Here is a 72,089-nt window from a genome sequence, read left to right as displayed (position 1 = left end):
ATCATAGAGTTAGTGCAAACAAAAAGACGCCATTACAATTGCTCTCTATTGGCAGGTTCTGGGTGTTTGAAACCTTCTCTCTTTGCTTAATTACAGAGCAATTAGAGCAGAGTGGGTCATTGTGAAGTTTCACTATTGGCTTAGCTTCATTAGCCGTCAACATTTTACATGAGTCATAAAATCTTCATTCTCTGCCATTTTAAACAAAGGCCGGCGTAGGTGGTTGGAGAGTAGTTTCATTATTCCCCATATCATTTTGTAATTCACTTAATATTCTAGAAATTAAGATGGCATAAAGTTGAGAGAAGATCATCCTTTCCTGATTCGTTCTCAGCTCTCTCTGTCCTCCGTGGTTACCTTCCAAGAGTTCCAGTACAGGTTTGTATTAATGAATCCACCTGCAGTTTCCAAAACACTTTCTTTCTTGTGTCTCTCTGGAGCTCCCACCATCTCTGACAGTTACTGATGCAGACAATAGGAGAGAGCCAGGGAATTGTATTGCATTCAGCTCATTCAGCTCATATTTTAAGGCCAAATGTAAAGAGATAAAAGGAGACTGGAGTGTATTGTCCTACTGTATGACACTGTGTAGTGCTGCATAGTCCTACTGTATGACACTGTGTAGTGCTGCATAGTCCTACTGTATGACACTGTGTAGTGCTGCATAGTCCTACTGTATGACACTGTGTAGTGCTGCATAGTCCTACTGTATGACACTGTGTAGTGCTGCATAGTCCTACTGTATGACACTGTGTAGTGCTGCATTGTCCTACTGTATGACACTGTGTAGGGTTGCATTGTCCTACTGTATGACACTGTGTAGTGCTGCATTGTCCTACTGTATGACACTGTGTAGTGCTGCATTGTCCTACTGTATGACACTGTGTAGTGCTGCATAGTCCTACTGTATGACACTGTAGTGCTGCATTGTCCTACTGTATGACACTGTGTAGTGCTGCATAGTCCTACTGTATGACACTGTGTAGTGCTGCATTGTCCTACTGTATGACACTGTGTAGTGCTGCATAGTCCTACTGTATGACACTGTGTAGTGCTGCATAGTCCTACTGTATGACACTGTGTAGTGCTGCATAGTCCTACTGTATGACACTGTGTAGTGCTGCATAGTCCTACTGTATGACACTGTGTAGTGCTGCATAGTCCTACTGTATGCCATTGTGTAGTGCTGCATAGTCCTACTGTATGACACTGTGTAGTGCTGCATAGTCCTACTGTATGACACTGTGTAGTGCTGCATAGTCCTACTGTATGACACTGTGTAGTGCTGCATAGTCCTACTGTATGACACTGTGTAGTGCTGCATAGTCTTACTGTATGACACTGTGTAGGGTTGCATTGTCCTGCTGTATGACACTGTGTAGTGCTGCATTGTCCTGCTGTATGACACTGTGTAGTGCTGCATTGTCCTGCTGTATGACACTGTGTAGTGCTGCATAGTCCCACTGTATGACACTGTGTAGTGCTGCATAGTCCTACTGTATGACACTGTGTAGGGTTGCATTGTCCTACTGTATGACACTGTGTAGGGTTGCATTGTCCTACTGTATGACACTGTGTAGTGCTGCATTGTCCTACTGTATGACACTGTGTAGTGCTGCATAGTCTTACTGTATGACACTGTGTAGTGCTGCATTGTCCTACTTTATGACACTGTGTAGTGCTGCATAGTCCTACTGTATGACACTGTGTAGTGCTGCATTGTCCTACTGTATGACACTGTGTAGTGCTGCATAGTCCTACTGTATGACACTGTGTAGTGCTGCATAGTCCTACTGTATGACACTGTGTAGTGCTGCATAGTCCTACTGTATGACACTGTGTAGTGCTGCATTGTCCTACTGTATGACACTGTGTAGTGCTGCATAGTCCTACTGTATGACACTGTGTAGTGCTGCATAGTCCTACTGTATGACACTGTGTAGTGCTGCATAGTCCTACTGTATGACACTGTGTAGTGCTGCATAGTCCTACTGTATGACACTGTGTAGTGCTGCATAGTCTTACTGTATGACACTGTGTAGTGCTGCATAGTCCTACTGTATGACACTGTGTAGTGCTGCATAGTCCTACTGTATGACACTGTGTAGTGCTGCATAGTCCTACTGTATGACACTGTGTAGTGCTGCATAGTCCTACTGTATGACACTGTGTAGTGCTGCATTGTCCTACTGTATGACACTGTGTAGTGCTGCATAGTCCTACTGTATGACACTGTGTAGTGCTGCATAGTCCTACTGTATGACACTGTGTAGTGCTGCATAGTCCTACTGTATGACACTGTGTAGTGCTGCATAGTCCTACTGTATGACACTGTGTAGTGCTGCATAGTCTTACTGTATGACACTGTGTAGTGCTGCATAGTCCTACTGTATGACACTGTGTAGTGCTGCATAGTCCTACTGTATGACACTGTGTAGTGCTGCATAGTCCTACTGTATGACACTGTGTAGTGCTGCATAGTCCTACTGTATGACACTGTGTAGTGCTGCATAGTCCTACTGTATGACACTGTGTAGTGCTGCATAGTCCTACTGTATGACACTGTGTAGGGTTGCATTGTCCTGCTGTATGACACTGTGTAGTGCTGCATTGTCCTGCTGTATGACACTGTATAGTGCTGCATAGTCCTACTGTATGACACTGTGTAGTGCTGCATAGTCCTACTGTATGACACTGTGTAGTGCTGCATAGTCCTACTGTATGACACTGTGTAGTGCTGCATAGTCCTACTGTATGACACTGTGTAGGGTTGCATAGTCCTACTGTATGACACTGTGTAGTGCTGCATTGTCCTACTGTATGACACTGTGTAGTGCTGCATTGTCCTACTGTATGACACTGTGTAGTGTTGCATTGTCCTACTGTTTGACACTGTGTAGTGCTGCTTTAGTTGATTGTACACTGGGTGAATGGATCAACAATTAACCTCTCTGGGATATGTGGGACGCTAGCGTCCCAAAAGCCAGGGAAAATGCAGAGCACCGAATTCAAATAAATTACTATAAAAATCTAATTTTCATTAAATCACACATGCAAGATAGCAAATTAAAGCTACACTTGTTGTGAATCCAGCCGGCATGTCAGATTTCAAAAAGGCTTTTCGGCGAAAGCAAACAATGCTATTATCTGAGGATAGCAGCTCCGTAAACACAGAGAGAAAACATATTTCAACCCTGCAGGCGCGACACAAAACGCAGAAATAAAAATATAATTAATGCCTTACCTTTGACGAGCTTCTTTTGTTGGCCCTCCAATATGTCCCATAAACATCACAAATGGTCCTTTTGTTTGATTCATTCCGTCGATATATAACCAAAATGTCAATTTATTTGGCGCACTTGATCCAGAAAAACACCGGTTCCAACTTTACCTGTAAACTTTACATTTCAAACTACTTTTGTAATACAACTTTAGGTATTTGTTTACGTAAATAATCGATCAAATTGAAGACGGGATGATCTGTCTTCAATACAGGAGGAAAACAAACTGTAGCTAGCTTTCTGTTCATGCGCTTCTATCTAACAATACACTTCAAGTGACCCTTGTTCAAGATGGCCGTACTTCTTCATTACACAAAGGTAAAACCTCAACCAATTTCTAAAGACTGTTGACATCCAGTGGAAGCGGTAGGAACTGCAAGAAGGTCCCTTTGAAATCTGGAATCTGAAAATACTGCCCCCTGTCACCAAGAAGTTAAATAGATAAACAATTTGAAGTGGTCCATCAGAACATGTTAAAAGGAGGGGAAATATAATATAACCATAAAGACTTGATTAAGGCAAATCATAACTAAAACTCATCTGCTTTTCCAATTGATCTCTTATAGAAGAGCAGCCATGTTGCCATTTACATAAGCCTGTAAGAGATGGGAACAAAGTTGCTCCAGTACATTTTAAGTGGGTTTATCTTTATAAATGAATATGGTTAGATCTGAGAGACAACTGTTATAACAAACAAAAGGCATCACAAGACTAGATGTAGCATCAACTGCAGTAACGCACTTTATCAAACAATTGCCATTTCCAAATTAAATAAACATCACAAATGATTACACCCATTATGAACCTACACTGCCTCTTTTCATGACATAGACAAACAGGTGAATCCAGGTAAAGGCTATGATCCCTTATTGATGTCACTTCTTAAATCCACTTCCATCAGTATAGACAGGTTAAAGAAGGATTTTTAAGCCTTGAGACGATTGTGTATGTGTGCCATTCAGAGTGTGAATGGGCAAGACAAAAGATTTAAGTGCCTTTGAAATTGGTATGGTAGTAGGTGCCAGGTGCACCGGTTTGAGTGTGTCAAGAACTGCAACGTTGCTAGGTTTTTTGCACTGAACAGTTTCCTGTGTGTATCAAGAACGGTCCACCACCCAAAGGACATTCAGCCAACTTGACATAACTGTGGGAAGCATTGGAGTCAACATGGTCCAGAAACCATGTGTAACGCTCTAGACAAATTGAGGTTGTTCCGCAACTCAATATTAGGAAGGTGTTCCTAATGTTTTGTACAGTCAGTGTATAGTCTGTCAAAGATAATGACCGTATCATTGCTAAGCATCACAATGTGATTTGAGTGAAAAGATACATGTCATGTTTGTTGAGTCAATATATTGCATTCAATGTACCACTATGACTCATGTCCCAGTATCCCTGTTGTGATAGCTTTTAAATGCTGTGGTAAGTGAATGATGTTGTCGTTTATTAATATTGGGCATTGTGCACAGGTTAATTTTTACAAATCCTACTGTGTTCCAGACGATTTGGAGCGATTTTAAAGTTTTCTCTCTGAAAAATGTAGCTCATTTAATCTGATTGTCATAAGGTTCCATGAACACACACATTACATTTAATCTGATTTTCATAAGGTTCCATGAACACACACATTACATTTAATCTGATTGTCATAAAGGTTCCATGAACACACACATTACATTTAATCTGATTGTCATAAGGTTCCATGAACACACACATTACATTTAATCTGATTGTCATAAAGGTTCCATGAACACACACATTACATTTAATCTGATTGTCATAAAGGTTCCATGAACACACACATTACGTTTAGATGATTTTCATAACAATTTGTGTTTTATTTAACTTTTGTACACCTTTGGTGAAATGAATGGGTGAGACTACAATTAGTGTAGAAAATTGAGTTCAGGCACATACCCATTCATCAGACGGACACACTTCCTCTCCCAGACCCCCACATGCATGTGTGTTTGAGCACACACACACCTCACTCCCCTTCTTGGCTTCCATGGCAACCCCCAGGGGAACCTTTCCCCAATAGAATCTTTCCCCCACGGGAACCACACCAGTTGGCATTCTCACAAACAATCACAACATTGTTTCAATAATATATAGAACTTTTCTCGCAGCTCTGGTGTATGAAGCTTTTTTGAGGCCTTGCTCACAATCCATTCTGTGGCAGCACAATGACCAAACATTAAACTGTATGTGAGGCTCTTGATCATATCTTTGATCATGATACTGGTGAGGAGGAGATAGTCCTTGTTAAACTTTGACACAAAAAAGTCTGTGACAAATAGCACAATAAATGTAATCTGAGTATTTGTTATTGTCAAAATAATCCATACATTATGCTTAATTTACTAAAAACGAGTTCAGGCAAATGAGGCCTAAGGTACCACGTTCATCTGTAGAAACACTAGTACGCAAGTGTAAACACCATGGGACCACGCAGCCGTCATACCGCTCAGTAAGGAGACACGTTCTGTCTCCTAGAGATTAATGAACTTTGGTGCAAAAAGTGCAAGTCCCAGAACAACAGCAAAAGACCTTGTAAGGATGCTGGAGGAAACAGGTACAAAAGTATCTAAATCCACAGTAAAACTAGTCCTATATCGACATCTCCTGAAAGACCGCTCAGCAAGGAAGGAGCCACTGTTCCAAAACCGCCATAACAAAGCCAGACTAAGGTTTGCAAATGCACAAAGATTGTACTTTTTGGAGAAATGTCCTCTGCTCTGATGAAACAAAAATAGAACTGTTTGGCCATAATGACCATCGTTATGTTTGGGTGAAAAAGTGGGAGGCTTGCAAGCCGAAGAACACCATCCCAACCGTGATGCACGGGGTGGCAGCATCTTGATGTGGGTGTGGCAGCATCATGTTGTGGGGGTGCTTTGCTGCAGGAGGGTCTGGTGCACTTCACAATATAGATGGAATCATGAGGATGGAAAATTATGTGGATATATTGAAGCAACATCTCAAGACATCAGCCAGGAAGTTAAAGCTTGGTCGCAAATGGGTCTTCCAAATAGACATAAACCCCAAGCATACTTCCAAAGTTGTGGCAAAATGTCTTAAGGACAACAAAGTCAAGGTATTGGAGTGGCCATCACAAAGCCCTGACCTCAATCCTATAGAAAATATGTGGGCCTAACTGAAAAAGCATGTGCGAGCAAGGAGGCCTACAAAACCTGACTCAGTTACACCAGTCAGGCGGAATTTGACTAAATTCACCCAACTTATTGTGGGAAGCTACCCACAATAAGGCTACCCGAAACGTTTGACCCTAGTTAAACAATTTAACGGAAATGCTACGAAATATTAATTGAGTGTATGTAAACTTCTGACCCATTGGGAATGTGATGAAAGAAATAAAAGCTGAAATAAATAATTCTCTCTACTATTATTCTGACATTTCACATTCTTAAAATATAGTGGTGATCCTAACTGACCTAAGACAGAGAATTGTAACTAGGATTAAATGTCAGGAATTGTGAAAAACTGAGTTTAAAGGTATGTGTAAACTTCCGACTTCAACTGATTCTACTAGTGATTAACCCTCTATTACCGGACTAGATGTTATTTAGTTTCCACCCATCAAACTGTTATTATAGTCAATTGTGAGCAAGACACAAACTAAGAAGTGACACAGCTCTTACTTACTATTACTGGAAGAAGAGTGTATACTCCCTGATAATCCACATACTGTATCTATCGCTCTGCCAGAGACAGAGTATCCCTCTTATTGTCCCTCTCAGTCTCCATCTCCAGTGTATCTCCCACTCCTTCCTCACTCCTCTATCAATAACAACCCCCTAATAAAAGTGTTTAGAGGGGGGCTGAAAGCATGTGTTGCAAGCAATCACAACATGATTCATTCTGTTGGTTCTTTACCTTCCATTGTGAATAATGCCTTTTGGCACTGAATTCTTCCAGCGTGGTATTGCTCGGAGGCTCCTATCCCAGTCAAGGAAATAACACATCTGTCATGCTGGTTTCCCCCTGGGGGCCTGAAGGGCTCAAGAGGACAGGGGAGGCCCCTATACTGCTGAGTCAGAGGACTCCGAATCTCCCCTCGTCAACTCAGCTATGGGCCTTCTCACACATGACATCAAATATCACTCTGGGAAATCTCCCTGTTCTGTAAATCACAACAGAAGGCAAGCACTGACAAGGACAGAGACATGGAACATGGCATTGACCTGTTCAGTGAATTGATGTGAACAGCTACAGGGTATTCCTATGGAGCTGGGTTCCCATTGATGGAGGAGTTAGCCTGGGTGGGACAGCAGTTTTATTGACTCCACTGTCGCTGTGGTCATCAGCATTGGCCGTAAAGTCACAGGGTGTAATGGTAGTTGTTTACAGCCCATCACCAATCCTCCTGACTCATGAATTCATGACAAGACAATCATGGACGTAGCAGGTTTAGAACTGGAATTGGTGAACATTAGTGTGGAGTAGATTTTATAGTTACTCTGACAATATAATGTAAATAAATGTTACATTAATGAGTTTGGGGATTAGGGACTAATGGGATGTGCTAACCATCCTACATTTACAGCACTGTTTATACACTATAAATGGTTAATATTTTCTCAACCTATGCATGACTCGTGTCCTCACTGTACCCTGCTGGTATTTGACAGTAAACTGTGCTTAATGGTATTCCTGCATGCATTCATGCCTCCATATACTGCTGCATGAAGCCCTGAGGATTGATTGATGATGCTTGTTACCGTCGGAAACCACCAGAGGCAGGCAGGCATACAAGGGGAGGTACAGTGTATATTAGGATACACAATCAGTCTCCAAACAACCCATAACAGAAGGAGTTCTGCTTGGGATGCAAGGACTGTAAGGTAATGATGGACTGTTGTTTCTCTTTGCTTGTTTGAGCTGTTCTTGCCATAATATGTTCTTGGTATTTTACCAAATAGGGCTATCTTCTGTATACTACCACTACCTTGTCACAACACAACTGATTGGCTCAAACGCATTAAGAAGGAAAGAAATTGCACAAACAAACATAACAAGGCACACCTGTTATTTCAAATTCATTCCAGGTGACTACATCATGAATCTGGTTGAGAGCATGCCAATAGTGTGCAAAGCTGTCATCAAGGCAAAGGGTGGCAACTTTTAGGAATATATGTATATATATATAGAGAGAGAGAGAGACAGAGAGACAGACAGAGAGAGACAGACAGAGGGAGAGAGAGAGAGAGAGAGAGAGAGAGAGAGAGAGAGAGAGAGAGAGAGAGAGAGAGAGAGAGAGAGAGAGAGAGAGAGAGAGACAGAGAGTGTGTATGAGAGAGAGAGACGGAGAGAGTGTGTGTGAGAGACAGAGACAGAGAAAGACAGAGAGAGAGAGAGAGAGACAGAGAGAGTGTGTGTGAGAGAGAGAGTCAGAGAGAGAGAGAGAGAGAGAGAGAGAGAGAGAGAGAGAGAGAGAGAGAGAGAGAGAGAGAGAGAGAGAGAGCGAGAGAGAGACGGAGTGCGTGTGAGAGAGAGAGACAGAGAGAGAGACAGAGAGAGAGACAGAGAGAGAGAGAGAGAGAGAGAGAGAGAGAGAGAGAGACAGAGAGACAGAGAGACAGAGGGAGAGAGAGAGCGAGAGAGAGAGAGAGACGGAGTGCGTGTGAGAGAGAGAGACAGAGAGAGAGACAGAGAGAGAGAGAGAGAGAGACAGAGAGACAGAGAGACAGAGACAGAGAGACAGAGAGAGAGAGAGACAGAGATAGTGTGTGTGAGAGAGAGACAGAGAGAGAGAGACAAAGACAGAGAGAGAGAGAGAGCGAGAGAGAGAGAGTGAGAGAGACAGAGAGAGACAAAGACAGAGAGCGAGAGAGTGAGAGAGAGAGAGAGAGAGAAAAGAGACAGAGACAGAGAGAGAGAACACATTTCTCCATGTTTTTGACTGTGTTCTACTGTGACAAATGTCCCTGTTGTGTGTTGTCTATCTCATGTATAAAGTATATTTAGATTTTTTTTAACACTTTTTTGGTTACTACATGATTTCATATGTGTTATTTCATAGTTTTGATGTCTTCACTATTATTCTACAATGTAGACCCTTGAATGAGTATGTGTCCAAACTTTTGACTGGTAGTATACATAAGATCAAAGTTAAACACTTTTCTAGATCTCAAAAAGCTGTGAGTGCATCTCAAATGACATACGTTTGTGCATTGATTCAAGTGATGAGCTGAGCTCTTTGATGAGGTTGGATAAGTACATGAAGTAGAAAGTGGGAGTTCTAATTTGCACTTTTTATTCATTTATTTTTTATTTCACCTTTATTTAACTAGGCAAGTCAGTTAATTAAGAGCAAATTCTTATTTTACAATGACGGCACTTGTGTCTATTAGTACTAAACACTAATAGACACACTTTATTGAAGTAGTTTATGGTTCAAAACAGCAAATGAGGAGATAACAGAAAGAACCTCCCCCACTGTTCCATTTAGCTTTTTATTATTTTATAATTATAATATTTGTACTTACTTACACCATCTGTATCCTGTGCATCTGACAAATAAACTTTAATTGATAAATCCTGAAGATGATTAACAGTTTAATGAGATTTTGATTTTCGAACATAATTTTCAAACAATGACATGGATCTTAGAATCCTTTTGAGAGTAAGATTGTTAATATGTTGCTGGGCTGAGATATAGAAAGCTAGGGTGAGTTGGTGAAGGCTAGGCTGAGATAGTGAAGGCTAGGCTGAGATAGTGAAGGCTAGGCTGAGTTGGTGAAGGCTAGACTGAGATAGTGAAGGCTTGGCTGAGATATTGAAGGCTAGGCTGAGATACTGAAGGCTAGGCCTAGATAGTTACGGCTAGGCTGAGATACTGAAGGCTAGGCTGAGATAGTGAAGGCTTGGCTGAGATATTGAAGGCTTGGCTGGGATATTGAAGACTTGGCTGAGATATTGAAGGCTGGGCTGAGATATAGAAGGCTAGGCTGTTGGTGAAGGCTAGGCTGAGATAGTGAAGGCTAGGCTGAGATAGTGAAGGCTAGGCTGAGATATAGAAAGCTAGGGTGAGTTGGTGAAGGCTAGGCTCAGATAGTGAAGGTTAGGCTGAGATAGTGAAGGCTAGACTGATCGGTAAAGGCTAGGCTGAGATAGTGAAGCCTAGGCTGAGATATAGAAGGCTGGGCTGAGATATAGAAGGCTGGGCTGAGATATGGAAGGCTTGGCTGAGATATTGAAGGACAAGGTACGCTAGGCAAATATTGTGAACTTTCATATTCTGTGTAGTCTTAGAGCAGAATGGGTCATTTGTGTTACATCCAGCTCAACTATATGTATCTTTTCCGATCAATCTCTCTCTTTATTTGATATAATTGAAACAGTCATAACTCACCACAGAGTTTCAAACATTTTCCAATCAACGGTGTTCTACGACAGCCTGTGAAGTCTTTAGGGGGGCTGAACTACTATTTTCCTGAACACTGTTTAGCTCTGCGCAAGGCTACAGTGGATGTTACAATATCACATGATACGAATGGTGTCATACAAAGACAATTCATACCGTATTAACTGAAAATAGGATCACACATAAAAGATTAACTGGACTAACCCTCCTTATGAGAAGGAATAGAGAAGTATGTGATTCTCTATGAATAAAATGTATGGCTGACATTTGTAGGACTGCATAATGCCCCTCAGAGCATCCATCAATGACATGCATGGTATGGCACGGCACTGTTCACCACATAGCTCATGGGTCGATCAAGGGAATATTCAATGTTCATCATTTGACTTGCATGATGCCTGAAATATCTAAGTTTAAAGCTGTCTCGCTGGGGTTCGACTGGTCTCATGGGGTGCAATTAGTAGGCAATTCTTGACAAAGATTGCGAAGTGGGCAAATTTACAGGGAGGGATTACTTGTAGAATGTACTGTAAAAAATGAATTAGTATGCGCGATTGTAAGGACAGACGCTGGGAGATGAGAAGCAAGTACAGGGAGTGAACGTTTAATAAACAACGAACAGGGACAGTGTCTGGACAGGGGAAAACACAACAGGGGCCTGGGATCCCACCTGGGCAAGCCTGACGGGCCGGCCGAGACATGGGAGTCGGACGAGCCGGCTGAGGTGTGGGAGCCTGACGAGCCAGATGAGGCGTGGGAGCCTGACGAGCCAGATGAAGCGTGGGAGCCCGATGAACCGGCTGAGGCATGACGTGGGAGGGGAGCCAACCGAGGCAAGGAAACCTCTCGAGCTAGCTAAGGCAAGGAAACCTCTCGAGCCAGCTAAGGCAAGGAAACCTCTCGAGCCAGCTAAGGCAAGGAAACCTCTCGAGCCAGCTAAGGCAAGGAAACCTCTCGAGCCAGCTAAGGCAAGGAAACCTCTCGAGCCAGCTAAGGCAAGGAAACCTCTCGAGCCAGCTAAGGCAAGGAAACCTCTCGAGCCAGCTAAGGCAAGGAAACCACTCGAGCCAGCTATTGCAAGGAAACCTCTCGATCCAGCTATTGCAAGGAAACCTTTCGAGCCAGCTAAGGCAAGGAAATCTTTCGAGCCAGCTAAGGCAAGGAAACCTCTCGAGCCAGCTAAGGCAAGGAAACCTCTCGAGCCAGCTAAGGCAAGGAAATCTTTCGAGCCAGCTAAGGCAAGGAAACCTCTCGAGCCAGCTAAGGCAAGGAAACCTCTCGAGCCAGCTAAGGCAAGGAAACCTCTCGAGCCAGCTAAGGCAAGGAAATCTTTAAGGCAAGGAAACCTCTCGCCAGCTAAGGCAAGGAAACCTCTCGAGCCAGCTAAGGCAAGGAAACCTCTCGAGCCAGCTAAGGCAAGGAAACCTCTCGAGCCAGCTAAGACAAGGAAACCTCTCGAGCCAGCTAAGGCAAGGAAACCTCTCGAGCCAGCTAAGGCAAGGAAACCTCTCGAGCCAGCTAAGGCAAGGAAATCTTTCGAGCCAGCTAAGGCAAGGAAACCTCTCGAGCCAGCTAAGGCAAGGAAACCTCTCGAGCCAGCTAAGGCAAGGAAACCTCTCGAGCCAGCTAAGGCAAGGAAACCTCTCGAGCCAGCTAAGGCAAGGAAACCTCTCGAGCCAGCTAAGGCAAGGAAACCTCTCGAGCCAGCAAAGCTGGGTCTGTTCAATTTTCTCATATCTGAAATTTTCCCACAGTCCCAGACACAGACACACACACACACACACATTTTTCAATAATGTTCTTAGAACCTCCTCGTAGACCATAGATATGGTGGTCTGGTCTGGTCTGGTCTGCTCTGGTCTGGTCTGCTTTGTTAGGGATTCTTCCCCAGACCTCCTTCATCTTCTCTGTGTGTGTCCTCGAGATCCTGTCAGTTCTTCTATACCTAGGTGTAAGCAGATTCTCTCTCCCTCACTGTTTGACTGTGTTCCTGTTGCTCTGTAGGGAATCAGGGAATAAGGTCTTACACTGCCTTCTTACAACCGCTTGATTTTTTCCACAGTTTGTTGTGTTACAGCCTGAATTAGAAATTGATTACACACAATGCCCCGTAATGTCAAAGTGGAATTATCTTTTACAAAATTGTTACAAATTAATAAAAAACTAAAAATGTATTGAGTCAATAAGTATTCAACCCCTTTGTTATGACAAGCCTAAATAAGTTCATGAGTAAAACTTATCTTAACATGTCACATAATAAGTTGCATGGACTCTGCGTCCAATAATAGTGTTTAGCATGATTTTTGAATGACTACCTTACCTCTGTACCTCACACATATATTTGTCTGTAAGGTTCCTCAGTTGAGCAGTGCATTCCAAACACAGATTCAACCAAAACGACCAGGGAGATTTTCCAATGCCTCCCCAATAAGGGCACCGACTGGTAGATGGGTAAAAAAAGTGACATTGAATATCCCTTTGAACATTGAGAGGTTATTCACTACACGTTGGGTGGTGTATGCAACAAGGCACTAAAGTAATACTGCAAACAATATGACAAAGCAATTCACTTTTTTTGTCCTGAACACATAGTGTTGTGTTTAGGGTAAATCCAATACAACACATTACTGAGTACCACTGTCCATATTTTCAAGCATAGTGATGGCTGCATCATGTTATGGGTATGCTTGTAATCATTAAGGACTGGGGAGTTTTTCAGGATAAAAAAGATGGAATGGAGCTAAGCACAGGTAAAATCCTAGAGGAAAACCTGGTTCAGTCTGCTTTCCACCAGACACTGAGAAATGAATTCACCTTTCAGCAGAACAAACACAAGGCCGAATCTACACTGGAGTTGCTTACCAAAGAGACAGTGAATGTTCCTGAGCAGCCAAGTTAAAGTTTTGACTTAAATCTACTTGAAAATCTATGGCAAGACCTGAAAATGGTTGTCGAACAGTGATCAACAACCAATTTGACAGAGCTTGAAGAATTATATAAAGAATAATGAGAAAATGTTGCACAGTCAGGGTGGGGAAGGTTTAACAGACTAGAAAGTCTCACAGCTGTAAGCACTGCCAAAAGGTGCTTCTACAAAGTATTGACTAAAGGGAATATTTATGTAAATGACATATTTCTGTATTTCATTTTCAAATAAATTTGACAAGTTGACGCTAAACTGATGGTAAAGCAGGTAGAGCATCACATTGACATGACGCTGATGGTAAAGCAACACGCTCTGTGTAGCAGGTAGAGCATCACATTGACATGACGCTGATGGTAAAGCAACACGCTCTGTGTAGCAGGTAGAGCATCACATTGACATGACGCTGATGGTAAAGCAACACGCTCTGTGTAGCAGGTAGAGCATCACATTGACATGAAGCTGATGGTAAAGCAACACGCTCTGTGTAGCAGGTAGAGCATCACATTGACATGACCCTGATGGTAAAGCAACACGCTCTGTGTAGCAGGTAGAGCATCACATTGACATGACGCTGATGGTAAAGCAACACGCTCTGTGTAGCAGGTAGAGCATCACATTGACATGACGCTGATGGTAAAGCAACACGCTCTGTGTAGCAGGTAGAGCATCACATTGACATGACGCTGATGGTAAAGCAACACGCTCTGTGTAGCAGGTAGAACATCACATTGACATGACGCTGATGGTAAAGCAACACGCTCTGTGTAGCAGGTAGAGCATCACATTGACATGACGCTGATGGTCAAGCAACACGCTCTGTGTAGCAGGTAGAACATCACATTGACATGACGCTGATGGTAAAGCAACACAATGCTGATAGTGGAGCTGAGGAGTTTCAGTCTTGACACATCACTGGATCTGGGAATGACATAGTACACCGTGTGTACCCACACATATGCACATGCGCACACACACATCCACACACACACAATACTATTTGAAATCTTTCAAATACTTTGAGCGTTCGCTCTAGCCAAACAAGAGTGCCTAATTGGCGGAGTTTACAGTTTTGGAACTATTCTATTGTTCAGTAAAGCCAGGCAAGCTCAATGAGTGAATTTTATTACTGTTTTTTTCAGATGGCTTAGGCACTATCTTTGAAACGATATGATATTTTTGCAAAACTCTGCACACTAACCACAAAACCTTACACCAAGCCAGCAAAACATTATACATCTCTTGCAAAGGCAAACAATTCTTTCAAAACTCTTCAAACTCTTTTTAAAAATGGTGTTTTTTCATCAATACAGTACAGTACACACAAACCATCATTTGAATAAGCACACAAGCACCAGCTAGGCACTGATTGTATAAATGAAAAACACTTGTGGCTGTTGCTTTTTCTGTTTGCAGGGCATAGCAGTTTGCAATAAAGGTTTGTCATACATGTGTCACGACTTCTACCGAAGTCGTTGCCTCTCCTTGTTCGGGCGGTGCTCGGCGTTCGACGTCACCGGTCTTCTAGCCATCATTGATCCTTTTTTCATTTTCCATTGGTTTTGTCTTGTCTTCCCACACACCTGTTTTCAATCCCATTCATTACCTGTTGTGTATTTAACCCTCTGTTTCCCCTCATATCTTTGTCAGAGATTGATTTGTTGTCAGTGTAGTGTAATTGTTTGTATAGGTGCGCGTCGGGTCTTCGCACCCATGTTTTGTTTGTACATTTATTGTTATGGAACTTTATTAAAAGACTCCATATTTAAACTCCATTTGACTCTCCTGCGCCTGACTTCCCTGCCACCTATTACACCTATGCCTGACAACATGTAGTAAACACACATACACACAGGTTTCCAAATGTGTAAAGTATGGATGTGCATTTCAAACGTAACTAATTATCAATACATATAAGGGAGAAAAGTTACATATATATATATTTTCAAAATGTTCTAACACTCCTCAAACAACAAAAGCGCTGTAGAAGAAAACAAAAACATTTGTGCTAGACTAAAAACAACATCATTGTTTTTTGCTACATACATTTACATTTACATTTAAGTCATTTAGCAGACGCTCTTATCCAGAGCGACTTACAAATTGGTGCATTCACCTTATGACATCGAGTGGAACAGTCACTTTACAATAGTGCATCTAAATCTTAAAGGGGGGGTGAGAGGGATACTTATCCTTTCCTAGGTATTCCTTAAAGAGGTGGGGTTTCAGGTGTCTCCGGAAGGTGGTGATTGACTCCGCTGTCCTGGCGTCGTGAGGGAGTTTGTTCCACCATTGGGGGGCCAGAGCAGCGAACAGTTTTGACTGGGCTGAGCGGGAGCTGTACTTCCTCAGTGGTAGGGAGGCGAGCAGGCCAGAGCTGGATGAACGCAGTGCCCTTGTTTGGGTGTAGGGCCTGATCAGAGCCTGGAGGTACTGAGGTGCCGTTCCCCTCACAGCTCCGTAGGCACGCACCATGGTCTTGTAGCGGATGCGAGCTTCAACTGGAAGCCAGTGGAGAGAACGGAGGAGCGGGGTGACGTGAGAGAACTTGGGAAGGTTGAACACCAGACGGGCTGCGGCGTTCTGGATGAGTTGAAGGGGTTTAATGGCACAGGCAGGGAGCCCAGCCAACAGCGAGTTGCAGTAATCCAGACGGAAGATGACAAGTGCCTGGATTAGGACCTGCGCCGCTTCCTGTGTGAGGCAGGGTCGTACTCTGCGGATGTTGTAGAGCATGAACCTACAGGAACGGGCCACCGCCTTGATGTTGGTTGAGAACGACAGGGTGTTGTCCAGGATCACGCCAAGGTTCTTAGCGCTCTGGGAGGAGGACACAATCTCACTTTCTTTGTGGGTCTGGACATAAGACTTCATCCACATCACATGCGATGTTGTCTTGAGCTGGGCAGCGTGGAAAGTATCGCCTGGAGTGCCGTATCCAGGCCTGGCATGACCCCTGATCCATGTCTTCTCCATTGCCTGTAGAAGGGGTATGTGTTGGTGGGGCTGGCGATCATACACCTTCCAACGCCATGGAGAGAATAATTATTCAATAGGATTCAAGAACAGAGAGTATAGAGGGAGATTGAGTGTGATGAAAAGTGGGTGACCTGTGAACCAATTGCGGACCACAGCAGCCCGGTGGAAACTAACATTGTCCCAGATGATTAAGTACCTGGGCTGCTCTGGCCCCTGGTCATCGGGGATTAGTCTGTTGTGGAAGGTGTCCAGAATTGTGATAATGTGTGCAGTGTTGTATGGGCCTAGGATTGCATGATGGTGAAGGACGCCGTTTTTTGGCTAATAGTTATGTTGTTAACAACACATTGTTATGCTGCCTCCACATTGTCCCGGGACAGTGATGATGGCACGGTGTCTGATATTTCTGCCGAGGCTCTTTGTTTTTGCAAGGTTGAAACCTGCCTCATCCACATATATTAGCTTATGATGCACTGCATCTGCTTCTAGCTCCATGACTCTGAAAGAGACAAGACAAAACAAAGTAGCACAGTACAAAAAGACAGGAATCAGTCCATATGATGTAGTACCATACACTTCCAGATCTATTTATATATAATTTCTCCTGTTTTACAGGGTGGTATTATGAGAGTTTAAATAAGGTGTGTGGTTCATGGACAGCTTCGCTCAGAATGAGGAAGTAGCACCAAGATCAAAGTACATCACCAACCAGAGCTCCCAAAATGTAGCAGTCTCGCCCTTGTGGTGACACTTGGTATGAATGACTTCCAACGTGACGTCTGGAGGACATACAGTCTGTTCTTAAACAGAATATTTAGTTGGTCAAATGAAAAACACAGCATCATTATGATGCAAAATGCATCGTACAGGGATGATTTCAGGGCTAATGTTCCTGCATCACAGAACAGCATGTATCTGCATGGCTGGGCTCACAATGGGCCGTGTGAAGGTTGTTGCTAATTAGGGTATGATCTATTATTGATGTGATTTCACTGGTCATTTTTTGACTTATGCTTCTGAAAACTGACAAGTAACAATAATTACAACGTAATGTGGTCCATTACTACCATGTAACAGGCTAGTAAGTACTGTACAAGCATTTTCACTGCTATTGGAAAATAATATTGTTTGTTTTCAGTAACTGAGGTGCTCTTATTGGCAGCAAGACAAACAGAGCAACACATGGAATTCCTCGACTCTGTACAGATGACTATAGTCCCAGGTGTGTGTTGACAGCCAAGGCTTTAGTCTCCAGACATCTCCCCTGCTGCTCCTAACAAAGACACTGATTAGCTGATCTCACCACGGCAGAGCCGTCCACCAGCACCTGTACTGCAGAAACACTTCAGAAAGGGAGCGAAGAGAACGGTGACCAAATCACAGCGTGGGCCTCGGAGGAAATGAACAGAGCCAAATGGCAGATATAGCTGTTGGTAGATCCACCACGAAGAGATATACAAACATAAACACATACACAAATGCACGCACACGGGAATGCAGATAAGCACACACGAACATGCACACTTTCTTTCACTGACAACACAATGGATTTATACAGATCGGAGACTCTCTGTTCCGATTCAAATCGATAAAGTAATTTTCATCAGTCTCGTGGTAATTAACAATCTGCCATGTGTGATTGGGTTGGTTTGGGTTGGCTTGGATTGGATTGGTTTGGGTTGGCTTGGGTTGTCTTGGATTGGATTGGATTGGTTTGGGTTGGTTTGGGTTGGCTTGGATTGGTTTGGGTTGGCTTGGGTTGTCATGGCTTGGATTGGGTTGGCTTGGATTGGTTTGGGTTGGCTTTGGTTGTCTTGGCTTGGATTGGGTTGGTTTGGGTTGGCTTGGATTGGTTTGGGTTGGCTTTGGTTGTCTTGGCTTGGATTGGGTTGGGAGACATGATGCATATATAGAGGTCTCACTGTCCCAGAAGCTGCTGTGGGGAGATGTTGAGGACACAATAGCAGATACACGTAGAAACCAACTCATTGCACTAATGCTGGTTAGCATTGGCTCGAGAAACTACCTCTAACTTCCGTCATACTGGACACAGAGACATACAAAAAATTGCATTCTGTAACATGTGCACTGAGAGTCGGAAAACAAGTTCAGGGAGTTTTTTAATAAATAAACACAACATAATACAAAATAAGAAACAGAAACAACTAGCAGACATGACACTGGAACAGAAACAATAACGCCTGGGGAAGGAACCAAAGGGAGTGACAGATATAGGTCCAGGTGAGTGTCAATAAGCGCTGGTGTGCGTGACGATGGTGACAGGTGTGCGTAATAATCAGCAGTCTGGTGACCTAGATGCCAGAGAGGGAGTATACATGACAGTACCCTCTCCCTGACACGCGGCTCTAGCCGCAGGACGCAGACAACAGGGACGATCCCGGGGATCAGGAGCCACTTCTACCGAAGCGCGGAACCTGTCGAGCCGGCTGAGGCGCGGGAGCCCGGTGACCTAAAGCGCCGAAGAAGGAGCAGACGAAACACATCCACAAGTTCATCCGACTCTGGGAAGTAGATAAAGGGCTCATTGCCAAATCACAAAGTATCCGTTTCAGATGCTGAGGACTGGAATAGGAGGATTCATGAGAAACAGACCGGTGTATATGGCAAAACCCATAACGCTTCATAAAGTCCAATGATCATATCCAAAGAACACAACACAATATCTTAGCTACTTTAATAATGCAAAGTTTTATAGAGTCTTGTTTGAAAGTGCTGTTTTATGATTATTGATGTTTATTTGGACGGGGACTCTATGTTTATTTCGATGCATGCAACTCCTGTCTGAATACTGAGTGACCACTCACTCTTTTTTAAGAGAGAGAGAGAGAGAGAGAGAGAGAGAGAGAGAGAGAGAGAGAGAGAGAGAGAGAGAGAGAGAGAGAGAGAGAGAGAGAGAGAGAGAGAGAGAGAGAGAGAGAGAGAGAGAGAACCCACACATCTCTCTCTCTCTCTACCTATACATCCTTTCCATTTCTCTCTCCCCCTCTACCTCTACCTATACATCCTCTCCATCTCTCTCTCTCTCTCTCTACCTTTACATCCTCTCCATCTCTCTTTCTCTCTCTCTCTCTCTCGCTCTTCTTCTATTATCCCCAGGAGAAGCCTGATAGGCCTGATAGGTATCAGCCTGGTGTTTTATGTAATGGCCTTCGTGATTACTGTTTTACAGCCTGTGTTCGTAATGGCTGCTCAGTGAAATGACCTGTCCTGATTTGTCATACACGCTTGCTAAAAAACTTTAATGATCTGGCCTCTGTACATTGGTACAGAATCAGCTTGATCCCATCTGTCAAAGACACTCGGACATTCTTTTTGTTGTTGTTATTGTTAACAAACACTCCCCCATAAAGGTTCAGTCACTGGTTCGACCGTGATCTTGCAGAGTTACTCCACCTCAAGAATTGCATTTGGTGAAAGGCTTGCCACACGCATACTCAGGCTGACTGGCTCTCATTCAGGCAAATGAGAAATAAGTGCACTCAGGCTATCCGGAAGGCAAAAGTTAGTTACTTTAACCTGTTTGAGATAGGGGGCAGCATTTTCATGTTCGGATGAAAAGCATGCCCAGAGTAAACTTCCTGCTACTCAGGCCCAGATGCTAATATATGCATAGTATTAGTATTATTGAATGGAAAACACTCTGAAGTTTCTAAAACTGTTTGAATGATGTCTGTGAGTATAACAGAACTCATATGGCAGGCAAAAACCTGAGAAAAATCCAACCAGGAAGTGGGAAATCTTAGGTTTGTAGTTTTTCAACTCATTGCCTATCCACTATACAGTATCTATGGGGTCATATTGCACTTCCTAAGGCTTCCACTAGATGTCAACAGTCTTTAGAACCTTGTTTGAAGCTTCTACTGTGAAGTGGGGGCGAATGAGAGCTGATTGAGTAAGGGGTCTGCCAGAGTGGAATGAGCTGATCATGCGCGGCCCCGTGAGAGGTAGCTGCATTCCAATGCATTTCTAAAAACAAAGGAATTCTCAGGTTGGAACATTGTTGAAGATTTATGTTAAAAACATCCTAAAGATTGATTTTATACATTGTTTGACATGTTTCTACGAACTGTAATATAACTTTTTGAACTTTTCATCTGAACTTTCGCCTGGACTTGCCCGCGCCTCGTAAGTTTGGATTTGTTTACTAAACGCGCTAACAAAAGGAGGTATTTGGACATAAATTATGGACTTTATCGAACAAAACAAACATTTATTGTGGAACTGGGATTCCTGGGAGTGCATTCTGATGAAGATCATCAAAGGTAAGTGAATAAAGTTCATATTTAACGCTATTTCTGACTTTTATTGACTCCACAACATGGCGGGTATCTGCATGGCTTGTTTTTGTGTCTGAGCGCCGTACTCAGATTATTGCATGGTTTGCTTTTTCTGTCAAGCTTTTTTGAAATCTGACACAGCGGTTGCTTTAAGGAGAAGTATATCTATAATTCTGTGCATAATACTTGTATCTTTTATCAAAATGTATTATGAGTATTTCTGTAAATTGATGTGGCTCTCTAAAAATTCACCGGATGTTTTCGAGGCACAACATTACTGACCATAAAGCGCCAATGTAAACTGAGATTTTTGGATATAAATATGAACTTTATCGAACAAAACATACATGTATTGTGTAACATGTAGTCCTACGAGTGTTATTTTATGAAGATCATCAAAGGTTAGTGATGAATTTTACCTCTATTTCTGCTTTTTGTGACTCCTCTCTTTGGCTGGAAAATGTATCTGACCTAACATAATCATATGGTGTGCTTTCGCTGTAAAGCTTTTTTTAAATTGGACACAATGGGAAGATTAACAAGAAGTTAAGCTTTAATTTGGTGTGTTGCACTTGTGAATGTATGAAAGTTAAATATTTGAATTTCGCGCTCTGCCTTTTCAGTGGAACCCCTAGCCCTAACAAGTTTTAAGGAGCAGTTCTCTCTCTGTTGGTCAAATCCCCAAAAATTCTGGAAAAACAGTTAAAGACCTGGAGAATAAACCATCCTCCTCACAGCTGTCCATTTCACCACTTCATTAAGTCAGGATTCCTATTTGACTCAGCCATGCCTCCTTGCCCGTCCAACATTTCCTCATCTCCCACCCCTTCTAATGCAACTAGCCCTGACGCTCCTCCCTCCTTTCCCGATGCCCTGCTACAAAGTTTCTTCCTGCAGGCGGTCACTGAGTCCAAGGTGCTAGAGGAGCTCCTTAAACTTCACCTTAAAAAATGATATGGGTCAGATGGTTTAGACCCTTTCTTCTTTAAGGTTGCTGCCCCTATAATCGCCAAGCCTATCTCTGACCTTTTTCATTTGTCTCTCCTCTCTGGGGAGGATCCCATTGATTTGAAGGCAGCCATGGTTCGTCATTTATTTAAAGGGGAGATCAAACTAATCCTAACTGTTATAGGCCTTTTTGTATTTTGTTTATCAAAAGTGTTAGGAAAACTTTTCAATAATCAACTGACTGGCTTTCCTGATGTTTATAGTATTCTCTCTGGTATGCAATATGGTTTCCACTCAGGTTATGGATGTGTCACTGCAACCTTAAATGTCCACAATGATGTCACCATTGCCCTTGATTCTAAGCAATGTTGTGCTGCTATTTTTTTGACTTGGCGAAAGCTTTTAATACGGTAGAACATTCCATTCTTGTGGGCTGGCTAAGGAGTATTGGTGTCTCTGAGGGGTCTTTGGCCTGGTTTGCTAACTACATCTCACAAACAGTGCAGTGTATAAAGTCAGACCATCTGCTGCCTCAGTCACTGCCTGTCACCAAGCGTGTACCCCAAGGCTCGATTCTAGGCCCCCCCTTCACGAATTACATCAACAACATCGCTCAGGCTGTCAGGAAGTGCTGTCATCCATTTATATGTAGATGATAAAGTCTTATACACAGCTGGCCCCTTCCCGGATTTTGTGTTAAATTCTCTACAACAAAGCTTTCTTAGTGTCTATCAAGCTTTCTCTGCCCGTAACCTTGTTCTGAACACCTCCAAAACAAATGTCATGTGGTTTGGTAAGAAGAATGCCCTTCTCCCCACAGGTGTGATTACTACCTCTGAGGTTTTAGAGCTTGAGGTAGTCACCTCATACAAGTATTTGGGAGTATGGTTAGACGGTACGCTGTCCTTCTCTCAGCACATATCAAAGCTGCAGGCTAAATCTTGGATAATCTTGGATTCCTCTATCACTCCTCTTTCACCCCAGCTGCCAAACTAACCCTGATTCAGATGACCGTCCTCCCCATGCTAGATTACAGAGACATAATTTATAGATCAGCAGGTAAGGGTGCCCTTGAGCAGCTAGATGTTCTTTACCATTATTCCATCAGATTTGCCACTATTTATAAAACCCTCTTAAGCCTCACTCCCCCCTATCTGAGATATCTACTGCAGCCCTCATCCTCCCAATACAACACCCGTTCTGCCAGTCACATTCTGTTAAAGGTCCCCAAAGCACACAGAACATTGGGTTGCTCGTCTTTTCAGTTCGCTGCAGCTAGCGACTGGAACAAGCAACAAACATTCAAACTGGACAGTTTTATCTCAATCTCTTCATTCAAGGACTCAATCATGGACACTCTTATTGACAGTTGTGGCTGGTATTGTTGTCTCTACCTTCTTGTCCTTTGTGCTGTTGTCTGTGCCCAATAATATGTGTAACCTGTGCTGCTGCCATGTTGTGTTGCTACCATGTTGTTGTCATGTTGTGTTGCTACCATGGTGTGTTGTCATGTGTTGCTGCCATGCTATATTGTTGTCTTAGGTCTCACTTTATGTAGTGTTCTGTTGTCTGTCTTGTCGTGATGTGTGTTTTGTCCTATATTTTTATTGAATTCATTTGTATTTTTAATCCCAGGCCCCCGTCCCCTCAGGATGCCTCTTGCCTTTTGGTAAGCCGTCATTGTAAATAAGAATTTGTTCTTTATCTGACTTGCCTAGTTAAATAAATGTTAAATAAACAAGTAATAATAACTATTTTTAAAAACCATGCAACAGATCCAAGGCTTTTCCAAGGATGAGCCAAAAAATACAGTAAACATCTCCACCCTGAATCAACCTACCTCCTTCCTTCACTTCTCATCTCTGTGGGACAGGAAGAGATTTGATTGGCAGTGTGAGTATAGATCCCACAGAGATCCAGGTTGAACTTACCAAACATTCACAAAATTCACAAGTATATTTCACCCAGGGTGCAACAGCCACAACAACAGGCGATATCAACTAGTCCAGGCAACTGGCCCAACAAACAAACAAAATGAACAATGTCTCAGGGGTACGGAGAAAAGTCAGGAGACACACTCATCTAGCAGCTCGATTCCATACATAGTGTATGAGGCTATAGAACTGTGGGTGGATAGAAGTGTTCACTGCAACACCACAGAAAATGTGTGTGGACATGTTTAACTATAGTTAACGAACAACAATTTGACCAACTGGGGGAATTTTGTTAGTCCCCACGAGGTCAAATCCTATTTCTAGGGGGGTTTAGGGTTAAGGTTAGAATTAGAATTAGTGTTAGGGTTAGAATTAGGTTACGGGTTGGTTAGTTAGGGTTAGGAGCTAAGGTTCGTTTTAGGGTTAGGAGCTAGGGTTAGGTTTAGGGTTAAGGTTAGGTTTTTGGGTTATGGTTAGGGTTAAGCTTAGGGTAAGGGTATGGGTTAGGGTTAGGCTTAGGCTTAGGTTTAGGGTTAGGGGTTAGGGTTTAGGGAAAATTGGATTTTGATTGGAACTGAATTGTGTGTCCCCACAAGGTTAGCTGTACAAGAGCGTGTGTGTGTGTGTGTGTGTGTGCATGTGCGTGTGAAACCCAGAGGAGGATTCCAGCCAGCCAGTGGAGTAGACCTATTAGTAAAGTTATAGCTAAGATCAATGGTTTCAGGCACTGGGCCATGTTATGGTTCCAGTCGGAGCTGTTAGTGGAAAATAAAGATGAAAAACCTAAACATTTGGCTTATATTGTCATATCCTTCCTCATCCTGATCCTTCTCCAATAAACACCTAAGAACCTTGGCTATTGCATGGCTCTCAGTATGAATTAAGCAACTAAATTGCCTCCATAAATGTTAATCTTTTGCGTGGCGGAGGTGGCACCCTTCATCATTATTCACGGTCTCTGGAACACATTTATATGAAAATAAACAGTATCATTTTTAATGCAGAACATTTGGACTTGATGATTTCATATTCTTAACCCAACTTACAGAATTCATATCAATTCATTTTAATCAGGTTTTTGCTTCGGCAGCCATATTCTTTATGGACATTTGTCTATAAAACTCATGAATGCAACTGTTTGTCAAATTGTTTTGTGTTCTACTTGTAGCCCTGGTTGTCCTGAAAATAAAATGGTAAAAGTGGCCAGTCAGAGTCTCGTTGGACAGACCATAAGAACCTGTACTTCCTGGCCTGCCAAACGACTCCGACTTCATTGTGAGGATAAATATAAGGGCTGGGCGTGCAGATAAATAAAAGTCAGATAAATGAAAAGCTGATATTTGCTGGGGTCTTGGGACTGATAGGGTTAACACTTGTAGCCAATGCATTTACCAAGTGTGTCAGACTGAATGCACGTTCTCTGCTTTACACTCAGGTTGTAATTGTATAACATACTTTTTGCAAAACTGTAAACACAACTCATTGCTTACACTCAGTTGGCAATTTAATAACACACTTCTAGCAAAACTGTAAACATTGGTGTCAACATTGCACTGTTTGGCCAATTGCCTTTCCACATTGAAACATGACAAAACGCTTAGATAATGAGTTCACTTACAAATCAGAGCTTGAGCACTATAAATAGGCCACAGGTAAACATTTGGTTTGGACAACAATGGAGGCCATTATTGGACAGAAAGTAAGAGGAGTGAGAACTAGAGGAGGATGGGTGGGAGGAAGAGGAGGAGGAGGACGAGGACAAGGAGGTGAAGAAGTAAGAGGAGGAGGAGGAGAAGGAAGAGGTGAAGTAGGAAGTGAAGTAGGACAGGAGAGAAGGAGAGGACGGGGAAGAGGAAGGGGAGTCAGGAACACAATAACTGATGAAATCAGAGCTACTATGGTTGATCATGTTGTCACCCATGGGATGAGCATGAGGGAGGCTGGGCAACCAAATCTGAGCCGCTATACTGTTGCAGGTATCATTTCTAAATGAGAACCGGTAAGTAACTGTAAGGGCTGTAGTCTTACTGGTACAGTAATATGTACTGTACTTTCATAATGAGAAGGATCTATCACTAAAACCATTCAAATGTTTTTACAGAACTGCAAGAAAACCAGCTGGTGGAAGAGGTTGACTGTTCAGCCCAGAGCAGGAGACTCACATTGTAAATATTGTAATTGAAAATAACTGCAGAGAACTGCAGGACCACATGAAGGCAGATAACACCATATTCCAAATGGTGTCTACTGAAACACAATAGAATTAGAATGAAGCAGCTGTACAGAGTCCCTTTCGAAAGAAACTCAGACCATGTAAAACAACGGAGATATGAATATGTGCAGGTCAGCCATACTGTCCGAAAGGGGCAGCATTTTCACTTTTGGATGAATAGCGTGCCCAGAGTGAACTGCCTCCTACTCCATCCCAGATGCTAATATATGCATATTATTATTAGTATTGGGTAGGAAACACTCTGGAGTTTCTAAAACTGTTTGAATGATGTCAGTGAGTATAACAGAACTCATATGGCAGGCAAAAACCTGCGAAAAATCCAACCAGGAAGTGGGAAATCTGAGGTTTGAAGTTTTTCAAAGCTTGGCCTACTGAATACACAGTGTCTATGGAGTCAAGTTCCACTCCCTACGGCTTCCACTAGATGTCAACCGTCTTTAGAAACTTATTTGAGGATTCTACTATTAAGGGAGGGGCTCATGAGACCTGTTTGAGTCAGTGGTTTGCCAGAATGTCTTGGTCTCATGACGCGAGGTCACGAGAGCATTAGCTCTCGTTCCAGTGCTTTACTTCAGACATTGGAATTGTCCGGTTGGAACCTTATTGATGATTTATGTTAAAAACATCCTAAAGATTGATTCCATACATCGTTTGACTGTAACGCAACTTTTCTAGTCTTTGTCTGGACGAAGTGCTCGCACCTCATGAAGATGGATTACTGGGCGGAACATGCTAACTTTAAGTAAAATATACTACTAACGGTCAGTTAGTAGTTTTACGATTTGATGGTTTTGTTAATCAAGCTGTAGGAGTTTTGTGCTATACGGCAAGCCACGCTGCTTAGCTTAAGAGAAAAAAGGGAGACATTCACTAACTTTTTGGTTGCCAATTTGTATGCTTTTTGTAGCCCTTGTCACTTTTATTTCATATATCTATGGCTCAATTTCATCATGTACATACTGCATGTAATCATTTTTTTAGTATTGCTTGGATGTTAGATGTGCGGCTCTCTTTTAATTTAGTTTTCTACTCCGTTAGCCAGCACCTCGTCTTAATCAAATCAAATCAAATCAAATTTTATTTGACACATACACATGGTTAGCAGATGTTAATGCGAGTGTAGCGAAATGCTTGTGCTTCTAGTTCCGACAATGCAGTAATAACCAACAAGTAATCTAACTAACAATTCCTAAACTACTGTCTTATACACAGTGTAAGGGGATAAAGAATATGTACATAAGGATATATGAATGAGTGATGGTACAGAGCAGCATAGGCAAGATACAGTAGATGGTATTGAGTACAGTATATACATATAAGATGAGTATGTAAACAAAGTGGCATAGTTAAAGTGGCTAGTGATACATGTATTACATAAGGATGCAGTCGATGACATAGAGTACAGTATATATGTATGCATATGAGATGAATAATGTAGGGTAAGTAACATTATATAAGGTAGCATTGTTTAAAGTGGCTAGTGATATATTTACATCATTCCCATCAATTCCCATTATTAAAGTGGCTGGAGTTGAGTCAGTGTCAGTGTGTTGGCAGCGGCCACTCAATGTTAGTGGTGGCTGTTTAACAGTCTGATGGCCTTGAGACAGAAGCTGTTTTTCAGTCTCTCTGTCCCAGCTTTGATGCACCTGTACTGACCTCGCCTTCTGGATGATAGCGGGGTGAACAGGCAGTGGCTCGGGTGGTTGATGTCCTTGATAATCTTTATGGCCTATCTGTAACATCGGGTGGTGTAGGTGTCCTGGAGGGCAGGTAGTTTGCCCCCGGTGATGCGTTGTGCAGACCTCACTACCCTCTGGAGAGCCTTACGGTTGAGGGCGGAGCAGTTGTCGTACCAGGCGGTGATACAGCCCGCCAGGATGCTCTCGATTGTGCATCTGTAGAAGTTTGTGAGTGCTTTTGGTGACAAGCCGAATTTCTTTAGCCTCCTGAGGTTGAAGAGGCGCTGCTGCGCCTTCTTCACGATGCTGTCTGTGTGAGTGGACCAATTCAGTTTGTCTGTGATGTGTATACCGAGGAACTTAAAACTTGCTACCCTCTCCACTACTGTTCCATCGATGTGGATAGGGGGGTGTTCCCTCTGCTGTTTGCTGAATTCCACAATCATCTCCTTAGTTTTGTTGACGTTGAGTGTGAGGTTATTTTCCTGACACCACACTCCGAGGGCCCTCACCTCCTCCCTGTAGGCCGTCTCGTCGTTGTTGGTAATCAAGCCTACCACTGTTGTGTCGTCCGCAAACTTGATGATTGAGTTGGAGGCGTGCGTGCCCACGCAGTCGTGGGTGAACAGGGAGTACAGGAGAGGGCTCAGAACGCACCCTTGTGGGGCCCCAGTGTTGAGGATCAGCGGAGTGGAAATGTTGTTGCCTACCATCACCACCTGGGGGCGGCCCGTCAGGAAGTCCAGTACCCAGTTGCACAGGGCGGGGTCGAGACCCAGAGTCTCGAGCTTGATGACGAGCTTGGAGGGTACTATGGTGTTGAATGCCGAGCTGTAGTCGATGAACAGCATTCTCACATAGGTATTCCTCTTGTCCAGATGGGTTAGGGCAGTGTGCAGTCTGGTTGAGATTGCATCGTCTGTGGACCTATTTGGGCGGTAAGCAAATTGGAGTGGGTCTAGGGTGTCAGGTAGGGTGGGGGTGATATGGTCCTTGACTAGTGCTACGGGGCGGTAGTCGTTTAGCTCAGTTACCTTAGCTTTCTTGGGAACAGGAACAATGGTGGCCCTCTTGAAGCATGTGGGAACAGCAGACTGGTATAGGGATTGATTGAAACACACCGGCCAGCTGGTCTGCGCATGCTCTGAGGGCGCGGCTGGGGATGCCGTCTGGGCCTGCAGCCTTGCGAGGGTTAACATGTTTAAATGTCTTACTCATCTCAGCTGCAGTGAAGGAGAGACGGCATGTTTTCATTGCAGGCCGTGTCAGTGGCACTGTATTGTCCTCAAAGCGGGCAAAAAAGTTATTTAGTCTGCCTGGGAGCAAGACATCCTGGTCTGTGACTGGGCTGGATTTCTTCCTGTAGTCCGTGATTGACTGTAGACCCTGCCACATGCCTCTTGTGTCTGAGCCGTTGAATTGAGATTCCACTTTGTCTCTGTACTGACGCTTAGCTTGTTTGATAGCCTTGCAGAGGAATAGCTGCACTGTTTGTATTCGGTCATGTTACCAGACACCTTGCCCTGATTAAAAGCAGTGGTTCGTGCTTTCAGTTTCACGCGAATGCTGCCATCAATCCACAGTTTCTGGTTAGGGAATGTTTTTATCGTTGCTATGGGAACGACATCTTCAACGCACGTTCTAATGAACTCGCACACCGAATCAGCGCATTCGTCAATGTTGTTATCTGACGCAATACGAAACATATCCCAGTCCACGTGATGGAAGCAGTCTTGGAGTGTGGAGTCAGCTTGGTCGGACCAGCGTTGGACAGACCTCAGCGTGGGAGCCTCTAGTTTTAGTTTCTGTCTGTAGGCAGGGATCAGCAAAATGGAGTCGTGGTCAGCTTTTCCGAAAAGGGGGCGGGGCAGGGCCTTATATGCGTCGCGGAAGTTAGAGTAACAATGATCCAAGGTTTTTCCACCCCTGGTTGCGCAATCGATATGCTGATAAAATTTAGGGAGTCTTGTTTTCAGATTAGCCTTGTTAAAATCCCCAGCTACAATGAATGCAGCCTCCGGATAAATGGTTTCCAGTTTGCAAATAGTTAAGTTCATTCAGAGCCATCGATGTGTCTGCTTGGGGGGGATATATACAGCTGTGATTATAACCGAAGAGAATTCTCTTGGTAGATAATGCGGTCTACATTTGATTGTGAGGAATTCTAAATCAGGTGAACAGAAGGATTTGAGTTCCTGTATGTTTCTTTCATCACACCATGTCTCGTTAGCCATAAGGCATACGCCCCAGCCCCTCTTCTTACCAGAAAGATGTTTGTTTCTGTCAGCGCGATGCGTGGAGAAACCCGTTGGCTGCACCGCTTCGGATAGCGTCTCTCCAGTGAACCATGTTTCTGTGAAGCACAGAACGTTACAGTCTCTGATGTCCCTCTGGAATGCTACCCTTGCTCGGATTTCATCAACCTTGTTGTCTAGAGACTGGACATTGGCAAGACGAATGCTAGGGAGTGGTGCACGGTGTGCCCGTCTCCGGAGTCTGACCAGAAGACCGCCTAGTTTCCCTCTTTTTCGGAGTCGTTTTTTTGGGTCGCTGCATGCGATCCATTCCGTTGTCCTGTTTGTAAGGCAGAACACAGGATCCGCGTCGCGAAAAACATATTCTTGGTCGTACTGATGGTGAGTTGATGCTGATCTTATATTCAGTAGTTCTTCTCGACTGTATGCAATGAAACCTAAGATGACCTGGGGTACTAATGTAAGAAATAACACGTAAAAAAAAAAAAAAACTGCATAGTTTCCTAGGAACGTGAAGCGAGGTGGCCATCTCTGTCGGCGCCGTGGGTTAATAGATGTGCGTTTCTTTTTCTTCTAGATTGCTTGGGTGTTGGAAACATTTTATCTTCTAGCGTTTGTTGCTGTAAGGTCAGTAGCCATGTGGAGCTGTGGGCAGAAGATGGCTGCTCATTGTTACTCAGGGAGGTTTAGTGAATGCATTGCACTGCATTTCTAGCTATGTATCCGACTTAAAGGAGTATTTTTAAGCTGTGTATGTGTGTGTGAATAGCCTTGCACTGGGTAAGGAATTGGCGAGTGTTAGATAGGAATGAGAATGTGTTAGATAGGATTTAGGTCCAAATGTATTCCCACATGTGTTTGTGATGGATTATGTATATGTGACTCTTGTTTTTGTATGAAATTATTAGTTTTGATACCAAAAGTAAAAAGGAAAATACAAAAGAGATATTTTGAGAAGATGTTCAATCAATTCTGAGCAAAGCTGTCCACAAACCAGACATCTCATTTCCAGTCTCAACATGTCTCCTGTTTTACAGGATGCTTTTATCTGTTCGGTGTTCCTAAACCGGGACCTGTTACAATACTGGTAGGTACATAATCCAAGTATTCAAGCACATTTGTAGGCTCTGTACACTCGGCATTGTGTAAACAGGGTGGTTTTGTTGCTTTTCTGAAGCATAAATCATAAGATTACCAGTGAAATCACAACAATGATAGACCATACCATCACTAGCAACAACCTTCACACGGCCCATACTGAACCCAGCCATGCATATAAATGCATTGATGTGTTCTGTGAGGCAGGGACATTAGCAATGAACATGAAAGTAGCATGATAGGGACCATGCTGTAACTTGAGCAATTACATTCTACATGAGTTTTCAGTCTGGTACTGGACTGCTTTGATAGTGGCTTTGATCGCTGGTATCAAACACGACTTAAAATAGTAACCTAACATTAAATTCAGAGAAATACCACTACTCAAATGAAAAGTTTAAAGTATTGTTGCGTGGCCTTTATAGTGTAGGCCGTCATTGTAAATAAGAATTTGTTCTTAAAACTGACTTGCCTAGTTAAATAAAGCTTAAATAAAACATTTAAAAATGTATTTACTACAATGAAAAGATGCCCCGTTTTATGAAGGACATACCTAGATTAAACCTACAGTCATGGTGGTTTAATTAATATAATAATATATGCCATTTAGCAGACGCTTTTATCCAAAGCGACTTACAGTCATGTGTGCATACATAATTATTATACTTGCTCAGGAGGATCCCATGACGCAACGCATCATTGGAAGACAAATTGAGGAACAACTCAAGGCCAGTAAAGTAAGGAGGTTGGAGGTTGTTTGCCATGTTGACCAGAGTGTAGACTGACAGAATTAGAGATGTGACAGCAATACAGTGATGAAGCACAAGATGCCAGCTATCGTCCAATCAACAGGTAAAAAAAAAACTCAAAGCTAAGAGGATGCAATAAAACGCTGGCTCAGCCTTTAGAACACAGAGAGGGACTACGGTCAACACTCAGACACACAGTGTGTAAGCTCAGGGGAGTCAGAGGTGGAACTCAATAAAACGCTGCCTCAGCCTTTAGAACACAGAGAGGGACTACGGTCAACACTCAGACACACAGTGTGGAAGCTCAGGGGAGTCAGAGGTGGAACGCTGCCTCAGCCTTTAGAACACAGAGAGGGACTACGGTCAACACTCAGACACACAGTGTGGAAGCTCAGGGGAGTCAGAGGTGGAACTCAATAAAACGCTGCCTCAGCCTTTAGAACACAGAGAGGGACTACGGTCAACACTCAGACACACAGTGTGGAAGCTCAGGGGAGTCAGAGGTGGAACTCAATAAAACGCTGCCTCAGCCTTTAGAACACAGAGAGGGACTACGGTCAACACTCAGATATACAGTGTGGAAGCTCAGGGGAGTCAGAGGTGGAACTCAATAAAACGCTGCCTCAGCCTTTAGAACACAGAGAGGGACTACGGTCAACACTCAGATATACACAGTGAGGTGGAACTCAATAAAACGCTGCCTCAGCCTTTAGAACACAGAGAGGGACTACGTTCAACACTCAGACACACAGTGTGGAAGCTCAGGGGAGTCAGAGGTGAAACTCAATAAAACGAGACAGCGCTAGACCGTTTTGCAGTGCTCAAATAAAAGTTGTTCTTTAATAAAGGATGGGGGGAACGGGGAGGGGAGATATACAACTGAAAGGCCTCTCAAGTAACAGGTGGGTCACGCTGTCTGGCGTGACGGCTCCTCAGACCGCCTGTGTTAATGAACAAGAAAAGAGAAAGCGATGAGTCTGGGGTTTCAATGCCTGCTCCCAACTTGTGGCGTGCTGCCTGGGAATGGGTCCTCTTTTCCGGTTCTAGGCGTACCCTCTGCCTGTCTGCCCAAGTGACTGCGCCTCTACTAGGCTCAGATTGGACCAATTCCAGGTGCCAATTGGTTGGAGCACCTGGACTGGGTAGTATTAGTGTTGAATCACCAGCCCCAGTTGGTGCCTGTAGAGCTGTCCGAGGTGCTGACTCACCTTGGCCTCGCTAGCCCTCTGGAGCTGACCAAGGTCCTGTTCCTTCCTTTGTAGCTCTCTGCTGGCCCCCGGGTTGCCACAACACACACACATAACGGAATCACTAAACTAAGTAACATTTATTGGGCTCCCCTTCATGTGTTTATGATTAACAATGTCAAGGTAACAAATGTATTCTAAACTATTTGTAGGTTATGTTTGTAGGTTTTTAAATAGCTATAAGAATACTAAATAGTTAATGAAATGCTTACCCGGACTATCTGCACTGACTCTATAAACAATCACAAGACTACATACAGTGATTTCAGAAAGTATTCAGACACCTCAACGTTTTCTATTTTTTATTCAAAGAAAATGTTTTACCTTCGCCCCCTCACTCATTCACACACACTGTACTGACTGTCTCATCAAGGATCTCTCTGTACTTTGCTCCGTTCATTTTTGCCTTGATCCTGACTAGTCTCCCAGTCCCAAATGCTGAAAAACATCCCCACATCATGATGCTGCCTCCACAATGCTTCACCGTAGGGATGGTGCCAGGTTTCCTCCAGATGTGATGCTTGGCATTCAGGCCAAAGAGTTCAATCTTGGTTTCATCAGACCAGAGAATCTTGTTTCTCATGGTCTTAGAGTCTTTAGGTGCCTTTTGGCAAACTCCAAGTGGGCTGTCATGTGCCTTTTACTGAGGAGTCGCTTCCGTCTGGTCGCTCTACCATGAAGGCCTGATTGGTGGAGGGCTGCAAAGATGGTTGTCCTTCTGGAAGGTTCTCCCATCTCTACAGGGAACTCCAGCGCTCTGTCAGAGTGACCATCTGTTCTTGGTCAATTCCCTGACCAAGCGCCCTTCTCCCACAAATGATCAGTTTGGCCAGGCAGCGAGCTCTAGGAAGAGTCTTGGTCTTTCCGAACTTGTTCTCGGGGACCTTCAATGCTGCAGAATTTTTGATGGTACCCTTCCTCAGATCTGTGGCTCCACACAATCCTGTCTCTGAGCTCTACGAAAAATTCCTTCGACCGCATGGCTTGGTTTTTATGACATGCACTGTCAACTGAATACTTTCTAAAAGCATCTATATACACACTCCTTCACACACACTGTACTGACTGTCACACAAAACCCTCACTCCTTCACACACACTGTACTGACTGTCACACAAAACCCTCACTCCTTCACACACACTGTACTGACTGTCACACAAAATCCTCACTCATTCACACACACTGTACTGACTGTCACACAAAACCCTCACTCATTCACACACACTGTACTGACTGTCACACAAAACCCTCACTCATTCACACACACTGTACTGACTGTCACACAAAATCCTCACTCATTCACACACACTGTACTGACTGTCACACAAAACCCACACACACACACACACTGTACTGACACTGTCACACAAAACCCACACACATTCACACACACTGGACTGACTGTCACACAAAACCCACACTCATTCACTCACACTTACTGAGTCACACAAAACCCTCACACATTCACACACACTATACTGACACTGTCACACAAAACCCACACTCATTCACACACACTGTACTGAGTCACACAAAACCCACACACATTCACACACACTAAACTGACACTGTCACACAAAACCCACACTCATTCACACACACTATACTGAGTCACACAAAACCCTCACACATTCACACACACTATACTGACACTGTCACACAAAACCCACACACATCACACACACTAAACTGACACTGTCACACAAAACCCACACTCATTCACACACACTATACTGAGTCACACAAAACCCTCACACATTCACACACACTATACTGACACTGTCACACAAAACCCACACACTGTCACACACTAAACTGACACTCACACAAAACCCACACACATTTGCAAACACTACATACACACACAAAACACACGTATACTGACATAACATAAACACACACACACAACACACGTGCACTGCTAACATAAACACACACACACTTTGACACATATGCTGCATCTCTGGTCCTTATTGTACTCTTCTTATCATCTGTCCTGCAAAATTGTCTAAAAACCTGTTTTCGCTTTGTCATTATAGGGTATTGTGTGTAAATTGATATGGACATTTTTTAATTTAATCCATTTATAATAAGGCTGTAACATTAACAAAATTTGGAAAAAGTCAAAGTGTCTGAATACTTTCAGAACGCACTGTATATAGCTATACCCCTGCACATTGATCTGATTCTCCCTGTATATAGCTATTACCCCTGCACATTGAACTGGTTCTTCCTGTATATAGTTATTACCCCTGCACATTGATCTGATTCTCCCTGTATATAGCTATTACCCCTGCACAGTGATCTGGTTCTTCCTGTATATAGCTATTACCCCTGCACATTGATCTGATTCTCCCTGTATATAGCTATTACCCCTGCACATTGAACTGGTTCTTCCTGTATATAGTTATTACCCCTGCACATTGATCTGATTCTCCCTGTATATAGCTATTACCCCTGCACAGTGATCTGGTTCTTTCTGTATATAGCTATTACCCCTGCACATTGAACTGGTTCTTCCTGTATATAACTATTACCTCTGCACAGTGATCTGGTTCTTTCTGTATATAGCTATTACCCCTGCACAGTGATCTGGTTCTTCCTGTATATAGCTATTACCCCTGCACAGTGATCTGGTTCTTTCTGTATATAGCTATTACCCTGCACAGTGATCCTTCGCCCCCTCACTCATTCACACACACTGTACTCCCTGTCTCATAGTTATTACCCCTGCACATTGATCTGGTTCTTCCTGTATATAGCTATTACCCCTGCACATTGATCTGGTTCTTCCTGTATATAGCTATTACCCCTGCACAGTGATCTGGTTCTTTCTGTAAACATCCCCTGCACATTGATCTGGTTCTTCCTGTATATAGCTAATGCACAGTGATCTGGTTCTTCCTGTATATAGCTATTACCCCTGCACAGTGATCTGGTTCTTCCTGTATATAGCTATTACCCCTGCACGGTGATCTGGTTCTTCCTGTATATAGCTATTACCCCTGCACATTGAACTGGTTCTTCCTGTATATAACTATTACCCCTGCACATCTTGTGATCTGGTTCTTCCTGTATATAGCTATTACCCCTGCACAGTGATCTGGTACTCCCTGTATATAATTACCCCTGCACAGTGATCTGGTTCTGTCCTGTATATAGCTATTACCCCTGCACAGTGATCTGGTTCTTCCTGTATATAGTTATTACCCCTGCACAGTGATCTGGTTCTTCCTGTATGCTATTACCCCTGCACAGTGATCTGGTTCTTCCTCTCTATATAGCCAGCGCCTGCACATTGATCTGGTTCTTCCTGTATATAACTATTACCCCTGCACAGTGATCTGGTTCTTCCTGTATATAGCTATTACCCCTGCACAGTGATCTGGTTCTTCCTGTATATAGCTATTACCCCTGCACATTGATCTGGTTCTTCCTGTATATAGCTATTACCCCTGCACAATCTGTTCTTTCTGTATATAGCTATTACCCCTGCACATTGATCTGGTTCTTCCTGTATATAGCTATTACCCCTGCACAGTGATCTGGTTCTTCCTGTATATAGCTATTACCCCTGCACAGTGATCTGGTTCTTCCTGTATATAGCTATTACCCCTGCACGGTGATCTGGTTCTTCCTGTATATAGCTATTACCCCTGCACATTGAACTGGTTCTTCCTGTATATAACTATTACCCCTGCACAGTGATCTGGTTCTTCCTGTATATAGCTATTACCCCTGCACATTGATCTGGTACTCCCTGTATATAGCTATTACCCCTGCACAGTGATCTGGTTCTACCTGTATATAGCTATTACCCCTGCACAGTGATCTGGTTCTTCCTGTCATATAGTTATTACCCCTGCACAGTGATCTGGTTCTTCCTGTATATAGCTATTACCCCTGCACAGTGATCTGGTTCTTCCTGTAAAGCTATTACCCCTTCACATTGATCTGGTTCTTCCTGTATATAACTATTACCCCTGCACAGTGATCTGTTCTTCCTGTATACAGCTAAACCCCTGCACAGTGATCTGGTTCTTCCTGTATATAGCTATTACCCCTGCACATTGATCTGGTTCTTCCTGTATATAGCTATTACCCCTGCACAGTGATCTGGTTCTTTCTGTATATAGCTATTACCCCTGCACAGTGATCTGGTTCTTTCTGTATATAGCTATTACCCCTGCACAGTGATCTGGTTCTTCCTGTATATAGCTATTACCCTGCACAGTGATCTGGTTCTTCCTGTATGTAACTATTACCCCTGCGCAGTGATCTGGTTCTTCCTGTATGTAGCTATTACCCCTGCACAGTGATCTGGTTCTTCCTGTATGTAACTATTACCCCAGCACAGTTATCTGGTTCTTCCTGTATGTAACTAAACCCCTGCACATTGATCTGGTTCTTCCTGTATATAGCTATTACCCCTGCACAGTGATCTGGTTCTCCCTGTATATAGCTATTACCCCTGCACAGTGATCTGGTTCTTTCAGGATATAGCTATTACCCCTGCACAGTGATCTGGTTCTTACTGTATATACTATTACCCCTGCACAGTGATCTGGTTCTTCCTGTATATAGCTATTACCCCTGCACACTGGTTCTTCCTGTATACAGCTCATTACCCATGCACAGTGATCTGGTTCTTCCTGTATAAGCTATTACCCCTGCACAGTGATCTGGTTCTTTCTGTATATAGCTATTACCCTGCACAGTGATCTGGTACTCCCTGTATATAGTTATTACCCCTGCACATTGATCTGGTTCTTCCTGTATATAGCTATTACCCCTGCACATTGATCTGACACTGTTCTTCCTGTATAAATTACCCCTGCACAGTGATCTGGTTCTTTCTGTATATAGCTATTACCCCTGCACATTGATCTGGTTCTTCCTGTATATAGCTATTACCCCTGCACAGTGATCTGGTTCTTCCTGTATATAGCTATTACCCCTGCACAGTGATCTGGTTCTTCCTGTATATAGCTATTACCCCTGCAAATCTGGTTCTTCCTGTATATAGCTATTACCCCTGCACATTGAACTGGTTCTTCCTGTATATAACTATTACCCCTGCACAGTGATCTGGTTCTTCCTGTATATAGCTATTACCCCTGCACATTGATCTGGTACTCCCTGTATATAGCTATTACCCTGCACAGTGATCTGGTTCTACCTGTATTGTATTACCCCTGCACAGTGATCTGGTTCTTCCTGTATATAGTTATTACCCCTGCACAGTGATCTGGTTCTTCCTGTATATAGCTATTACCCCTGCACAGTGATCTGGTTCTTCCTGTATATAGCTATTACCCCTGCACATTGATCTGGTTTTCCTGTATATAACTTTACCCCTGCACAGTGATCTGGTTCTTCCTGTAATAGCATTAACCCTGCACAGTGATCTGGTTCTTCCTGTATATAGCTATTACCCCTGCACATTGATCTGGTTCTTCCTGTATATAGCTATTACCCCTGCACAGTGATCTGGTTCTTTCTGTATATAGCTATTACCCCTGCACAGTGATCTGGTTCTTTCTGTATATAGCTATTACCCCTGCACAGTGATCTGGTTCTTCCTGTATATAGCTATTACCCCTGCACAGTGATCTGGTTCTTCCTGTATGTAGCTATTACCCCTGCACAGTGATCTGGTTCTTCCTGTATATAGCTATTACCCCTGCACAGTGATCTGGTTCTTCCTGTATGTAACTATTACCCCAGCACAGTTATCTGGTTCTTCCTGTATGTAACTATTACCCCTGCACATTGATCTGGTTCTTCCTGTATATAGCTATTACCCCTGCACAGTGATCTGGTTCTCCCTGTATATAGCTATTACCCCTGCACAGTGATCTGGTTCTTTCTGGATATAGCTATTACCCCTGCACAGTGATCTGGTTCTTTCTGTATATAGCTATTACCCCTGCACAGTGATCTGGTTCTTTCTGTATATAGCTATTACCCCTGCACATTGATCTGGTTCTCCCTGTATATAGCTATTACCCCTGCACAGTGATCTGGTTCTTTCTGTATATAGCTATTACCCCTGCACAGTGATCTGGTTCTTCCTGTATATAGCTATTACCCCTGCACAGTGATCTGGTTCTTTCTGTATATAGCTATTACCCTGCACAGTGATCTGGTTCTCCCTGTATATAGCTATTACCCCTGCACATTGATCTGGTTCTCCTGTATATAGCTATTACCCCTGCACATTGATCTGGTTCTCCCTGTATATAGCTATTACCCTGCACAGTGATCTGGTACTCCTGTATATAGCTATTACCCCTGCACATTGATCTGGTTCCCTGTATATAGCTATTACCCCTGCACATTGATCTGGTACTCCCTGTATATATCTATTACCCCTGGACATTGATACTGGTACTCCCTGCTATTACCCCTGCACAGTGATCTGGTTCTCCCTGTATATAGCTATTACCCCTGCACAGGTACTGATCTGGATTCTTCCTGTATATAGCTATTACCCCTGCACAGTGATCTGGTACTCCCTGTATATAGCTATTACCCCTGCACAGTGATCTGGTTCTACCTGTATATAGCTATTACCCCTGCACAGTGATCTGGTTCTTCCTGTATATAGCTATTACCCCTGCACAGTGATCTGGTTCTTCCTGTATATAGCTATTACCCCTGCACAGTGATCTGGTTCTTCCTGTATATAGCTATTACCCCTGCACAGTGATCTGGTTCTTCCTGTATATAACTATTACCCCTGCACAGTGATCTGGTTCTTCCTGTATATAGCTATTACCCCTGCACAGTGATCTGGTTCTTCCTGTATATAGCTATTACCCCTGCACATTGATCTGGTTCTTCCTGTATATAGCTATTACCCCTGCACAGTGATCTGGTTCTTCCTGTATATAGCTATTACCCCTGCACAGTGATCTGGTTCTTTCTGTATATAGCTATTACCCCTGCACAGTGATCTGGTTCTTCCTGTATATAGCTATTACCCCTGCACAGTGATCTGGTTCTTCCTGTATGTAACTATTACCCCTGCGCAGTGATCTGGTTCTTCCTGTATGTAGCTATTACCCCTGCACAGTGATCTGGTTCTTCCTGTATGTAACTATTACCCCAGCACAGTTATCTGGTTCTTCCTGTATGTAACTATTACCCCAGCACAGTTGATCTGGTTCTTCCTGTATGTAACTATTACCCCTGCACAGTGATCTGGTTCTTCCTGTATATAGCTATTACCCCTGCACAGTGATCTGGTTCTCCCTGTATATAGCTATTACCCCTGCACAGTGATCTGGTTCTTTCAGGATATAGCTATTACCCCTGCACAGTGATCTGGTTCTTTCTGTATATAGCTATTACCCCTGCACAGTGATCTGGTTCTTTCTGTATATAGCTATTACCCCTGCACATTGATCTGGTACTCCCTGTATATAGCTATTAACTCTGCACAGTGATCTGGTTCTTTCTGTATATAGCTATTAACCCTGCACAGTGATCTGGTTCTTCCTGTATATAGCTATTACCCCTGCACAGTGATCTGGTTCTTTCTGTATATAGCTATTACCCTGCACAGTGATCTGGTACTCCCTGTATATAGTTATTACCCCTGCACATTGATCTGGTACTCCCTGTATATAGCTATTACCCCTGCACATTGATCTGGTACTCCCTGTATATAGCTATTACCCTGCACAGTGATCTGGTACTCCCTGTATATAGCTATTACCCCTGCACATTGATCTGGTACTCCCTGTATATATCTATTACCCCTGCACATTGATCTGGTACTCCCTGTATATAGCTTTTACCCCTGCACATTGATCTGGTACTCCCTGTATATATCTATTACCCCTGCACATTGATCTGGTACTGGTACTCCCTGTATATATCTATTACCCCTGCACATTGATCTGGTACTGGTACTCCCTGTATATAGCTATTACCCCTGCACAGTGTTCTGGTACTCCCTGTATATAGTTATTACCCCTGCACAGTGATCTGGTACTCCCTGTATATAGTTATTAACCCTGCACAGTGATCTGGTACTCCCTGTATATAGTTATTAACCCTGCACAGTGATCTGGTACTCCCTGTATATAGCTATTACCCCTGCACAGTGATCTGGTACTCCCTGTATATAGTTATTAACCCTGCACATTGATCTGGTACTGGTACTCCCTCTATGTAGTTATTAACCCTGCACATTGATCTGGTACTGGTACTCCCTCTATGTAGTTATTAACCCTGCACATTGATCTGGTACTCCCTGTATATAGTTATTACCCCTGCACAGTGATCTGGTACTCTCTGTATATGGCTATTAACCCTGCACATTGATCTGGTACTGGTACTCCCAGTTTATTTTTTTTAACTCTTCATTGTTGGGAAGGGCTCGTAAGTAATTATTTCACAGTAAGGTCTACACCCGTTGCATTTGGGTCATGTGACACATACCATTTGTTTTTATTTTATTTAGTTTTCTATTCTAAATGATCAACAGATGATTGGTATTTCATTTAAAGAAAATGTTGGTGGATCTTCTCAAGATTTCATATTAGAGTCATCATGTCGAGGATCTGAGGCAGACAGGCAGCGAGTGATTCACTAAACTAAACTGGCTGATACATATGATGAGCAACATAATATCTATCTGAAAGCGTGTGTAATCACTGTCCCTGAAAATGTGTTTATGAGTAATGATATAGTGTAAACAAGAAGGATGACTAAGCCAGTAATACCAAAACATGTTATCACTTCATAAGAATAATACCAAGACCTTACAATCTTAGAAAAAAAGGGTTCCAGAAGGGTTCTTTAACTGTCACCATAGGAGAACCCTTTTTGGTTCCAGGTAGAACCATTTTGTGTTCCATGTAGAACCTTCTGTGAAAAGGTTCTTCATGGAACCCAAAAGGGTTCTACCTGGAAGCTAAATGGTTCTATCTGGAACCAAAAAGGGTTCTTTAAAGGGTTTTCCTATGGGGACAGTTGAAGAACCAATTTAGGTTCTAGATAGCACTTTTTCTTCTAAGAGTGTATGTGTTTGCATTATCACTTTGAGACAATCTCTCATAAACATGGGACTGATATTTAAATGACGTGAATCTTGTTCTAACGCCTCATTTTAATAATTGCATGAATCTTTTTATTCTATAAACGCAGTCACCTTACACAACGCAGTCACCTTACACAACGTTGTCATGTGGGGAAATGTGTGAGTGGTGTAATGACTTCTTACAACTTGTTGGCCTGACAGAACCAGGACAGACACAACTGGTCCACCTTTTAACTCCAGGTAGTAGCCTACTTCCTATCAATCAGAGATTACAAAACAACAATCCAATTGTTTATTAAAGAATACAATTTTGGCAGCAATTGTCTGCCTATTGTAGACATTATTTGGATGTCATTTTCGATGTTTTCTCAATGCTTTTAGGGGGAATGTATCTCACAGACTGGGACTATCTAAATGTCTTTATGAATCGCTATTCAACATCATCAACTATCGTGTTGCTGCATTTGTTGGTGTCCAATTCTGTTATATTGTTGTTCATTGCTGTTGACTGTGAAACTAATCATTTTATTAATTTCAATATCTGCTATCCAAAGCAATTTACGGGGCACGTGTGGTGCAAGTTTCTGTGATGTTAGCATTTGGTATTGTAGGTTTCTTTGTGACAGATGTCTGCCGAGGTGGTTAAGGGGTTAGAAGATTACACCTATTCAAACACACTTTATTCCATCATTATAATTGAATAGCAGAATATTTTATTTTATTCCTGAGATAACAAACCTACTCTATAAACAATCTGGGAACCAAAGCCTGTTATCTGAATTACAAGCTTTGTAAATGTGGCCATCTTGTTGATGACTTTCTGAGGGTATAATCGCAACAGGAGGCCCTGTTAGAAAAGAAGAGCACACTATAAAATGTGACAGCTGCTATCTTTATGATACTAATGTCATACTATGTCCCTCTTCTCCGATATGCTAAACTCAGCAAAAAAAGAAACGTCCTCTCACTGTCAACTGCTTGTAAATATTTGTATGAACATAACAAGATTCAATAACTGAGACATAAACTGAACAAGTTCCACAGACATGTGACTAAGATAAATGGAATAATGTGTCCCTGAACAAATCAAAATCAAAAGTAACAGTCAGTATCTGGTGTGGCCACCAGCCGCATTAAGAAATGCAGTACATCTCCACCTCACGGACTGTACCAGATTTGCCCATCCTTGCTGTGAGATGTTACCCCACTCTTCCACCAAGGCACCTGCAAGTTCCCAGACATTTCTGGGGGAATGGCCCTAGCCCTCACCCTCTGATCGAACAGGTCACAGACGTGCTCAATGGAATTGAGATCCGGGCTCTTCGCTGGCCATGGAAAAACACTAACATTCCAATCTTGCAGGAAATCATGCACAGAACGAGCAGTATGGCTGGTGGCATTGTCATGCTGGAGGGTCATGTCAGGATGAGCCTGTAGGAAGGGTACCACATGAGGGAGGAGGATGTCTTCCCCGTAACGCACAGTGTTGAGATTGCCTGCAATGACAACAAGCTCAGTCCGATGATGCTGTGACACACCGCCCCAGACCATGACGGACCCTCCACCTCCAAATCGATCCCGCTCCAGAGTACAGGCCTCGGTGTAACGCTCATTCCTTCGACGATAACCATGAATCCAACTATCACCCCTGGTGAGACAAAACCGTGACTCGTCAGTGAAGAGCACTTTTTGCCAGTCCTGTCTGGTCCAGCGACGGTGGGTTTGTACCCATAGGCAACGCTGTTGCCGGAGATGTCTGGTGAGGACCTGCCTTACAACAGTCCTACAAGCCCTCAGTCCAGCCTCTCTCAGCCTATTGCAGACAGTCTGAGCACTGATGAAGGGATTGTGCGTTCCTGGTGTACCTCGGGAAGTTGTTGTTGCCATCCTGTACCTGTCCCGAAGGTGTGATGTTCAGATATACTGTTCCTGTGCAGGTGTTGTTACACGTCGTCTGCCAAGTTAAGTTATTTGGATTTTTACGACTTATCTTTGTAAGACAGGGTCCTGAAAAAGCGCTGTTTCTTTTTTTGCTGACTTCAAAAATGTCATAGCAGACACTACAGTGACAGAGCATCAAATTAACTTTCCATGACATCTTGGGTACATCCCAAATGGCACCCTTTTCCATATATTGTGCGCTACTTTTTATCAGAGCCCTGGTCAAAAGTAACGCACTTTATAGGGAAAAGGATGTCAATTGGCAGGCACACCTTCACACCTGTTCTATGTATAATCCCAATGTATGGAGAACCAGAGGATACCAATGATTCTACCAGAGACCTGCTCCCTCATTTTAACTATTGAATGTGCTCTCTCACATGGTTTAACCTTCAAATCCCGTTTAGGTAGAGCTTCATGACACTGGTGAAAATCCAACTTAAAGGGATATGCTACTTCCTGATATTAATGTTTGACACTTGTAAGACTGCACTGGAGCTTAACAAGATGAGCAGTACATAAGGATGTGGTGAGATGTGCAGAGGGAGGGAAGATGTCACATCATCCACATCATCATCCACTCTTAGAAAATGTGTTATTCAACTCATCCCTGTAATGTATGAGAGCCCTTTAAAGTTCTGTGAGATATACATTGAGTGTACAAAACATTAGGACCACCTAATGAACACCTAACACCTAAGAGCACCTAGTGTTTTGTACACTCAGTATACTTGCATTTACATTTACATTTACATTTAAGTCATTTAGCAGACGCTCTTATCCAGAGCGACTTACAAATTGGTGCATTCACCTTATGACATCCAGTGGAACAGTCACTTTACAATAGTGCATCTAAATCTTAAAGGGGGGGGTGAGAGGGATTACTTATCCTAGCCACAAGGGAAGTGAGGATGTCTCACCGTAGATTGCCTCTTAAACGTCACTGTTATAGGAGCGCGATCACACAGATTGGAGTGGATGTTACAAATAGATATTTGCCTCAACAACCTTGCCCAAAAACACATTAAAGGACAAGTGCAGTCAAAAATGTGATTTTCATGTGTTTTATATATATTTCCACACTATGAGGTGGAATAGTACTGTGAAGTTGTGAAAATTATGATAATGTCCTTTTAGTGTAAGAGCTATTTGAAAAGATGGCCTGAAATTTCAGCCTGTTTTGGTAGGATGAAGTTTTGGTCTGATTAGTGACATCTCCAGGAGGTAAATTAGTTAACAGACCGATAAGAATGCGAGTTCCAAACCTGTTTCCCAATAACAGCTATTTTTCAGTTTTCCCCTCCCCACTCAGACCACTCTCAGGCAATCCTAGCTAAATTCTTGCTTGATAAATTGCTCTTTGCTTAGAAGCTATTTCTGTTTCTTTTTACCATTTTAATTGAAAACAATCACAGTAAGGTACTTAATTGTTACCCAGAAATTATTTGATATTGAGATTTAAAAAAGAACTGCACTAGACCTTTAAGAAGACACAAAACAAATCCAACCTTGGATTGGTCTGTAAACAAAAGGGGGGTCTACAGGATATAAACAACAACAACAAGGAAACAAACACAATCTAATAAGAACCTCTGGATGCTATCTGTCAATCAATCACTGTCTGATACAATGACTCTGCTGTAAGCTTGATTCTAAGCAAGGCCAACATCGACTGCTTCGTTGCGTGGTGATTAGTATGAGGAATGCTGTGTGTCGCCGTGGTAACTTAACACCAGACCTTTTACAGCAAAAATTATATTTTATTTAATCTGTCATCTCCAATCAACTAAATGGAACGTCCGTGTTCTGACTACAATGAACACAATCAGTGTGGTATAGGATACTCAACGACCAAGAACACTATCCATACACTTCACAGCCTGAAAAGGGAGTTTTTTTATCTTAATTCAAGGATGGAGAGAGAGCAAGAGAGAGAGAGAGAGAGAGTTGCGTAATTCTGCTACATTTAGCTAATACACTAAATGAAGGTCCTGGAGACTGTTAGGATAATTAGGTTATAAGATTGCTTTGAAGTGAATAAATGGCCAATAAGATTTAGTGGTTTCACTATGATTACCAGAAACAGTGAGGGTTAAAGGTAGCGTTTCACATAATATACTGGGGAGAGGACTACCATCCAAGGCGAACATGGCCGTGGGCTCCCCTAACTGTCTGAGAGGAATGTCATGTTCCCGAGCCCAGGCTTCTTCCATAAAACAGCCCTCAGCCCCAGAGTCTATCAAGGCACTGCAGGAAGCTGCCGAACCGGTCCAGCGTAGATGGACCGACAAGGTAGTACAGGATCTTGACGGAGAGACCTGAGTAATAGCGCTCACCAGTAGCCCTCTGCTTACTGATGAGCTCTGGATTTTACTGGACATGAAATGACAAAATGTCCAGCGGAACCGCAATAGAGACAGAGGCGGTTGGTGATTCTCCGTTCCCTCTCCTTAGTCGAGATGCGAATACCCTCCAGGTGCATGGGCTCAACACCTGAGCCAGTGGGGGGAGATGGTAGTGATGCGAAGAGGGGGGACACTGTTAATGCGAGCTCTCTTCCACGAGCTCGGTGACGAAGATCTACCCGTCGTTCTATGCGGATGGCGAGTTCAATCAAAGAATCCACGCTGGAAGGAACCTCCCGGGAGAGAATCTCATCCTTAACCTCAGCGTGGAGACCCTCCAGAAAACGAGCGAGCAACGCCGGCTCGTTCCAGTCACTGGAGGCAGCAAGAGTGCGAAACTCTATAGAGTAATCCGTTATGGATCGATCACCCTGACATAGGGAAGCCAGGGCCCTGGAAGCTTCTTTCCCAAAAACTGAACGATCAAAAACCCGTATCATCTCCTCTTTAAAGTTCTGATACTCGTTAGTACACTCAGCCCTTGCCTCCCAGATTGCCGTGCCCCACTCACGAGCCCGTCCAGTAAGGAGAGATATGACGTAGGCGATGCGAGCTCTACCCCTTGAGTATGTGTTGGGCTGGAGAGAGAACACAATATCACACTGGGTGAGAAACGAGCGGCATTCAGTGGGCTGCCCAGAGTAACACGGTGGGTTATTAATTCTGGGCTCCGGAAACTCGGAAGCCCAGGAAGTAGCTGGTGGATCGAGACGGAGACTGTGAAACTGTTTTGAGAGGTCGGAGACCTGAGCGGCCAGGGTCTCAACGGCATGCCGAGCAGCAGACAATTCCTGCTCGTGTCTGCCGAGCATCGCTCCCTGGATCTCGACGGCTGAGTAGCGAGGATCCGTAGTCGCTGGGTCCATTCTTGGTCGGATTCTTCTGTTATGCAGGTGAGTGAGGACCCAAAAGCGATTTAACAGAAACTGAGTTTATTAAAGTCCAAACAGAGAAAACATAATCCTCAATCCTTTACAGGAAATGTCCAAACAGGGAAAACATAAATCCTCTTAGTTGTTGAGGAGAATTGCAGGATAAGCGGCAACAGACTGCAGGTCCCTTCGGGTAGGCGCGGGCCGTAGCGGACAGAGACACCTGCTCACACGCAGCATCTGAAGAAAAGGCAAAACACGACAGGACGGAACAAGGACACAGCAAACAGCAAACAAGAATCCGACAAGGACAGAGGCAGAAACCGAGAGAGAAATAGAGACCTAATCAGAGGGCAAAATAGGGGACAGGTGTGAGAGAGTAAACAAGGTCGTTAGGAGAATGAGGAACAGCTGGGAGCAGGAACGGAACGATAGAGAGAGAGAGCGATAGAGAGAGAGAAAGAAACCTAATAAGACCAGCAGGGGGAAACGAAGAGAAGAGAAAGCACAGGGACAAGACATGACAATATATGACAATACATGACAGTCATAAGGTGAATGCACCAATTTGTAAGTCGCTCTGGATAAGAGCGTCTGCTAAATGACTTAAATGTAAATGTAAATAAATGCATGAAACAGTGTGTAAACATGGGCATGAAGGAGTGGAACTAATTACATTAGTTGAAGGTCTTGTAATTCAAAGTCCCCTAGTTGACAGGCTACTTTCATGGCATTATTTAAAAAACAGATATAAATTCAAAACATATTTGGATGCAGGAAGACTTATTCCATACAGTTATCTCCATCTGTCACTGTCACAGCAGTACAGGTGGATTACTTGACATTTATTCAGTCAGTCTGTTATGGCTCCCACTCCAATTTGCATACCACCCCAACAGATCCACTGATGATGCGATCTCTATTGCACTCAACACTGCCCTTTCCCACCTGGACAAAAGGAACACCTATGTGAGAATGCTTTCATTGACTACAGCTCAGCATTCAACACCATAGTGCCCTCAAAGCTCATCACTAAGTTAAGGACCCTGGGACTAAACACCTCCCTCTGCAACTGGATCCTGGACTTCCTGACGGGCTGCCCCAGGTGGTAACAGTAGCAAACAACACATCTACCACGCTGATCCTCAACACAGGGGCCCCTCAAGGGTGCGTGCTCAGTCCCCCTCCTGTACTCCCTGTTCACTCATGACTCCATGCCCAGGCACAACTCCAACACCATTATCAAGTTTGCCGATGACAGTGGTAGGCTTGATCACCAACAAGACTACAGGAATTGAGGACCGAGCACGCCCCCATTCTCATCGATAGGCTGTAGTGAAACAGGTTGAGAGCTTCAAGATCCTTGGTGTCCACATTACCAACAAAATGTCATGGTCTAAACACACTAAGGCAGTCATGAAGAGGGCACGACAAAACCTATTCCCCCTCAGCAGACTGAAAAGATTTGGCATGGGTCCTCAGATCCTCAAAAGGTTATACAACTGCACCATCGAGAGCATGGTTGCATCACTGCCTGGTATGGCAACTGCTCGGCCTCCGACCGCAAAACACGAGGGTAGTGCGTACGGCCCAGTACAACACTGGGGCCAAGCTTCCTTCCATCCAGGACCTCTAAATCAGGCGGTGTCAGAGGAAGGCCCTAAAAATGTTCAAAGACTCCAGCCACCCTAGTCGTAGACTGTTCTCTCTGCTACCGCACAGCAAGCGGTTCCGGAACACCAAGTCGAGGTCCAAAAGGCTTCTTAACAGCTTCTACCCCCAAGCCATAAGACTCCTGAACAGCTAATCAAATGGCTGCCCAGACCCCTCTTTTACGCTGCTGCTACTCTATGCAAAGTCACTTTAACTCTACCTACTGTATATTACCTCAATTACCTCAACTAACCGGTGCCCCTGCACATTGACTCTGTACCGTTACCCCCTGTATTTAGCCTCACTTGTTATTTTTCTACTGCTGTTTAATTATTTGTTACTTTTATTTTCTTTATTTTTTACTTAAGATTTTTTTTAAATTAAGTGTTAACTTCTTTAAGCATTGTTGGTTAAGGGCTTGTAAGTAATGCGCTGAATACTGTTGTATTCAGCGCATGTGACAAATATTTGATTTGATTTGATAGGTCTCTTTTAGAACAGAAGGACAACTGTTTTAGAAGATCCCAGACAAGAGTATTATCACAGTTCGATTTGACATTTTTGATGGTGCAATTGAACATGGGATGAAGACATGAAGAGGACGTGATGAAGAGATGAAGAGGAGGACGTGATGAAGAGATGAAGAGGAGGGCGTGATGAAGAGATGAAGAGGAGGACTTGATGAAGAGATGAAGAGATGAAGAGGAGGACGTGATGAAGAGATGAAGACGAGGACGTGATGAAGAGATGAAGAGGATGACGTGATGAAGAGATGAAGAGGATGATGTGATGAAAAGATGAAGAGGATGACGTGATGAAAAGATGAAGAGGAGGACGTGATGAAGAGATGAAGAGGAGGACGTGATGAAAAGATGAAGAGGATGACGTGATGAAGAGATGAAGAGGATGACGTGATGAAGAGGAGGATGTTATGAAAAGATGAAGAGGAGGACGTGATGAAAAGATGAAGAGGAGAACGTGATGAAGAGATCAAGAGGAGGACGTGATGAAAAGATGAAGATGAGTACGTGATGAAGAGATGAAGAGGAGGACGTGATGAAAAGATGAAGAGGATGACGTGATGAAGAGATGAAGAGGAGGACGTGATGAAGAGATGAAGAGGAGGACGTGATGAAAAGATGAAGAGGAGGACATGATGAAAAGATGAAGAGGAGGACGTGATGAAAAGATGAAGAGGATGACGTGATGAAGAGATGAACAGGATGACGTGATGAAGAGATGAAGAGGAGGACGTGATGAAGAGATGAAAAGGATGACGTGATGAAGAGATGAAGAGGAGGACGTGATGAAGAGATGAAGAGGAGGACGTGATGAAGAGATGAAGAGGAGGACGTGATGAAGAGATGAAGAGGAGGATGTGATGAAGAGATGAAGAGGAGGACGTGATGAAGAGATGAAGAGGATGACGTGATGAAGAGATGAAGAGGAGGACGTGATGAAGAGATGAAGAGGAGGACGTGATGAAAAGATGAAGAGGAGGACGTGATGAAAAGATGAAGAGGAGGACGTGATGAAGAGGAGGACGTGATGAAAAGATGAAGAGGAGGACGTGATGAAGAGATGAAGAGGAGGATGTGATGAAGAGATGAAGAGGAGGACGGGATGAAGAGAGGAAGAACAAACATTTCTGGAAGGACGGAGAGGCTGAAATGGTGTTTTGAGTTTAAACATTAGGATTGGGAATAGCTCTTTTGACCAGGGCCCATAGGGTTCTGGTCAGAAGGAGAGCAGTATGTAGGGCATAGTGTGCAATAGTGTGCCACTGTGCCTGAGGTGATCTGCATGGATAAAAGTAGACCAAAGTTAGGAGAGATTAACCTAAAAGGTGATTAATAGGTTGCTATTGTGGTGATTCATGGGTTAATATTTTGGTGATTAATGGGTTGATATTGTAATGATTAATGGGTTAATATTGTGGTGATTAATGGGTTGATATTGTGGTGATTAATGGGTTGATATTGTGGTGATTAATGGGTTAATATTGTGGTGATTAATGGGTTGATATTGTGGTGATTAATGGGTTGATATTGTGGTGATTAATGGGTTAATATTGTGGTGATTAATGGGTTGATATTGTGGTGATGAATGGGTTGATATTGTGGTGATTAATGGGTTAATATTGTGGTGATTAATGGGTTGATATTGTGGTGATTAATGGGTTAATATTGTGGTGATTAATGGGTTGATATTGTGGTGATTAATGGGTTAATATTGTGGTGATTTATGGGTTGATAATGTGGTGATTAATGGGTTAATATTTTGGTGATTAATGGGTTAATATTTTGGTGATTAATGGGTTGATATTGTAATGATTAGACCAAGGCCATTCAATCCAATATAATGTCTGACGTAAAAAAAATCCTGTGTGGCAGTGTATATTAACAAGCATAGTATACCTCAAAGTATACCTCAACTGTTCTCAGAACTCTTCTCATTCATCACCAGCAGCTTTACCTTGACACTGTTTGTCACAACACACATCCCCCATGTTGTTGTCCCCCTAAGGAAAACACAGTGGAACACAGCAACATTAAACCTGCTCGCTCGACTTTCAGAACAAATGATAGGGAAATGTACACAGCAGCACAGCGTCCAAGGTCCTTTCTGCCTGCGTGGTTGGCAAACTGGCTGGCTGGACCGAGGATGATAAATGGTGGTACATAGATAATGACTCGTTTGTCTCAGGGAGCATCAGTGATAAAACGAGGAGCAGTACTATAGCCCGCTCCTCCGTTCTCTCCACTGGCTTCCAGTTGAAGATCGCATCTGCTACAAGACCATGGTGCTTGCCTACGGAGCTGTGAGGGGAACGGCACCTCAGTACCTCCAGGCTCTGATCAGGCCCTACACCCAAACAAGGGCACTGCGTTCATCCACCTCTGGCCTGCTCGCCTCCCTACCACTGAGGAAGTACAGCTCCCGCTCAGCCCAGTCAAAACTGTTCGCTGCTCTGGCCCCCCAATGGTGGAACAAACTCCCTCACGACGCCAGGACAGCGGAGTCAATCACCACCTTCCGGAGACACCTGAAACCCCACCTCTTTAAGGAATACCTAGGATAGGATAAGTAATCCCTCTCACCCCCCCCCTTTAAGATTTAGATGCACTATTGTAAAGTGACTGTTCCACTGGATGTCATAAGGTGAATGCACCAATTTGTAAGACGCTCTCAAAATCAAATCAAATCAAATCAAATTGTATTTGTCACATACACATGGTTAGCAGATGTTAATGCGAGTGTAGCGAAATGCTTGTGCTTCTAGTTCCGACAATGCAGTGATAACCGACAAGTAATCTAACTAACAATTCCAAAACTACTGTCTTATACACAGTGTAAGGGGATAAGGAACATGTACATAAGGATATATGAATGAGTGATGGTACAGAGCAGCATACAGTAGATGGTATCGAGTACAGTATATACATATGAGATGAGTGTGTAGACAAAGTAAACAAAGTGGCATAGTTAAAGTGGCTAGTGATACATGTGTTACATAGGGATGCAGTCGATGATGTAGAGTACAGTATATACATATGCATATGAGATGAATAATGTAGGGTAAGTAACATTATATAAGGTAGCATTGTTTAAAGTGGCTAGTGATATATTTACATCATTTCCCATTATTAAAATGGCTGGAATTGGGTCAGTGTCAATGACAGTGTGTTGGCAGCAGCCACTCAGTGTTAGTGGTGGCTGTTTAACAGTCTGATGGCCTTGAGATAGAAGCTGTTTTTCAGTCTCTCGGTCCCAGCTTTGATGCACCTGTACTGACCTCGCCTTCTGGATGATAGCGGGGTGAACAGGCAGTGGTTCGGGTGGTTGATGTCCTTGATGATCTTTATGGCCTTCCTGTAACAACGGGTGGTGTAGGTGTCCTGGAGGGCAGGTAGTTTGCCCCCGGTGATGCGTTGTGCAGTCCTCACTACCCTCTGGAGAGCCTTACGGTTGAGGGCGGAGCAGTTGCCGTACCAGGCGGTGATACAGCCCGCCAGGATGCTCTCGATTGTGCATCTGTAGAAGTTTGTGAGTGCTTTTGGTGACAAGCCGAATTTCTTCAGCCTCCTGAGGTTGAATAGGCGCTGCTGCGCCTTCTTCACGATAAGAGTGTCTGCTAAATGACTTAAATGTAAATGTAATCTATAGTACATATAATAGGCTAGTCCGAGATGGGAGTCTGTCCATTCCCCCTGCATTACAAGGGCAAGGCCTCACAAACACCCTCTCTGACACACACACACAGATGGTGCGCATTGGCCAGGGATTGAGATAGAGAGAGGGACCGTTTAGTCCACAACAGAGAATAAAAGGATGCGCTGAATAGCTTTCTATGATGGTCAGACAATGCATGTACAGGTACATGTACAGATACATTTATCTACCTGTACCTGTATCTACCTGTACATATATCTACCTGTACCTGTATCTACCTGTACCTGTACCTGTATCTACCTGTACCTGTACCTGTATCTACCTGTACCAGTATCTATCTGTACCTTACTCAAACTGTATCTTTATCTACCTGTACCTGCATCTACATGTGCCTTTATCTACCTGAACCTGTATCTACCTGGACATGTATCTACCTATACCTTTATCTACCTGTACCTGTATCTACCTGTACCTGTATCTACCTGTACCTGTATCTACCTGTACCTTTATCTACCTGAATCTTTATCTACCTGTACCTGTATCTACCTGTACCTGTATATATCTGTACCTTAATCTACCTGTACCTGTATCTATCTGTACCTGTATCTACCTGTGCCTTTATCTACCTGTACCTTTATCTACCTGTACCTTTATCTACCTGTACATGTATCTATATCTACCTGTAAATATCTACCTGTACCTAATGTATATCTGTACTGTACCTTTATCTACCTGTGCCTTTATCTACCTGTACCTTTATCTACCTGTGCCTTTATCTACCTGTACCTTTATCTACATGTACCTTGTATCTACCTGTACCTTTAACTACATGTACCTGTATCTACCTGTACCTGTATCTACCTGTACCTGTACCTGTATCTACCTGTACCTGTACCTGTATCTACATGTACCTTTATCTACATGTGCCTTTATCTACCTGTACCTTTATCTACCTGTACCTTTATCTACCTGTACCTGTAATCTACCTGTACCTGTATCTACCTGTACCTGTATCTATCTGTACCTTAATCTACCTGTACATGTATCTACCTGAACCTGTATCTACCTGTACCTGTATCTACCTGTACCTTTATCTACGTGTTCCTGCATCTACCTGTACCTGTATCTATCTGTACCTGTACCTGTATCTACCTGTACCTTTATCTACCTGTACCTTTATCTACCTGTACCGTTATTTTCCTGTGCATGCATCTATCTGTACCTTTATCTTCCTGAACCTTTACCTGCATCTATCTCTACCTGGATCTAATTGTACCTTCATCTTCCTGAACCTGTACCTGCATCTACCTGTACCTGCATCTACATGTGCCTGTATCCACCTGTACCTTTATCTACCTGTTCCTGCATCTACCTGTACCTGTATCTACCTGTACCTGTACCTGTATCTATCTGTACCTGTACCTTTATCTACCTGTACCTTTATCTAGCTGTACCTTTATCTACCTGTACATGTATCTATCTGTACCTGTATCTACTTGTACCAATATCTATCTGTATCTTACTCTAACTGTACCTTACTCTAACTGTACCTTTATCTACCTGTACCTACATGTGCCTTTATCTACCTGTACCTTTAACTACATGAACCTGTATCTACCTGTACCTGTATCTACCTGTACCTGTACCTGTATCTACCTGTACCTGTACCTTTATCTACCTGTACCTTTATCTACATGTACCTTTATCTACATGTACCTTTATCTACCTGTACCTTCATCTACCTGTACCTTAATCTACCTGTACCTGTATCTACCTGTACCTGTATCTATCTGTACCTTAATCTACCTGTACATGTATCTACCTGAACCTGTATCTACCTGTACCTGTATCTACCTGTACCTTTATCTACGTGTTCCTGCATCTACCTGTACCTGTATCTACCTGTACCTTTATCTACCTGTACCTTTATCTACCTGTACCTTTATCTACCTGTACCTTAATCTATCTGTACCTTTATCTATGTGTACCTTTATCTACCTGTTCCTTTATCTAACTGTACCTTTAACTACCTGTACCTGCATCTACCTGTACCTGTATTACCTATACCTGTACCTGTACCTTTATTTACCTGTACCTTTATTTTCCTGTGCATGCATCTATCTATCTTCCTGAACCTGTACCTTTATCTCTAATTGGAACTTTATCTTCCCGAACCTGTATCTGCATCTACCTGTATCTACCTGTACCTTTATCTACCTGTACCTGTATCTACCTGTACCTTTATCTACCTGTACCTGCATCTACCTGTACATTTATTTACCTGTACCTGCATCTACCTGTACCTGTATCTACTTCTGCCTGTATCTGCCTGTTCCTGTATCTACCTGTACCTTTATCTACCTGTACCTGGAAAGTATCTACCTATACTTGTATCTGAATGTACCTGCATGTACCTGTACCTGTATCTACCTGTACCTGTATCAAATCAAACTTCATTTGCCACGTGCCCCGAATACAAGAAGTGTAGACTTTACCGTGAAATGCTTACTTACAAGCCCTTAACCAACAGTGCAGTTCAAGAAGAAGTAAAGATTTACCAAGTAGATTAAAATAAAAAGTAATAATATAAAAGAAACACAATAACAATAACAAGGCTATATAAAGGGGGCACCGGTACTGAGTCAGTGTGCAGGGGTACAGGCTAGTTGATGTAATCTGTACATGTGGGTGGGGGAGAAGTGACTATGCATAGGTAATAAACAAACAGTGAGTGGCAGCAGTGTAAATTGTCCGTTGGTGATTTTTATGAATTGTTCAGCAGTCTTATGGCTTGGGGGTAGAAGCTGATGAGGAGCCATTTGGTCCTAGACTTAGCGCTCCGCTTGCCGTGCAGTAGCAGAGAAAACAGTCTATAACTTGGGTGACTGAAGTCTCTCACAATTGGGCTGGGCTTTCCTCTGAAACCGCCTATTGTATAGGTCCTGAATGGCAGGTGGCTTGGCCCCAGTGATGTACTGGGCCGTTCGCACTACCTTCTGTGTAGCGCCTTACGGTCAGATATCGAGCAGTTGCCATACCAGGTGGTGATGCAACCGGTCAGGATGCTCTCGATGGTGCAGCTGTAGAGGATCTGGGAACACATGCCAAATCTTATCAATTTCCTGAGGGGGAAAAGGTTTTGTCGTGCCCTCTTCACAACTGTCTTGGTATGTTTGGACCATGATAGTTTGTTGGTGATGTGGACACCAAGGAACTTGAAACTCTCGAACCCGCTCCACTACAGCCCAACGATTTGAATGGGGGCCTGTACGGCCCGCCTTTTCCTGTATCAGCTCCTTTGGCTTGCTCACATTGAAGGAGAGGTTGTTGTCCTGGCACCACACTGCCAGTTCTCTGACCTCCTCTCTATAGGCCGTCTCATCGTTGTCGGCGATCAGGCCTACCACTGTTGTGTTGTCGGCAAACTTAATGATGGTGTTGGAGTCATGTTCGGCCACACAGATCTGGGTGAACAGGGAATACAGGATGGGACTAAGTACACACCCCTGAGGGGCCCCAGTGTTGATGATCAGCGTGGCAGACGTGTTGTTGCCTACTCTTACCACCTGGGGGCGGCCCGTCAGGAAGTCCATGATCCAGTTGCAGAGGGAGGTGTTTTGTCCAAGAGTCCTTAGCTTAGTGATGAGCTTCGTAGGCACTATGGTGTTGAAACCTGAGCTGTAGTCATTGAACAGCATTCTCACATAGGTGTTCCTTTTGTCCAGGTGAGAAAGGGCAGTGTGGAGAGCGATCGAGATTGCATCGTCTGTGGATCTGTTGGGGTGGTATGCGAATTGGAGTGGGTCTAGGGTGTCCTGGAGGATGCTGTTGATGTGAGCCATGACAAGCCTTTCAAAGAACTTCATGACTACCGATGTGAGGGCCACGGAGCAGTTATCATTTAGGCAGGCCTTCACTTCCATGGGCACAGGGACTACGGTGGTCTGCTTGAAACATGTAGGTATTACAGACTCGGTCAGGGGGAGGTTGAAAATGTCAGTGAAGACACTTGACAGTTGGTCCCGCATGCTTTGAGTACACATCCTGGTAATTTGTCTGGCGCAGCAACTTTGTGAATGTTGACCTGTAGGTTTTGTTCACATTGGCTACTGAGATTGCTTTCACACAGCCATCCAGAACAGCTGGTGCTCACATGCATGCTTCAGTGTTGCTTGCCTAGAAGCGAGCATAAAAGGCATTTGGCTCATCTGGTAGGCTCGCGTCACTGGGCAGCTTGCGTCTGGGTTTCCCTTTGTAGTCCATAATAGTTTACAACCCCTGCCACATCCGAGGAGCGTCAGAGCCAGTGTAGTAGGATTCAATCTTAATCCTGTATTGAAGCATTGCTTGTTCAATGGTTCATCTGAGGGCATAGCGGGATGTCTTATAAGCGTCCGGATTAGTCTCCCGCTCCTTGAAAGGGGCAGTTCTAGCCTTTAGCTTGATGTGGCTGTTGCCTGTAATCCGTAATCCATTGCTTCTGGTTGGGATATGTACGTACAGTCACTGTGGGCACGACGTGATCGAAGCACTTATTGATGAAGCCGATGACTGAGGTGGTGTATTCCTATCTAACTGTACCTGCATGTACCTGTTCCTGTATCTACCTGTACCTGTAATTACCTGTACTAGCATCTACCTGCATGTGTATCTACCTCTATCTGTACTGGTGCCTGTACCTGAATATACCTGTATCTGTACTTGTGCCTGGTTCTACCTGTACCTGCAGATTCCTGTACATTTATCTTCCTGTACCTGTATCTACCTTTACCTTTATCTTCCTGTACCGGTATCTACCTGTACATGTATCTTCCGGTACCTGTATATACCTACACCTGCATCTACCTGTACCTGTAGTTGTGCCTGTATTTACCTCTACCTACATCTACCTGTACCTGTATCTACCTGTATTTGAAACCACATCCTCCCTGTAGTTGGTTTGATTGTAGTAGTGTGTGCTTAGCCCCCTTCCTGTACTCCTGTTCACCCATGACCGTATGGCCACATCACTGAGGACACCGTATCACCGTCTGGTATGGCCACTTCACCTCTCTTGACCGGAAGGCCCTACTGAGGGTGACGCGGACGGCCCAGCGCATCACTGGGAGGGATCTTCTAGGCATCCAGGAAGTACATCCCAGGGAGTGTCTGAGAATCGCCCAGAAAAACTGCCAAAGGCTCCAGCCACTCAAGATTGTTTTCCATGCTCCCATCCGGCAGAAGGTACCGGTGCAACAAGGTTCAGTCCAACAGACTCCTAAACAGCTTCTATCCCCTGGCCATAAGGCTGGTAGCCCTTTCCTGCAGTCAAATTACCTAGTGGCCTCATGGGTGGAATGTTATGAATATTTTTCATAATTTCATAATTAATAAACGTAATTTTAAAAAGCTGCAGAATATGTGGTGTTTTTATGTTAAACGGTTTTGTCATATTTTAGTCTTCTTTATCTGACATGGAACAGGTGTGTTCTTTTTTTTAAGCCCGTAACCATGTGTATACTTGTTTAAGACTACCAAGAAACACTCTGTGTGACCCAGATTTATCCCACTGCAGTAAAAGGTTAAAGGTCAACAGAACTTCCTGATTTTGCCTCGTTTTATATCAATGCTCGTTAAGAAATGCTAGCGGCCATGACTGAAGGCAAACAAGAGTTGTTTTAGGGGTATGGTTTTATGTGGGTCTTTCTTGGGTGTGTCTTTGCCATTGAATCACAACAAACAAGTACAGTAGCTAGCCAGTTCAAATGTAAACATTATTGAAAGATAGCTGCCAACATGCATCAAATATGTCGTCAGGTTTGCTTGATTATAAGCTAGCTAACGTTAGCTAGCAGGGATCAAACCTGTCTTCAGATGCAACATTAGCTATGCAAATCTTCCTTTCACATTACTTGTTAGGGAAAGCTGTGTATTTAGCTAGTTACATCTTACATCACAGTGTCATAGCCTAGTATCATAGCAGCATAGATGCGGCAAAGAGGTCAATCCTGTATTCCTGACCCTGAGTTGGCTCTAGAAAATAGAAAATGTCTTCCATATTTATACCTCTGGCAGATAAACACGCCCCTTTTAAACAATTCAGAGTGAAAGATCTAATCCTTGATTTTCTTCTGAGCTCATCAGATGCCAAAGACAACTGACTCTCAAGTGGACAGGCAATCTTTCAGACTCTCTCGACTAATAAAGCTTAACCAAGCTACTTTTTTAAGCTTTATCTCTGACTCTGCTGGTGATCCTTCAAAATATTGGAAAACAGTAAACACAAGCGTACTAATTCCTCTTCTTCCCTGCCTAAGCAAGTTCTGTCTGACTCTGGCATCATAACTGAGAAGAATGGGATAAGTGATGCTTTTAACCACCATTTTATTTCGGCAGGCTTTTTATTTGAGAGAAAATGTGGTTTAATTGACCCTGGTGAATCATTCGACTCCTCTTCCCTCTTCTAGCCTCTAGCTTACTCAACGGTTAATCCGTCAATTTCTAGTGAATCTTTGTTTTAATTTCAACAATTTACTATCTGTGATGTGCTGGATGCCTTGCTTAAGATTGATGTAATAAAAAATCCACTGGAGCTGATGTGCATTTCTGCTGCAGCTCTCTGCTCCCCTGATTGCTGAATCATTAACCCATATTTTTAACCTGATGATTATATCTGGTACTGTCCCCAAGGAGTGGAAGGTGGCCCATGTACTCCCCCTTCAGGTGGTGATGACCCTTGTGACCTAAATGATTATCACTCTATTTCTCAACTTTCTGCCGAGCTAAAATATAATAATCCTTGATTAATTCTGAGCTAAGATCTTTCATATCTTTGAAATGTATTCTAAATGTACAGCAGTTGTGTTTCAGAACAGGTTATTTTTTATTTATTTTTTTTACCTTTATTTAACCAGGCAAGTCAGTTAAGAACATATTCTTATTTTCAATAATAATAACTGCCTGTTCAGGGGCAGAACGACAGATTTGTACCTTGTCAGCTCGGGGGTTTGAACTCGCAACCTTCCGGTTACTAGTCCAACGCTCTAACCACTAGGCTACTCTGCCGCCCCAGCGCATCCCTAGTTATAACTTGTGCAGTTAACTGTATGGCTAAAAGACAACATTGTGCTGCTCTCTTCATTGACCTGTCAAAGGCTTTCGATACTGTTGATCACTCACTGCATATTGTGGCAAAGAAGGGGGTCGAGTGATAAGTGGCAGATATGTGAGAGCAGAGCTAGTAAACGGGCTCTGCCCGATCACTAAAATGGCCACCCCTGTCAGAACTACAGATCACAAAATGGCCGACCGCCAAAACTACAAGTCCCAGAAGCAAGGGGAACCCTCAGAAGGTGGAGCCGACTCACAGATAAAGGGTCAAGAGAAACCAGGAAGAGGAAGAGAGAGGGCTGGAAGGAGCTATGAACAATAGAGAAAGAGACTATAGAGATTGGCTCGATTTACCGTGTATGAGCTGGATTGTTTGGACTTACCTGTTGGCGTTTGGACCTGGACCTACCGAGAACCCGATTCGTGTACCAAACCCTGCTATCCTTGACCTCGCCTAAGGCCTGGGTGGACCAGGACGGAGAAACAAACACACAGGTACTGTCCTGTTCGAAAGAACTCTCATTCTTGGGTGATTGTGACAGTTTACCACTTAGTTTGTGACAAACGCTCCTAACCTTGAAGAGGTTTGCCACAATATTCAGATGCTTTCCTCAATTGGCTTAGCCTCTCTGGGATATGTAAGATACCAAATTAAAGTTACACGTGTTGTGAATCCAGCCGCAAACGATGCTATTATCTGAGGATAACACCATAGTAAACAAAAGAGAGAACTGCAGGCGCGACACAAAACGCAGAAATAAAAATATAAATCATGCCTTACCTTTGACAAGCTTCTTCTGTTGGCACTCCAATATGTCCCATAAACATCACAAATGGTCCTTTTGTTCGATTAATTCTGTCCATATATATTCAAAATGTCCATTTATTTGGCGCATTTGATCCAGAAAAACACTGGTTCCAACTTGCGCAACGTGACGACAAAATATCTCAAAGGTTACCTGTAAACTTTGCCAAAACATTTCAAACTACTTTTGTAATACAACTGTAGTTCTTTTTTAAAGTAAATAATCAATCAAATTGAAGACGGGATGATCTGTGTTCAATACAGGAAGAAAACAAACTCAAGCTAGCTTTCTGGTCATGCGACTCTATCTAACAGTATACATGAAGTGACCCTCGTTCAAGATGGCCGTACTTCTTCATTACACAAAGGAATATCCTCAACCAATTTCTAAAGACTGGGGACATCCAGTGGAAGCGGTAGGAATTGCAAGCAAGTCCCTTAGAAATCTGTATTCCCAATGAAAAGCCATTGAAAAGAGAGTGACCCCCCCAAAAAAAATCTGAATGGTTTGTCCTCAGGGTCTCCACTAATAATATCCATATCTTATATTCTGGGGATGAGTAGCAGGCAGTTGAAATTGGGCATGCTTTTCATCCAAAATTCAAAATGCTGCCCCCTATACTAGAGAAGTTTTTGAACTAGTCTGAATGTAACTGGTTAAAAAATGACTTGACAGATAGAACTCAATGTGTATCTACTGATGGTGTTAAATCAGGTTTCCTAGATATTACAAAAGGTGTTCTGCAGGAGTCGATTTTTACTGTTAAGAATATTGACTTGTCTGTGAAACATTGTAACCTGCCCTTGCATGCAGATGATACTGCTGTAAATGCTATTGGCCCCCAAGGTTGTCCAGGATCTTTCTGAACTATAGCCTGCCTTCATTGTATAAAATAAAAACTTTATTGACCTGAAATTAGTATTGAATGCAGGTAAAATTAAGGATATGTTGTTGTCTAGAGCGCATAAAAAATAACTGTCCATATTGTTTGTTTCCCTGCTTACAAATATCTGGGCATCTAGATAATTGTAAAGCAGTTTTTTTAAAGCATAAGCTGAGAATAAAAAAGTCCCACTTTACCTAACATCTTTACTAAACTTTAGACATACAAGTAACCACACTCAGGGATGGTTAACTCTACTGAGTTAGGTAAATCAGCTTTTAGTTTTCTTGCACATTATTTGTGGAACAAACTTCAAAATGTTGTTAATTAAATGTGATGTGTCGGTTTCTCTAGGCTAATTCAGAAAGCTGTTTGAGGGTCTTATTACTGATGAATGGCTTTGTTTTTTATGACTGTGCTTTTCATTCTGCTTGCATTTTTTATTCATATTGATGTGTGTATTTTCTGTCATTTATGTCATGCAGGGCTCATCTGGAAAATATAAATTGGTCTCAACATCTGATAAAATATAGGTTGAAATAAAATCAGAAGATGAAACTTTGACCTCTGCTGTTGAAGACTGCTATTTTCTGCTCCAACCAGTTTCCACTCTTTGCATGTGTGTGTCTTCCTGTTTTTCAGTCTCTCAGTCTCTTTTTCTCGCTGTCTCTCTTGCTCTGTATGTGTTTATGTCTGTTTCTGTGTGTGTGCGTGTTTGTGTGTGTGTGCATCAGATTCTGGGTGGTGGGGGTTAATTCATCTCTAGTTCAGCTCCGTTAGCTTCTAAAGGCCACAGACAGAGCAGAGTAATTAAAGGTTTGGCCCAGCTTCTCTCTATCACACACAGATAGAAAAACATTTCCATCAATACCTTATGCTGAACAATGTTGAACTACACCGACGTATATAGTATGCTGTGTGGAGACAACAGGAGCACCCTTTAGAAAGTGTACATGAATGAAGAGCGAAAGACGAACACACACTCACACTCTCAAGCTGACACACACACACACCTCTTTCTCTCTGATCACAGTAAAAACTTGTTTTTTAAATGGCAACCTTCCAAATGAAACCACAGAGTTCAGTCTGGCAGTCTGGCAGTCTGGCAGTCTGGTGTCAGAGACCGATCATGGAAATAATGAGGCAGCCAACTTACACAAACCCGTCCATCAGGACTAACTCAATGTGACATCAAATCAAATGCTATTTGTCAATTCAAATCTAATTTGATTTGTCACATGCGCGGAATACAACAGGTGTAGACCTTACAGGGAAATGCTTACTTACAAGCCCTTAACCAACAATGCAGTTTTAAGAAAAATACCTACAAAAAGTAACAAATAAAAGTAACAAATAATTAAAGAGCAGCAGTAAAATAACAATAGCGAGGCTATATACCGGGGGTACTGGTACAGAGTCAATGTGTGGGGGAACTGGTTAGTTGAGGTAATTGAGGTAAAATGAGTTATTAAAGTGACTATGCATAGATAATAACAGAGAGTAGCAGCAGCATAAAGAGGGGGGGCAGTGAAAATAGTCAGGGTAGCCTTTTGATTAGATGTTCAGGAGTCTTATGGCTTGGTGGTAGAAGCTATTTAGAAGCCTCTTGGACCTAGACTTGGCGCTCCGGTACCGCTTGCCGTGCGGTAAAAGAGAGAAGAGTCTGTGACTAGGGTGGCTGGAGTCTTTGACCATTTTTAGGGCCTTCCTCATACTCCGGCTGGTATAGAGGTCCTGGATGGCAGGAAGCTTGGCCCCAGTGATGTACTGGACCGTACGCACTACCCTCTGCAGTGCCTTGCAGTCGGAGGCTGAGCAGTTGCCAAACCAGGCAGTGATGCAACCCATCAGGATGCTCTTGATGGTGCAGCTGTAGATCCTTTTGAGGATCTGAGGGCGCATGCCATATCTTTTCAGTCTCCTGGGGGGGGAGTAGGTTTTTTGTCGTGCCCTCTTCACGACTGTCTTGGTGTGCTTGGACCATGTTAGTTTGTTGGTGATGTGGACGCAAAGGAACTCTCAACCTGCCGCACCTGCTTCTTAAACAGCAGGTGTAGACTAACAGTGACATGCTTACTTACGGGCCCTTTACAACAATGCAGGGAGAAAAATAGAAAATGAATAGGAAGATAATAACACGAGTATTAAATACATAATGAGTAAGGATAACTTGGCCATGTACACAGGGTACCAGTACTGAGTCGATGTGCAGGGGTACGAGGTCATTGAGGTAGACATGTGCATATTGGTAGGGTAAAATGACAAGACAAACAGGATAGATAATAAGTTGTAGCAGCAGCATACTGTATTTGATGAGTCAAAAGAGCTAGTACAAACGGGGGTCAGTGCAGATAGTCCGGTGGCTGGAGTCTTTGACAATGGCCTTGCAGTGGATAGCAACCATTTGACGGGCTTCTGACCAATGCTGCTATTTTTTTTTATGCTGATCATAACTTCTTTATACTGAACAAAATATAACCAAATATAAATGCAACCATTTCTAAGATTTTACTGAGTTACAGTTCATATAAGGAAATCAGTCAATTGAAACAAATTCAATAGGCCCTAATCTATGGATTTCACGTTGTCTGCCAGATAATTAGATATGGAAAGCCAACCTGGTGAGAAAACAGTAGTCTTTGTAATAAAGATAATGAACAATTAGCTCTTGATTAGGCTATTAATATTGTTATGGTTTGCAGTATCTCCTTGGTAAGTTCAGGCATCAGGGAGGGGATGAATGAGCAGTTCTATGTGTTAGGCGCAAATGAGAGCATTAATAATATATGCCATTTAGCAGACGCTTTTATCCAAAGCGACTTACAGTCATGCGTGCATACATTCTACGTATGGGTGGTCCCGGGAATCGAACCCACTACCCTGGCGTTACAAGCGCCATGCTCTACCAACTGAGCTACAGAAGGACCAGGCTATATAATAACAGGCTATGGTACAAATGGCACACTATTCCCTTAATACTGTAGAGCAGTATTTTTGACCAGAGCCCTATGGCACTGTGTAGTGCACTATGGGTTTTGTCATCTGTGATTGTTTGCAAGCCCTGCCACATCTGTCCCACACCCACCATTGAGTAGGTTAACTGCCGTTCACCATCTATGCCCATTCAAAATAGCCCAGATTTACGTAGTTATTACTTTTAAACCAAAAAAAAATCTCCGGTATTTAAGGAAAGTAAATAAGTGTTTTTTCCCCTGGCAATCTATGAGATTTCCCCAGTGGTTCCCCCCACAGTGGTATTGAGATGTTGATGGGTTTGTATGATGAATTCATTCAACATCTTTGAGTGCTGTGTGATAAAAACCACACGTCTATTATAGCATTCAGAAAGGTTGCAGAGCTTCGCAAAGGGCAAGTAAGTTGAATATCATTACCATAGCATTAAACCCACCGTTGGGTTTCCATGGAGAGCTCACTGTAAAAGACAAGGGCCTTCTAATGGAAATCCTTCATTCAGAATGGCACACGAAGGTGATGCGAGTGTTTGAACCACACATTTCTCTTCTTTGCTCTTTATCATTCTATCTCTTTCTCTTCTTGTATGTTCTCTTCACTTACTCTTTCTTTCACTCTCCTACCTCTGTCTCTCTCTTCCCTCTCCTTCTCTCTCCCCTCTCACTTTCTCTCTCTCTCTCTCCCTACCCCTCCACCCCCCCTCTCTCAAATGGCTTTGGGAGGCTGTTGTGTGTGTGGAGGCTACAGGGTGAGGTCACAGAAAGCAATTAGAAGCCATTTAGCTGACATTTACCAAAGTGTGCAGTTAATTACTATAGATAATGTATGACGAAAGGGTGAAGATATGCAATTTTGTCACTGTAAACTGGCAATTTCTAACACCTTTTTCTTGTATAGTTGTAACGCCGTTCGTCTGTTGAAGGAGAAGCGGACCAAAATGCAGCGTGGTGGTTACTCATGTTCTTTAATGAAGAATAGCGATACATGAAATAACTATATATATACAAAACAACAAATGGAACGTGAAAACCTATACAGCCTGTCTGGTGAAACAAACAGAGACAGGAACAATCACCCACAAAAATACACAGTGAAACCCAGGCTACCTAAATATGGTTCCCAATCAGAGACAACGAGAAACACCTGACTCTGATTGAGAACCGCCTCAGGCAGCCAAGCCTATGCTAGACACACCCCTAATCAGCCACAATCCCAAGGCCTACAAAAAAAACAATACGACAACACAAAAAACCCATGTCACACCCTGGCCTGAACAAATAATTAAAGAAAACACAAAATACTAAGACCAAGGCGTGACAATAGTAAGAAAGGTGTGAATTACTATGTGTTGATCAGAGAAAGACAGCGGGGATAGCACCTATACTAACCTCCTGCACATTCCCTGTGATAAAACCGTATCCATCGGTTTCTTCATGGTTTTAATTTCTAGAAAGATACACAATGGCTTTAGAAACATTTGGTCTTCAGACCTCCAGCTGTCTTTCTTTCAATTCAACAACATTTTTTTTTAAATCCATTATGTTTGTCTTCTGTATGTTCGATATGCAAATTTGGTGTCACCAGTTTTCACCTTCAAAAAAAGGGACATCTCTCCCTGTTGTGTTGGATAGGCAGAAAGATGACGCATGTCTTTCCTTAGAGACTTCCTTGTCCAGTCTCTCCAATCAAATCACAGCAAAATCAATTATCGCTCAAAAGCGCTTGCAATGGGGAAGCTGAGCATGCAGGACATCCAAACAGTGTGTGTGTGTGTACGTGTGTGAGTATGTGTGTGTGTGTGTGTCTGCGTCTGCCTGCGGTCTGGTCACGTATAGGCTGTTTAAAATTCTAAACTTGTCGGGCAGGATAACATGATTAGGCTGTTGAAATCCTTTAATTGATCCACACTCTGTTAGGATTGCAGACTGATTGAATATCATTTGGTGTGTGGGTCTTAGTTTTGTTTGCTTGTTTCCTTTAATTAAAGGCATTTTTTCCCTCCTCATTGGAATGGATTAGTGTTACACCCAGTCTGTTTGATAAATGATTTGCTATGATGCATCCCAAAAGGTACACTATTCCCTACAATGTGCACTACTTTTAAGCCTGAGTCCTATAGACCCTGGTCAAAAGTAGTGCACTACATAGGGAATAGGGTGCCATTTGGAATGCAGCCCTGCTGGATAGGAATTCATCAGTGCAGTTTAAACATCATCATAAAAAAGTATTGCAGTCAGACATGCACGCTCACATGCACGCGCATGCTCACTCTCTCTCTCACACACACACACACACACGCATACTCACTCTCACACACACACACACACACATACACACACATATTAATTAATGTGCCATGTATTTTATCGTGTATGCTTCTACGTGAGTCAAGTGCAATCTGTCAGGTATCATTTTGTCAACGAACAAGCAATATGGTCTCTCCACATGCAGCTCCCCAATCAACAGTACGTGAAGTGTAATTTGTTTTTGAACCTCGCCTGCCTAACATGACCTGCATTTTCTAGTTGATTTTCTGCCACCACAGTGTAGGACATTCAAAATATAAATTAAGTTCAAGTTATTAGCATGTTTTAACCACTTCTATAAAAATTGTAGATTATCAGATGCTCAACAAGAAGGTCTGATTTCACTATTACTGAAACAGGACCCAGGTGGTAAATATGAAGATCCAATCCATTAAAATAATTATAGGCCCCCTACAACTCAGTGTTGTGATGCAAAAATTCTAGCAAAATGCATAGCGCATATGATTGAAAAGGTATTGTTGGATATTATTCATCCTAATCAGAGAGGTCTTTTACTTGGAAAATGCATTTGTGATAATATAAGACAAGTGCTGGAAACAATAGAACATCATGAAAAATCTGGGAAACCAGGTCTGGTAGTCATAGCTGACTTTGAAAAGGCTTTTGAGAATGTATGACTGGAATTTATATATAAATGCCCAGAATATTACAGTTTTGGTGAATCTCTTATACAATGAGTTAAAGTTAGGTATAGTAACCCTAGGTGTAAAATAGTAAATAATGTATACTTCTCAGGCAGCAATAAACTGTCAAGAGGAGTAAAACAAGGTTGTCCACTATCAGCGTATCTACTTATTATGGCCATCGAAATGTTAGCTGTTAAAATCCCACCTAACAATAATATCAAGCGGCTAGAAATTCAGGGGTTAAAAATGAAGGTGTCATTGTACGCTGATGATTCATGTTTTATTTTAAATCCACAATTTGGATCCCTCCACAGCCTCAGAGGATCTAGATATTTTTTTTACAACCAACATATGATACATATTACATATTAGATCACAAAAAAATGTAACTCTTACATTACAGTGTAGTTTCAATTCTTGCAACCAATAGAATGTTATATATATGGGGATGCAACCATCACAGCTCTGCAGATTTTGCTGTGAAGAGACACAATCATTATATCATTTGTTTTGGTATGTAGCTTGTTTTTGGTCGCAGGTTCAGTAATGGCTGAAGAATTGTAACGTTTACCTGGAGCTAACTCTGCAAATAGCATTGCTGGGTGATTCCAAAAGTCCTAGTCAATCGATCAATAATATAATAATACTCTTGGCAAAAGTGTTTATCTTTAATTTACAATCTGTAGAAACTATGAGAATAGAATGGTTCAGAACTTTTGTGAAACAGCAAAGTTAAAATATATGGCAAATAGGAATCAAAACAGGATGGTGTTCAGAGATAGATGTGAGATGTGAGGGGTTGAGGGTATCTTAAGGATGGAACTGGATGGTGTTCAGAGATAGATGTGAGGGGTTGAGGGTAGCTGAAGGATGGAACTGGATGGTGTTCAGAGATAGATGTGAGGGGTTGAGGGTAGCTGAAGGATGGAACTGGATGGTGTTCAGAGATAGATGTGAGGGGTTGAGGGTATCTTAAGGATGGGACAAAAAACAAACAAAAGATAATTATTATAAAATATATTTTGTCAGTAAAATGTATATAGTAGGTATAAACTGGAATTAGAAGCCTAAGTGATGTTGTCCATTTGTTTACTCCAATTACGGAGGGGTGGTAGGGTTAGGGGAAAATAATAAAGGAAAATATATATTTTTTAACATAAAATAAATATCTATGGAAACTGTATATTAACAAAAAATATATATGGGGGATTGGAAATGATGCAGACAATTGTATTGACGGAAACGACAATCTATCAGCAATATTAAAGGTGATCTACTCACAATTTTAAAAAACATTTTTTTTTAAAAGAAGCTCTACCCAACAGTGCAGTAATCAATATCAAAATACTATATATACAGTACCCGTCAAAGTTTGGGCACACCTCCTCATTCCAGGGTTTTTCTAAATGTTTTACTATTTTCTACATTGTAGAATAACCCATGTTTCCAAGAGAACCAGAATTTCAGGACACGAAATCCTACTTCGTACATTTAGGTTTATTAACCCAAGCCCCCATCAGTTCACAGGCACAGGGTCATCTGCAGCTATTTGTTGAGTGAACTGAGACTTTGCCATGGTCCCTGGCCAACCACATTTGAGCCAAGCAGACTGAGCATTTGACAGACCTCCCTCAAGTCCATGAATGTCCATGAATGGACAGAGATGTTATGCCAATGGTGGTGAATTAGTTTGAGTCAGTATCTCTCTGTTTTTCTGATATTTTGAATGGTGTTGGAAAAATAGAGGCTCCTGACAAGTTGTGCTATTTTGTGTGTTTCTTTGGTGCTGATTGTAACTTTTTTGTGCATAATGTTTCTGCCATTGTTTCCTATGACCGAAAAGCTTCTGGACATCAGAAAAGCTATCACTAACCTATATTTGACGAGGACTTCTACTTCAATGAGTTGGAGACAAAAGACATTGATTATATTGGACCTGGCCCAAATCTATGGAGGTCAAATGTGGGATACCTGACAAGACTACCTCTACCCTCTGTCCCATTGGCCAACATGCAATCACTGGAGAATAAACTGGATGAGCTCCGTTCACGACTATTGTATCAATGTGATCTGAAGAGCTGTAATATCCTATGTTTTTTCCAAGTAGTGGATGAACAATGACATGGTAATTAATCTGGCTGATTTTTCTAAGTTATCTTTTAAGTATTTATATTATTTATCTTTCTTTTCTATCTGCATTTTTGGGAAGGGCAAGTAAGCATTTAACTTTTAGTCTACACCTGTTGTTTACGAAGCATGTGATAAATAACATTTGATTTTGATTTGATTAATGGTGTTTTGTCTCAAATAAATTGTTTCGAGTAAGTACCTTTCATTTTTATTGATATTTAGTTTTCGAACTTTTCTCTGGCTTTTCGTTAAACTTTTGAGGCATAATTTGTTGAAAATAACAGCCATGAAAATATTTCCAGTAATAGTTAAAGTGGTATCCAAAATCATCTGTTATAAAACATTTACATTACATTTAAGTCATTTAGCAGACGCTCTTATCCAGAGCGACTTACAAATTGGTGCATTCACCTTATGACATCCAGTGGAACAGCCACTTTACAATAGTGCATCTACATATTTTAAGGGGGGTGAGAAGGATTATTTTATCCTATCCTAGGTATTCCTTAAAGAGGTGGGGTTTCAGGTGTCTCCGGAAGGTGGTGATTGACTCCGCTGTCCTGGCGTCGTGAGGGAGTTTGTTCCACCATTGGGGAGCCAGAGCAGCGAACAGTTTTGACTGGGCTGAGCAACTGATTCCTCAGTGGTAGGGAGGCGAGCAGGCCAGAGGTGGATGAACGCAGTGCCCTTATTTGGGTGTAGGGCCTGATCAGAGCCTGAGGTACTGAGGTGCCGTTCCCCTCACAGCTCCGTAGGCAAGCACCATGGTCTTGTACCGGATGCGACTTGGAAGCCAGTGGAGAGAGCGGAGGAGCGGGGTGACGTGAGAGAACTTGGGAAGGTTGAACACCAGACGGGCTGCGGCGTTCTGGATGAGTTGTAGGGGTTTAATGGCACAGGCAGGGAGCCCAGCCAACAGCGAGTTGCAGTAATCCAGACGGGAGATGACAAGTGCCTGGATTAGGACCTGTGCCGCTTCCTGTGTGAGGCAGGGTCGTACTCTGCGGATGTTGTAGAGCATGAACCTACAGGAACGGGCCACCGTTCAACAGATGTCCCTCTGACACATAGGTGGCATGAAAGTACATAATAGTTCCCTTACCTAACATTCTCCTCACCACCGGCGTTGTGAAATCTGTGGTGCCGTTACTGTGAAGGTGTTTCATCCTACCTGATCCCTGGGGCCTGTCACTCTTCACTGATTGGCAGGGGAGGAACACACACACACTCTCTCTCGCACATGTAGTCAGACAGACACACAGTCAGACACACACACATTTACCCACACTTGAAGCAGTGCCATAAAGCTGTCAGCGGCCCAACAGCGCTGCCATGATGATATGATTTATGTCGAAGCTAGATCATGTCAGCGGCTTCATAAATTGATCTTGTCAGTTATTCCCACAAACGACATGGTGAGGATGGCTGCAGTGAACATGTAGACTCTTCTGCTCTGCCGAGCCAGCCAAAAGTTTCCTCCTATCTGTTCCTACGCTACAAAAGTCAGCCAGGGGAAGAGGAGATGGAACTTGGCTATGGATACTTCTGTGATGATGATGAGGATGAGGATGAGGATGAGGATGATGATGATGATAAAGGTGTGGTATTGTCAGGTGTTTGATAAGACAGAGGAGAAAAAGTTATATCCTGCTCATATTTCAGTCCCAGGTAAAGTTTCAGACACTTAATTCAGTGCCACTACTTATTGTACTACCAGTTGCAATGAAGAGGGGTGTATCAAGGCTAAGACAAAGACCCTAAGACTCAGGCTAAGACCCAGATGCAGACACAAGAGGCGGATAGTACGAGTCTCCGAGTTAATTATAGTACAAGGGGCAGGCAAAAGGTAAGTCAAGACAGGCTGGAAACAGGAGACAAAGAGTTGTGAGACAGAGGTATAAATTATCTTAAAGATCTACTACCCCTTATGCCTAAAATGACATACACAAATCTATGCCTGTAGCTCAAGACCTGAAGCAAGGATGTGCATATTCTTGATACCATTTGAAAGGAAACACATTGCAATTTGTGGAAATGTGAAATTAATTTAGGAGAATATAACACATTAGATCTGGTAAAAGATAATACAAAGAAAGAACATGCATTTTTTTAAAAATCCCTCATCTTTGAGATGCAAGAGAAATA

The sequence above is a fragment of the Oncorhynchus gorbuscha genome, linkage group LG14 (genome assembly GCF_021184085.1).
Source record: "Oncorhynchus gorbuscha isolate QuinsamMale2020 ecotype Even-year linkage group LG14, OgorEven_v1.0, whole genome shotgun sequence".
In the NCBI taxonomy this organism is placed as follows: domain Eukaryota; kingdom Metazoa; phylum Chordata; class Actinopteri; order Salmoniformes; family Salmonidae; genus Oncorhynchus; species Oncorhynchus gorbuscha.
Note: the sequence above shows the minus strand (reverse complement) of the source record.